Raw genomic sequence first — 72,089 nt, forward strand, 5'->3', positions numbered from 1 at the left:
ATAAACTGAATTTACTTAACCTCACAAGATGTGTCTTGAATTTGGGTCCACCCTTGCTCCCAATGCTCCCCCACTGTGACAGTGGCAGCAACTCAATGCATAATGTATCAATGCAGTCAAGAGGTTCACTTGTTGTTCAGATCAAACATCAGAATGGGGAAGAAATGTGACTTAAGTGACTTTGACCATGGAATTGGTGCCAGATGGGGTGGCTTGAGTATCTCACAAACAGGTGATCTCTTGCACAACTCTCTCAATATATATAGCACAGATAAGGATAGAGTTTTCCATGATTACATTTGCCGAGGACTATATCCTGCTCAATATCTGCTTTATTAAACAGCAGGGCATGCTTGGACTGAAATTTTTTTCTTTAAACAGCTTCACCAGAAGTATGAATATTAGTTGCAATTCTTTTTCGCCTCTTGTACAATTGCCCATAAGTGGTACTTACCTATACCTCGCATACCTACCATTACTAGGGAATCCTCCTAATATTGTGATTTCAACAAGCATAATAATGCTACTCACAAAAAAGCACATTTCTGCTGAATATTAGTGTGTGTTAGACCCTGCTGGTGGCGTAGTGGCATCAGCATCGGACTTCGGGACAAAAGGTCCCGAGTTCGAATCCAGCCGGCTCCCCTGCACACTTTCCATCCATGCAGGGTTACGAGCAGGTGATCTCTTTGGAAACTCACCCGGCAGAAGGCAATGGCAAACCACTGCCGTAACTTGCCTCGTACGCAGTTCCCCACTGCGTCAGAGAGGCGTGGAGGGAAATCGGCCGCTAACCGGAGAAACTCTGGATGCAACGTACATTTCCTTTATTTGTGTGTGTGTGTGTGTGTGTGTGTGTGTGTGTGTGTGTGTGTGTCTGTCTGTCTATACCTGTATGTATATGTTCATATGCCAAGGGGAATAGCACAGTAGTGTGGTGGTTAACACAATGCCTTACAGTACCAGCAACACGGTTCAATTCACACGGATGCTGGTAAGGAGTTCTCCCCGTGACTGTGCTGGTTTCCTCCGGGTGCTCCAGTCTCCTTCCACAATCCGAAGACGTACCAGTTGGTAGGTTAAGTGGTCATTGTAAATTGTCCTGTGATTAGGCTAGGATTAAATCGGGGGTTGCCGGGTGGCGTGACTCGAAGGGCTGTATCTCGATAAATAAAAAGGTTACGGGGCACCATTCAGATAGAGATGTCAACAGTCCATCATTGCAAAGAGCTGGAGGTATGCAGAGGATCAAGCACCCACTGGGCAATCATCAGACACGGCCAATGTCAGTGATGACAACATATCCCCACATGGCACTCAGATGGAAGAAGATGTCCCACATTAGATAGGTGGAGGGGCCGGTAGTGCTGAGGAAACAGAGAGTCTGCGGAGAGACTTGGATAGATTGGAAGAGTGAGCAAAAAAGTGACAAATGAAATACAATGTTGGAAAGTGTATGATTATGCACTTTGGCAGAAGAAATAAACAGGCCAACTATTACTTAAATGGGGAGAGAATTCAAAGTTCTGAGATGCAACGGGACTTGGGAGTCCTCATGCAGGATACCCTTAAGGTTAACCCCCAGGCTGAGTCGGTGGTGAAGAAGGCGAGTGCAATGTCAGCATTCATTTCTGGAGGAATAGAGTATAGGAGCAGGGATGTGATGTTGGGAGGCTCTATAAGGCCCTGGTAAGACCTCACTTGGAGTATTGTGGGCAGTTTTGGGCTCCTTATTTAAGAAAGGATGTGCTGACGTTGGAGAGAGTACAGAGAAGATTCACTAGAATGATTCCAAGAATGAGAGGGTTAACATATGAGGAACGTTTGTCCGCTCTTGGACTGTATTCCTTGGAGTTTAGAAGAATAAGGGGGGACCTCATAGAAACATTTCGAATGTTGAAAGGCATGGACAGAGTGGATGAGGCCAAGTTGTTTCCCATGATGGGGGAGTCTAGTACGAGAGGGCATGACCTGGATTGAAGGGCGCCCATTCAGAACAGAGATGCGAAGAAATTTTTTTAGCCAGAGGGTGGTGAATCTATGGAATTTGTTGCCACGGGCGGCAGTGGAGGCCAAGTCATTGGGTGTATTTAAGGCAGAGATTGATAGGTATCTGAGCAGCCAGGGCATCAAAGGTTATGGTGAGAAGGGAGGGGAGTGGGACTAAATGGGAGAATGGATCAGCTCATGATAAAATGGCGGAGCAGACTCGATGGGCAGAACGGCTGACTTCTGCTCCTTTGTCTTATGGTCTTATTAGAGGAACAGAAGCCAGCTCAGGAAAAAGATGAAAGAAGCCCAGTGAATGGAAGAAGGTATGGAGACACAGATGATGTACCACACAATGTACAGTGAGAACCACAAGAGACCATAACCGGTACGGACAGATCAGGAAAAGCAGTCTGTCAAAACAAGCATCTAAAAATTAAAGGTCCACTTTTCTAAATTCCAGAAGTTCTTTTACTCTTTTTGCTTTTCTTTCATAGAAAGGGCACTGCAACAGATGTGTCTATAGTAAATCTGAAAGCAATAATGAAAATATCATGTGATTAGATGCTCTCTGTATGGTTGCTACAATATTCAGTATGAACATTCTAGAGATTACCTATGTGTGTGGAAGAACACCACTGTGGAAAATGCTCTTCTGACACTGTAAACCCTTTTATTTATTTGTACCCTTATTAGTGGTTTTAATTACCAATAATTTGCAGTATTTTCAAGAAGGATACTTTAAGGCCCTACAACTACATTATTCACAAGCATAACATACACTACTCCAACTTTATGTTTCTGTGAACAACCTCATTGTTCCTTGTTTCCCTGCATGTCTGTTGGGATTCATGAACAACATCATAAACCAATGACTCTACAACTCATATCGTCAATCATTCTTTATGGGGTTTGTAAATGGCATGTCTGCTGTGAGGAAACTTGACCCTGAAATCAAAGGTGAAGCTCCTGAAGGTCAACCAGGATTTCCCAACAAATCCAGTATCTCTCGATCTCAGCTTTTCCTGCTGTTGAGTCAAACTGCTACCAGGCTTGGTGTGATTTCAGAGCCTACTTACTTAAAATACTGCATGAGTACAAAACTAATTTATCTTCTTTCGTGGAAAGTCAGCTTACATCGCTGCACGCATCCAGAATCCAGAATCTCAGAAGTCCACAAAGCTGCAAAATCAGAATCAAAATCAGGTTTATTATCACTGACAGACAGTATGTCATGAGGTTTGTTGTTCTGCCACAGTGGTTTAGTACAATACTTAGATTAGAAGACACGCAGTCCCCTGTTATTGTCATTTAGTAATGCATGCATTAAGAAATGATACATTATTTCCTCCGGTGTGATATCACAAAACACAGGACAAACCAAGACTGAAAAAACTGACAAAAACCACATAATTATACGTATAGTTACAAACAGTGCAACAATACCATAACTTGATGAAGAAGTCCGTGAGCACAGTAAAGTTCAAAGTTTCTCAAATGTCCCACATCTCACGCAGACGGGAGAAGGAAGAAAATCTCTCCCTGTCATGCCGACCACAATCCGACTCTGAGTCATCCGAAAACTTCAAGCTCTGATCAGCTCTCCGACACCGAGTACTGAGCAGCATTTCTGTCCGAACGATTCGACCTCCTTCTCGGTCGCCAAAAGCAGGCAAGGCCAGGGATTTTGAGGCCTACCTTCCGAAAGATTCCCGACCACACAGTAACGACAGCAGCAAACGGGCGTTTCAGAAATTTCTCCAGATGTTCCTCTGTGCTTTCACGTCCATTCTCCATCAAATCAGAATTGTCCGCAGCCCCTATTTAACAGATACAACATCATTTTTCACCGGGGAGCTGCGCATGCGCAGCGCACTGCCATCTTCTTCTAATTTATACTATAAATTACAATAAGAAAATATAAAATGTGTAAATAAACAAATAGAGCAGAATGGGAGCAAAATAGTGTTGTAGTGTTCTTGGGGTTGTGGACCATTCAGAGATCAGTTGGCAGAGGGGAAGAAACTGTTCCAAAGATGTTGAGCATGTGTCTTTAGGCTCCTGTATCTCTTCTCTGATGGTAGTAATGAGAAGAGGGCATTTCACGGGTGGTGAGGGTCTTTCATAGTGCTTTCTTGATGCATTGCCTTTTGAAGATGTCCCTGATAGTGAGGAATCTAGTGCCCACGATGGAGCTGGCTACGTTTACAACCCTCTTCAGCTTTTTCTGATTCTGTGAATTGGCGCCTCCATACCAGATTGTGATGCAGCCAGTCCGATTGCCCTCCGAGGTACCACTGCAGAAGTATTTTCGTCTTTAGTGATATACCAAATCTTCTTAAACTCCTCGTGAAATATAATTGCTGGCCTGCCTTCTTTGTAATAGCATGAATACGTTGGGCCCAAGATAGATCTTCAGAGATGTTGTCACCCAGGAACTTGAAGCGGCTTAATTTCATCTGTGCTTCCACATCTCACGGAAACGTGGACATGGATGTCAGCTGACAGTAGATCAAGTGGACATGGTAAACGAAAGAATTCTGCGTGATAGTTAAACCAGACATATTGGCTGATTGGTGACACCACCAGTCAATATCTTCTTATACGTGGTAAATTGAATTGATTGAGGTGAAAATGCATGCTGAGCCCATAAGGGGGATATTATGATAATAACTAAAATAGAGTATTTTTTTAAAGATGGATAGGGCAATTGCAGATGGTTTGGAAAGGGGATGGGGATATCCAGGACAGAAGGCAAAGGCTTGAAAATTAAAGGAAACATTTAAGCAAAAGGGTGTGACTTTTCAACTTGTGGTATTAAGGCTGAGGGTGAAGATAGGACTAGCTAAATGGAATGTAAGAGCGATGACTTCTTTCAATAATTCACCTGCAGGTTCCATCCAGTTAGTGCTGAGAAAATCAGGGAAACGTTGATTTAGGCAGAGAAATGCTAATTTCATGAATGGGTCAAACAGGCAGCACAGAGCCCATATGTATATACACTAAGTGGCCACATTTTTAGATACAGGCATGGAACCCGGTCTTCTGTTGCTGTAGCACATTCACTTTAAAGTTCAACGTGTTGTGCGTTCAGAGATGCTCTTCTGCACAACACTGTTGTAAAGTGTGGTTATTTGAATGACTGTCGCCTTCCTGTCAGTATGAATCAGCCTGGCCATTCTCCTCTGACCTCTCTCATTAACAAAGCATTTTCACCCACAGAACTGCCGCTCAGCAGATGTTTTTTTTGTACTTTGCACCATTCTCTGTAAACTTTAGAGACTGCTGCATGTGAAAATCCCAGGAGATCAGCAGTGCCAGAGGTATTCAAATAATCTTGTCTGGCACCATCAATCATTCCAAGGTCAAAGTCACTTAGATCACATTTCTTCCCCATTCTGATGTTTGGTCTGAACAACAACTGAACCTCTTGACCACCTCTGCATGCTTTTATGCACTGAGTTGCTGCCACATGATTGGCTGATTAGATATTTGCATTAGCAAACAGGTGTACAGGTGTACTTAATAAAATGGACATTGAGTGCATATCTACTGTTAATTCCTCCAAGGTAACAAACACCATCCTCTGGCATCTGCTCAAGAGCACTCAGTATAATTTTAAAACTGAAAACTTGCACATATGTTCCTACAGCCATAGAGTCATAGAGCTCTACAGCACAGAAACAAACTCTTCAGAACCAGAATCAGGTTTATTATCACCAGCATGTGATGTGAAATTTGTTAACTTAGCAGCAGCAGTTCAATGCAATACATAATCTAGCAGAGGAAAAAAAATGATAATGATAATAATAATAAATAAACAAGAAAATAAATTAGGGTATATACATATACTGAATAGATTAAAAACACGTGCAAAAACAGAAATACTGTATATTAAAAAAAAGTGAGGTAGTGTCCAAAGCTTCAATGTCCATTTAGGAATGAGATGGCAGAGGGGAAGAAGCTGTTCCTGAATCGCTCAGTGTGTGCCTTCAGGCTTCTGTATCTCCTACCTGATGGTAACAGTGAGAAAAGGGCATGCCCTGGGTGCTGGAGGTCCTTAATAATGGATGCTGCCTTTCTGAGACACCGCTCCCTAAGGATGTCCTGGGTACTTTGTACATTAGTACCCAAGAATGAACTGACTAGATTTACAACCTTCTGCAGCCCATGCTCATTTCGGTCCAGTGCAGTAGCCCCTCCATACCAGACAGTGATGCAGCCTGTCAGAGTGCTCTCCACAGTACAACTACGGAAGTTTTTGAGTGTATACGTTGATGTACCAAATCTCTTCAAACTCCTAATAAAGTATAGCCACTGTCTTCATAACTACATCGATATGTTGGGACCAGGTTAGATCCTCAGAGATCTTGACACCCAGGAACTTGAAGCTGTTCACTCTTCCCACTTCTGATCCCTCTATGAGGATTGGTATGTGTTCCTTCATCTTACCCTTCCTGAAGTCCACAATCAGCTCTTTCATCTTACTGACATTGAGTGCCAGGTTGTTGCTGTGGCACCACTCCACTGGTTGGCATATCTCACTCCTGTACACCCTATCGTCACCACCTGAGATTCTACCAACAATGGTTGTATCATCAGCAAATTTATAGATGGTATTTGAGCTATGCCTAGCCACACAGTCATGTGTATATAGAGAGTAGAGCAGTGGGCTAAGCACACACCCCTGAGGTGCACCAGTGTTGATTGACAGCGAGGAGGAGATGTTAACACCGATCTGCACAGATTGTGGTCTTCCGGTTAAGGAGTTGAGGATCCAACTACAGAGGGATGTACGGAGGCCCAGGTTCTGTAACTGCTCAATCAGGATTATGGGAATGACGGTACTAAATTCTGAGCTATAGTCGATGAACAGCATCCTGACGTAAGTGTTTGTGTTGTCCAGGTGAGCTAAAGCCGTGTGGAGAGCCTTGGCGATTGCATCTGCCGTTGACCCACTGTGGCGATAGGCAAATTGCAATGGGTCTAGGTCCTTGCTGAGGCAGGAGTTCAGACTAGTCAGCCCAGCTAGTCTGTGTGGAACTGTTAGTCTGCCTGGTTCCATTGACCTGTACCTGGAACATAGGCAGTCATTTCTCTTCCATCCATTTACTTATCCAAACAAATCTTAAATGTTGAAATTAAATCAGCATCTACCATCCCCGGTGGCAGCTCAATCCACTCTTGCACCACCTTCTGAGTGCAGAAGTTCAGATCAGAATCAGACTTATTATTACTGACATTTTGAGGCAGCAATACTGAGAACTACATGAAAAATATGATATAAATGACAATATATATGTATATATTGTAAATAGGGAGATAGTGTTCATGGGTTCATGGACCATTCAGAAATTTGAGGGTGGACAGGAAGAAACGGTTCCTGAAATGTTAAGTGTGCATCTTCAGGCACCTGTATCTCCTCCCTAATGGTAGGGATGAGAAGAGGGCATGGCCTTATTTTCCCCTCAGGTTTCCCTTAAATATTTCACTTTTCCCTTTCACGCTTCACTCATCCTCAATGGAAAAAGCCTGCTTGCATTTACACTATCTATTCCATCTGCGAAGACATTTAATCTTGCTGCTGTTCTGGATATCTCAGTCCTTAGTCTGTTTGCCTTCCACTAGGTTTGAAGTCAAGGATGCTGAAAAATTATTGTGCTTATTTATATTTAATTAAAATTATATGAGTGATTACAAATTTATTATAATTATATGAGTGTTATTCAGTAGACTTGAAATTCAAGATGTTGGGATCAAATCATGACTTAACTTGTAATCATAATTCAAAGTTCAAAGTTCAAGGTACATTGATTATTAAAGTATGTATACTATGTTCAAGATTGAAATTTGTCTTTTTAGAGGCAGCCACAAAAACAGACAAACCCAATAGAACCCATTAAAAAAGACCATCAAACACCCAAAGTACAAAAAAGAAGGGATTGTACAAACAATAAAAAGTGAAGAATTACACTCAGAAGTAAACTTCAAAAAAGTGAGTCCGCAAGAATTAAGCTAGTTCGTTGCTACAGCCAGTCCAGGAGCCCATTAATAGCCAGCCACAGCCTCGCTCCTGGGCCCAGGCCATGCTGCTTCAGATTGATTCCAAGTCCGCTCCAGCAATGGCCAAACATCAGCTCGTTCCTCGCTCTAGACCTGGGTCCCACCACCTCGATATGGCTGTGATTGCTGTGTATTGCTCGCGTCATCTTAAAATGGATTCAGAATAGGATTACAAAGACAATAGCTGTAATGAGATTGAAGTAAACATTATTATCCATCTTCCTGGAGCTTACGAAAACTACATTAACTTAAGGAGAGATGTACCTTTTAAAGCACTCTGCAATCAGTTAGATATTTCATTGCGACATGGTCAGTCACTATGCTGTAAGATAAATGGCAGCAAATTTGCAGACAACAATATGGTAATCTGTTTCAGTATTATTGATTCAGGGATAATTATTGTCCAGGACACCAGAAGTACATTCATTATCTTTTGAAATTGTACAATGTGATCTTTTACAAACACTTGAAAAGCACTAGGGCATCAGTTTATTGGCTTGTCTGATAGATACAACATTCTCTTGGTGCCACATTGGAGAATCTCACCAGACTTTGGAACTCAATTGGTGAATGAGGCCTCCATCGGTCAGTGTCGACCACAGATATTACATCCTAGCTGTCTAGATACATAAGCCTGGGCTGTACGATGTGGAGAGCCCATGTAGCAAGCTCCCCCTCTTCACACATCTGACACACCCAAGGGAACAACAGAGCCCGATACAGTTTGGTATCTGCAGCATCGCAGGATTTGCCAGTCAGCATTGAGGAACTTCCTGAGGGACCCCAGCTCCAGAATTTTCTCTTGGGGTTTACTCCTGCAGCTTTCCCTAGGGGTTGGCATAGCTGCAAGGCAGCAGTGGTCTGAGATGCGATCAGAGTTTTCCTTCTCCTAGGTGAGCTGCCAACCACGGCTGACGAGCCCCATCTACCTGAAATCTCACTTGGTAATTTTTTTATTATTGCCACTTGCATCAAGATACAGCGGAAAAACTTTGTTTTGCACGTCACTTCAAATCTGAAGTGCATTGTGGTAGTACAGGAAGAAGAACAACAGAATGCGAAATGTCCTACAGTCGAAATCACAGAGCAAGTGCAGTGTAGGTAGACAATAGAGTGTGAGGCCTATGAAGAAGCAGGTGTGAGGTCAGCAGTTCACCTTTATCATTATGAGAAGTCTGTTCAATAGTCTTAGAGCAAAAGGTTAGAAGCTGTCCTTGAACCTGTTGGTACGTGTTTTCAAGGGGCGATAAGAAAGAACGTCTGGTGTGGGAGTGGTCCCTAGAATGAAGCTTGAACTTCAAAACTTTGGACCTGAGGAAAGAATGCTTCAAGGATAATAATGTAATTAATTTGTGAGCCAGTAGTGATTGGGATGACAATTTCAGATCAGACTGTGATGATAATCCTATAATTATTATAGGACTCAGCAGGTCAGGCAGCATCTACGGAGGGGAATTAACAGTCGACATTTCGGTATTATAGTATAATACGATTGATAGGGTAAGACTGAGCTTCCCCGTTTTTGGACGCAAGTTTTGACTGGCAAAATGAGACCCACTTTCACAACATCAACACACACATTTGAGAACAGCTTGTGATGTTCTGCCATCGCCTTGAACTGAAACTGCATATGCATTTAAGAAATAGCCAACAAGCCAGACAGCACACACAAAGAGGGAGGAAACGCGTTAAGACCATAAAGCCATAAAACCATAAGACATGGGAGCCGCTATTTCACACAAAATGCTGGAGGAACTCAACGGATCGGGCAGCATTTTTGGAGGGGAATAAACATTCGATATTTTGGGCTGAAATCCTACTTGAGTCTGGGTGAAGAATCTCGGCCTGAAATGTCGACTGTTAATTCCCCTCCATAGATGCTGCCTGACCTGCTGAGTCCATTCAGTATCTTGTGTGTGTTGCTCTGGATGTCCAGCAGCTGCAGAAAATGCTGTGTCCGCTAACAGCTCAGACCAATGGCTTTCCATCGGAAGCAGGAACAGCGATAAAGGGGCTTTAAGATAAACAGAGGAGAGAAGAAATGGAAAAGCATGGATGGAACATGTGAGAGGTAGGATGACAAAAGAAGTAACAATGTAAGATGACAAAAGGAGAGACGAAGTGAAAATATAGAATGCTTATCTGAAATCGCAGCTATGGATCGGAATGAATGCTGGAACTCTGGAAGCAAAGTGCCAGAAAACTGACCATCAGAACCTGCGGAGGCCAGGAGGCTAAGGTGTTTCCCGTCAGAAAGTGAGTGCTGATTCTGAAGTTACGGTGAGGTCGGCGTAGGAGACAGAGGGTAGAAGGTGGGCTGCGAGTAAGAGAGGGAATAAAAGTTACAGGTAACTGTATGCTCGCACGTGAGCTGATGTACTCAACAAAGGGGATACAGTATAAGATCTGTGTGTGGGCGTCTCCCCCCACCCCCGAAATAGGAGAGAACAATTTGTAGGCAATGACTACCCGGTAACGTATTGAAAGTAATTTAAACCAATCTCTCCTCACCTGGAAAGTGTAATTCAGCTTTGGATGGTGGAAGGACAGTAGATCAGACTTAGGATTGACTCCACACCCAAGAAGGAGACACTACTCAAATGACCAAAAAGCTATTATGAAGAGGTTGGTTTAAGGAATGACCTACAGGAGGAGAGGTTTGTGTATAGGATTCCAGAAATTAGAACAGAGAACAGGACAGCACGGCTCCCTCGGCTCACAATGCTCTGTTGGCCTTTTAACCTACTCTAAGTTTAGTCTAACCCTTCCTTCCTACATTGCCCTAAAATATTCTATCATCCATGTGCGTACCTAGTAGGCCTTCTGTTGATCAGGGTCAACCAGGTCTCTACACAAGTCAGGGGAGAACGATCTGGAGAGCAAGCTGTTGCCTATGTAGCAGGCCCCCCTCTCCACGCAGCTAATGGATCCAAAGGGACAGCAGAGACCAATATAGTTTGGCCCCAGCAGCATCGCAGGAGTTGCCAGTCAGTGTTGAACTTAATGTAGGACTGCCTTAGGGGCTTCAGCTCTGATTTTCCCTCAGGTTTACTCCTGAAGCCTTCTCCATGAGCGGGTATAGCTGCAAGGCAGCGGAGGTTTGAGATCAGAGTTTTTCTTCTCCCAGATGAGCTGCCAACCACGGCTGATGAGCCCCATCTGCCTGAAGTTATTGATTTTAAGGTGCCTTCGCACCTTCTCCTGTCAGTAGAAACAGCTAAGCCACATATGAAGGCCAAGAGCTGGGCTTGGTTACCAGTGGCTATTTTAGACGCATGCTATTGGGAGCATTTAGTAGGTAGCTGGAGCTTATCCCCACTAATCCCCCGGCTATGACAACCTTTAAGAACTGTGCCTATTTAGGAGTTCCTTTAATGCCCCAAATGAATCTACCCCTACCACCACCCCTGGTAGTGAATTACACACACTCACCATTCTCTGCATAAAAAACTTAATTCTGACGTCCTCCGTATACTTTCCTCCAATCACTTTAATATTATGCCCTCTTTTATTAACCATTTCTGCCCTGGGATAAGGTCTCTGCCTTTCCACTCGATCTAGGCATCTTATCATCTTGATATCAAATCCCCTCAACCTCCTTCACTCCAGAATAAAAAGCCCTCGTGCACACCACCTTTCCTCATAAGACATGTTCTCATGGTACCGTCTCCTGGCAGTTCGCAGATGCACGCAATCCAGCCTGTCATCCACCGTTCGAACACACAAGGGCAGCACCAGTGGGGGAGGCCAGCCTCCAGCTGAGTGTAGACACCACACGGCACCGCCTCAGGTGTCTTCTCACCAGGTCTGCAGCAGCAGGCAAGCCCGCAGCTTGAGGCCAAGTCCTCCCTGTAATCGAGGCTGCACAGCTTCCATGTCACCTGTTGCACCACCAGACAAGGATAATGGGCCTGTGGCAACTTACATTATCATTGTTCAACAGAGTCCTGTGATTGCAAGTGAATTATCCAAGACAATCAGCCATGGTTATACTGCACACAGCCTTCATGCACCAACTCCGATGTCTTCGAGTAACGGGCAGCAACATGGTCTGCAGCCAGGCAGCTCCTTCGAACCCAAACCGGCTCCTCCAACGTCCCGATCGGCTCCTTCCCCAACATCCCGGCCCGCCCCTTCGACACCTCGGCCGGCTTCGCTGCTGTCACCAGTCCAGCTACTCCCATCAACAATCAGCACACTGATGGGGTAGCTCTGCAGGGCTTGAGTTTTTGGAATAGAATTGTCTTTCCATCGTAATAAAAACACATTTACCAAAGGGAAAAGCATCTTTGGTTGGCCCCTGAGAAGCTGCTGTGTGCAAATGGACTGCCATCTTAAGGGAAGATATTGATGCATCTACAAAGAAGGCACGACAGTGGCTATACTTCATTAGGAGTTTGAGGAGATTTGGAACATTGCCAAAAGCACTCTAAAATTTCTACAGAGGTACTGTGGACGGCATTCTGTCTGGTTGTATCACAATCTGGTATGGGGGGTGGTGCGGGCGCTACTGCACAGGATGGAAGTAAGCTGCAGAGAGTTGTAAAATTAGTCAGCTCCTTCATGGGTACTAGCCTCCTTAGTACCCAGGACATCTTCAAGGAGCGGAGCCTCAAAAAGGTGGGGTCCATTGTTAAGGAACTCCACCAGTCAGGTCATGCCCTTCTCTCACTGTTCCCATCAGTGAGGAGGTACAGGAGCCTGAAGGCACACACTCAGCCATTCAGGAACAGCTCCTGTCCCTCTTGCATCCGATTCCTAAATGGACATTGAACTCATGAACACTACCTCACTATATTTTTTTATTTATGCTTTTGCTCTACTTATTTGATTTAACTATTTGATATACATATATATATATTTTTCTGTAATTCACAGTTTTCTCCCTGTATTGCATTGTACTCCTGCTGCAAGTTAAACAAATTTTGCAACATATTCCGGTGGTATTAAACCAGATCCTGATTCTGATTTCTCTGATAATTAATATAATATTTTATGGCAGCCATCACTAGAATGTAATAAGCTATAATTAAAGTATGGTTTATTGTTTGATTAACCACTGTATATAATCACATTTGTAATTTACAGTAATATTAACAGGGTCAGAAACAACATTTATTTTTGTATATGTTGCAGAAGAATTCCTTCAAGACATTAACCACAGAGTGAACTTGAGGAAAACCAGCTTTCTCGCTGACTATCAGGTCCTGACATCACTGGTGCTGTTTAAATGGACAACTCTAAAAATATTCTCTGAAATTAGCCGGCAGAAGAATTTGCCCGTCTGGTTAAGTGGAATATTTATTGTTGGTAATTTGTGGAGCAATTACTTGGAGACTTTCCTGCATTTGACCTATTCTTCTGGCAGATTTACATATGAGCTAATACAATGCGTTTTTATCCGAACTAAAGAAAAAAGACTGAGAAGCCATTCTGTTCACAATTCAGCCACTGGTGAGTTACACACTGAAACAACTTCTTTAGACAATCCATTATTCCTTACTATTCCCATTTTAGCAAATCTTTAATACCTTGCAATGCCTTTTTTCTTAGTCTCTATGAATTCTGACAAGCAATGCATTATTTATGCTTAAGCATTAAATTAATGCTTAAACAGTTCACTTCCTTCATACAGCCATAAGTTGTGATTCATTCTCTGTCCAGATTTGCTACCCAAGACAGCAGGATTTCAGAACTGGACAAAACGGGGAAATGTACACAAACTTAGTTTCTTCCTGATCGTGACTACGGACTGTTTTGTTCAAAGTATTCTCAGTCTATTACAGTCAACATCAAGTAAAGTAATACTATTAAATTCAAGAATTAATTGTTCAATAAAATAATTAAAATAGGAAGATTATTTCAATTGGTAAAAGTGTCTCTTGGTATTAATTTCTGTAATTTATTCTATGAGTGAATGCGACCTGAAATTCACCCCTTCACTGCTGACATCACTTTCATTTATGTAATTAAGGTGATGTGGTGGGAATGCAGCTCTGTAGCCAGCATCAGTTACATCATTTATCCTTAGTTCTTGGCAACAGAGAAAAAAAAAGAATTTTGATTCAATAAGTAAGTGTTCTAATATTAAAAATAACTACTAAGGAGTTTTAAAGTTCAAAATTACAATTCATTGTTTGTGTACATGGACTTAACATTCCAGGCATTGTTAGGTTATTTGATGGTTAAAATGCCCATTATGAGCAGCAACAAAGCAGTTTCTTAAAATGCATATTATATTTGGATATCTTACTACAAAAAAATCAGCTTAAAATTTCACACATGATTTTATAAAAGTAGGGATCCCATTCTTCTCCACTCTTGAATATTAAAGTTGTAATACTTCCCCTAAGCCGTCAGGTTGATCAACTCCTGTACTCACTAACCCACCCTACTTCATTCCCCCCACCCTCCCACCACTACTTTATCATTTCCTGTCAGAGTCACCTTATGTATAGATACTCCTGTTTCTAGTGTCAGCTTATGGACATACAGGCAATCTATGTATATATATGAGATATTTATATGTGTTGTGTTTTTCTAAAGTTTATTGCATTTTTTCTGCTGCATTGAACCTGGAGTAACTATCATTTCATTCTTCTTTACACTTGAGTACTGAGAACTAACAATGAACAATTTTGAACTTAGATCTTGAACCTTGAATTATCTACTGCAAGTACTATTGGTGAAAGACAAAATCTGGCTGTTTTATTTGAGCTTTTTTATTAATGTGAAAGATTTAGTTAAAAGGTGCCTTGATTAATTTTAAAGATAATTATCTGTTTGTTCCAGCCTTCATCATGCTGTCAAATAATGAAACAGTGGAGATAATAAATACTAATACCTTCTATTATATGTTCTCTATTGTGTTCCAAAACACAATGAAAATGAAAAGTTTTGCTAACAAATTAACCTTTGCAGTGACTTTTCACATTGTCATCGTGAAATGACGCACCTAATCATTTATAAGGCATGTATTACTAAGATGTGCTTTCGACTCAACAATTCCCTGTTTCTTGCTGGTATCGGTCCTCAGACTCCCAGTGGGTGGAATAAGCTCGAAGGTTATGTAGAGCCAGGCCCCCAGGGGTCATGTATGGGTTGCTGCGTCTGGGCTTGGTCACCTCCTCCTCTGTATAGTGCGTGGAACTTTGGGCTACTCCATCTATGTGGTATGTCTGTGTAAACATCATTAGCCCGTACAGGCCGACACACTGTAAATTTCATTTGAGGTTACAAATTACTGTTCTCAGTAACAAAAATAACATATTTTAAATACAGCACTCACTGCCAAAGGATGCATCTCTGATGTTTAATCTGAAGTCAGGGTTAGAAGGACCATTGTTTGGATTCCTGCTGGTTAATCAATTAATTTTGACCAAAAAGTTTTGGAATAGTGAGAGAATTTAGGACAAGGAAAGATATTTTGAAGTTGAGTGTAATGTCAGTTCCATTTATTAAAGTGCAGTTTCATATGTTTTTACTAAAATATTTAGGTCCTGACCATCATCATTATCAATTTTGGCAATTAATAGAGGAGAGAATGACAGAACTATTTTAATTTTAAATGCATTTGGCCAGGCCTGCCTCATTTGTAAGTAAATGTCACACCATTACATACATGAACAATCAAGCAAGCATGTTTTCTGCCAAAGTTGTACAGCACTATCTCAGTGAAATCCCTTCCAGACGTACACTTCAGAGAAGTGTCTGGCAAAAAACACTGACTCTCAGAGTGCTTCAGAACAGATATTTACTGGCACTTCAGAAACAGTAAGTGCATCCTCTATGCAACGCAGTTCTATGTGAAAACTTGCATTCCATTAATTCATGCTCTTATTGCCAAGCAGATTCTAGATCAAGTATGCACTCGGACTTTATTCCCATCTTATGAACTTCAGTGTTATTACCCATCTGCAAACTTTCAGAGTCAGAATCAGTTTAATGTCACTGGCATACATTGTGAAATTTGTAGACTTTGCATCAGCAGTACAATAATATAAAAAAATGTGAATTACAGTACGTTGTAAATAGTTAAATTTACTACGTAGTGCAAAAATAGAAATAAAAAAGTAGTGAGGTAGTGTTCATGGGTTAAGTGTCCATTTAGAAATCAGATGGCAGAACTCTTCCTCAGTCACTGAGTGTGTACCTTCTCCCTGATGGTAGCAATGAAAACAAGGCATGACCTGGGTGGTTGGGGTCCTTAATGATGGACACCACCTTTCTGGGGCATCGTTCCTTGAAGGTGTTCTGGATACTATGGAGGCTAGTGCCCATGATGGAGCTGACTAAGTTTACAACTCTCTTCAGCTCTCTTAATGCTTGTTGTTGGAAAGGTCAAGTCCTTCAGAGATTAAATCTGATAAACTGTTGTCGTTTGTTCCAATACTGGCACAAATAGTAACATTCCTATTTTCAAAGCCTTTGCCTTAAACAATAGAGTGGCAATTAATTTAAGCAACAGTTCTGAATTTCCTGTTTCATTATTCAATTAAGTAATGACTGCTTCACTCTAAGGAAAGGAAGTAACTAAAGTACAGTTCTCATTTTTATTACATTAACATAATATGTGCTTGAAGCAGATTGTGCTAAGTTATGGCAATGTGAAACTGAGCACTTTGATCAGAAGGAAATTATGTCTGTCATTTTTTCCTGTTTGAAAAGCAGTAATGTGGGAAATAAATCAGGCAAAAATCTTAAAGTGCCTGTCTCCACACTCGTCTGTTAGCGCCTACGTGCATTTCGAAATGTTCCAGTGAGATGGATAGGAGTGCGTGAATGACTATAAAAATGTACCTACATGCAGAATAAGTAAATGGTTCAACACTCACGAGCAAGATAACTGAACCGCTTCTTCCACTGAGTATCGTACTTCTAAATGTAAAAAAATCGAGCTCTCTTTAACTGGGAATTCAGGAGGTTGATTTGACTATCTCAGAGTTATGGACTCATACAGCACAGAAACAAGTCCCATTGCTGTTAAATGGTGAGAGAATTTAGGCCAAGAAAAGCAATAATGCAATTGAGTGGGATTGAATGCTATGTTCATTCTTAAGTTTTAAATCTCACATGTTTTAGGATCTGGACATGGTTATTATTGATTTTGACAATTAATTCAGAAAAGGATGACAGAACAATTTAAAACATATTTGCCTAGCCTCTTATACCTCCAAGAGGACCTCAACGTTGTCATAGGGTTTGGAGTCTTTCGTGCCTCAATGACCTGGAGAGCGATGCTGGCTGGAGTCAGGGCCTTATGCTTTGGCTCTTGGTAGGGTCACGCATGCCGAACAGGTTAAAAGGTAGAGGACAGACTAAGAGTGGCCCACCAGTCCTCCAGGTTTGGGGGTTCAGCTCAGAGCTAATAACCCTGACTGGTGACATAAAATTGTCATTGAAACGGCAAAGAGGAATCCTTCTATATCTGTGTTAAACAGTATGGACAGACAGAGACGGAGGACCTTCATTACTGCCCTAAACACCCGTGGCATAACGGGCAATAAGTAAGACTCTGATAATGATGTTAATTAATGCCACACTGTTAGTTTTCCATAGAACATTGCTTTCCATGGAAAGATCAACCTTTAATGTCCATCCACAATTACCCCAGATATGGAGAAATGTCTAAGAATCAGCTGTATTGGCAACTCTAGGATCACCAAAGGGCCAGACCAGATGAAAATGTCAGTTTTTCTTTCCTGTAAGACTTCAGTTAGCCAAATGGGTTTTGTAACGATCTAGTAGTTTCATTACCACCATAATATAATTGGGTAAATTTAAATTCCCCTGCTGCAATAATGAAACTGGTATCATTTTTCAGATCAATGATCCAAGTGTTTAGACGGTACTTTAGGAAGCTAATCCTGAGGTGGTGTAACGGTTAGCACAATCACTTTACAGTGCCAGTGATTAATAATCGGGGTTTGATTCCGGTTGCCGTCTGTAAAGAACTTTTTTGTTCTACCCACAACCATGTCGGTTTCCAAAAAAAGTCAGTGAGCTGTGGCCATGCTATGTTGGTGTTGGAAGAATAGTGACACTTGCAGTTTGCATCGCATGCGATGCAGCAAATGATGCATTTCACTGTATGTTTCGATTTTTCGATGTACATATGACAAATTAAGTGTTCCCCTGATCCTCGGGCACACCCTTGGCTGTCCCAGCATAACCCCTCTGTGAACTGGAAGGAAGGGAGAATCAGTGCTTGGTCCACTTATTGTAAGAGGATGTGTTTGCAGCGTGGTGTTCCGACCGCTGGACTCTCCCGAGACCAACAACCAGCAAGGGGACACACTTCAGTACAGGGGAACCTGAAGGGATCCAGCAGCTAGGTTCCACTGAAGGAAAGACTCCAAAACACAAACCCTTAGAGCCTGTAACTGGGGGCACAGGCACGCCCGTAACACTTTGTTGCCGTTGCCTACAGATATGAAGGATTCTGGTGAGACCTGGTGGTTGTCCGAACCACCCCTGCCACCTAAGCAGCTTCAAGAGTCGACCTTGAAGAAGAATTCAGGCTTTTGCAGAGCTTCATATCAGCTCACATCTTGGTTTCACCAAACATGGACCTTCCATTCCTTTTGGAGGTGGACACCTCAGACAGTGGAGTGGGCCCAGTCACCTTTGGACAGTAAACAGCACTCGTTCTCCAGGCAGCTATCCTGGCAGAGGGAAACTATGATGCCTGGAATTGGGAGCTGCTCGCAGTTAAGTTGGCATTGGAGGAAGGGCGTCACTGGCTAGAGGGGGCCAACAACCCTTTTGTTCTCTCTACAGACCACAAGAACCTGGCTTATATTCAGGAGGCCAAGAGACTGAATTCCAGGCAGGCCAGGTCATCTCTTTTCTTTAAACATTTAAACTTTGTCCTGACCTACTGTCTGGGGTCAAAGAATCAAAAGCAAGATACCTTGTCTGATCAGTTCAACAAATCCAAAGGAGAAGAACAGCTTACCACTGTTTTGCCCCAAGCTAAGGTGATAACGCCAATCCATTGTGGAATCGACAGCTTGTTCGCAAGGCCCAGGCATGTGGGGAGACTCCTGAGGATGGTCCTCCAAGTTAGCTGTTCCTCCCAAACTCCATCATGTCACAGGTACTCCAGTAGAGACGATCCTCGACAATGACCTCTCACCCAGGGTTTGCCAGGACCCGCATGTTCATCCAGAGAAGGTATTGGTGGCCTGGAATGTCAAAAGAGATTCGAAAATACATGCAGGCATGCGAGGTATGCACCAAGAACAAGGAGCCCTGTACCCAGTCTCCAGGGCTCCTGCATCTTCTACCTGTTCCAGACAGACCATGGGGGCTCATCTCCGTGGACTTTGTCACCGTCTTCCCCTTCCAAGGTGAAAAGCATCATCATGGTAATTGCCGATCAGTTTTCAAAGGCCTTGAACAAGCTACCATCTGTGGCAGAAAGGGCTGAAATTGGCCTGGACCAGGTCTTCAAAATCTGTGGGTTTTTGGTGGATGTGGTCACGAATTGCAGTCCACAATTTGCATCACATTTCTGGAGGGCATTGTGTAAACTGACTGGGGCAACAGTAAGTCTCTCCTCTGGGTTCCACCCACAGTCCAATGGCCAGACTTAGAATGGCCAGACTCAATCCAGATTTAGAATGAAACCTAAGATGTCTGGCCTTAGAAAGACCTGATGAGTGGTGCAACCATTAGATGGGGGCAGAGGTCGCCCACAACACCTTACAGCATTTACTGCATGGGATGTCATCATTTGAGTACCAGTTTGGGTATTCTCCGCCACTCTTCTCGGAGCAGGAGGCCACCAACTCTGTAAGTATCTTGTCCAAAACTGCAAGCAGAAATGGTCTAGGGCAGGGGAGCTTTTGCTGGCCTTTACCCAGAAGGCGGAAGCCAAACTAATCGAAGGAGAAGACAGGGATCCGCCTTGCATCTGGGGAACAGGTCTGGCTGTCTACTCAGGATTAGCCTTTCCGGATGAGTGTAGAAATTTGGCGCCCAAGTTCATCGGACCCCTTCTAGGTCCTCAAGAAAGCAAACCCGGTGGCTTACACCCTGCAGCTCCCCAATACCATGAAGATCAAACCCACTTTCCACATCTCTAAATTAAACCTGTCAGCACCGGTCCCTTAGCCCCAACACCTTCAGCCCCGCCGCCACCCAGGTTTATCGATAGGGACCAGGTCTTCGTGCTGAGAAGACTTTTGGAGTCACAAGCTGTTCATTGTGTTCGGCTTCACCTCATAGACTGGGAAGAATTCAGACCCGAGGAGAGGCGCCGGGTGTCTGAAAGAGACGCTTTGGATCCAGCTCTCATCCACGACTACCATCACAGTCTCTCCAAGCAGCCAGGGCGGTCAGGAGTCGGCCGTGGAGGAGGGTGGTCCTTTTACGGGACGCACCCAACCACGCCAGCTTCCGGGGTTTAGACTTTCTAACTCTCCGGAGTACAGATAGCTGACGCGGCCCCTTTAAGGGGTTGGGACGATCCCGCTAATTGGCAATCATATTCTGGCACCAAGAATTCTGTATTTAAAGAGCATCTGAATGGATCCTCAGTGCTCAACTGTAAACTCTACTTGGATTTTCGTCTAGTGTCTTGTGAAGAAGTACTTACTTCAGTCTAGTATCGTGTCTCCATTCCTGCCTCGAATACTCCAGCCCTTGTATCCGAACCATCCTCGTCATGGTCTCTCATCGCATTAAGCTAATCATATGATAACTGATGAATACGTTAGGCAACAAATTAATTCCTCACTGAAAGGCAGTTGTGGAACTGACATGTCTGTAAAAAGCCACATGGTGCTTGAACATTATTCTCATTGCTACCTTTATTGCACATCTTATCGCAAAGTTATTAAAAACAAATAGCATATTTTAATTCAGGTCCAGATGTCACCAAATATGACCATAATTTTGTAGGCATTCACAATACAACAAGAAGTACAATAGAATTAATGAAAAACTAAACATAAACAAAGATTGACAACCAACGTGCAATGTGTCAAAACTCCTCCCCTCAATAATAAATAAGTAATATTGAGAACTTTAGTTGTAGAGTCCTTGAAAGTGATTCCATAGATTGTGTTCCGTGATCAGTTCATAGTGAAGTTGTCCACGTTGGTTCAGGAGCCTGGTGGCTGAGGGGTAATAACTGTTGCTGAACCTGGTGGTGTCGGGCCTAAGGCTCCTGTAGCTCCTTGAGGTGCACAGGAATCATAGGTACACCACAAGGCTGTGTGCTTAGTCTCCTGTTCTACTCACTTTACACTTATGACTGTGAGGCTAAACGTCTCTCCAATGCCGTATTCAAGTTTGCTGATGACACCATTGTCATAGGCTGGATCAAAGGTGGTGACGGATCAGCATAAGGAGGGAGATTGAAAACCTGGTTGAGTGGTGCCACAACAACAACCTCTCACTCAACGCCAGCAAGACCAAGGAGCTGATTATTGACTTCAGGAGGAGGAAACTGGTGGTCCATGAGCCAGTCCTCATCAGGGAATCAGAGGTGGAGAGGCTCTGCAACTTTGAGTTCCTCATTGTTATCATTTCAGAGAACCTGTCCTGGGCCCTGCACTTAAGTGCATTTACCAAGAAAGGTTCGCAGTGCCTCTATTTCCTTCAGAGTTTGCAAAGATTTGCCGTGACAACTAAGACATTGACAAACTTCTATAGATGTGTGGTTGAAGGTAGGGAAAGATCAATGCCCTTGAATAGAAAATCCTATAAAAAAGTAGTGGATATGGCCCAATCCATCACAGGTAAAGCCTTCTCCAGCACTGAGCATATCTCCATGGAAGCAGCATCCATCACTAGGGACCCCGAATGCCCAGGGCATGCTCGCTTCTTGCTTCTGCCATCAGGAGGAAGGTACAGAAGGTTCAGGATCCACACCACCAGGTTCAGGAACAGTCATTACCCCTCAATCATCAGGCTCCTGTTCCAGTACGGACAACTTTGCTCAACTTCACTTCCCCTGACTCTGCAATACTCCCACAACCTATGGACTCACTTTCAAGGACTCTTCATCTCATTTTCTTGATATTTTTTGCTTAGTTATTATTATTACTATTACTTTTTTTCTCTCTCTCTTTTTCACATTTTGTTGTCTTTTACACATTGGTTGAATGCCCAGATGGTGCAGTTTTCATTGATTTCACTCTGGTTATTATTCGATTACGGATTTATTGAGTATGCCCGCGAGAAAATGAATCTCAGGATTGCATACGATGACACATAAGTACTTTGATAATAAATTTGCTTTGAATTTCCCGATTGTAGCAGCAAGAAGAGAGCATGGCCTAGATGGCGGGGGTCCTTGACGACGGATGATGCTTTACTGTGCCAGTGCTCTTTGTAGATGTGCTCAGTTGTGGTGAGGGCTTTTCTTGTAATGATTCTTGCATATTCTTTCTCAAACTATCAAGTACCCTAATCATAATTTAATGCAGATTGTTTTGAAATATATAACTTACGTGAGGCTTTCAGTAAAAATTCTTAATCCAATCACTTACTTAATTTAAAAATGTGTGAAATTAAAGTGGAAGTGAGAATTGTTCAAAACTCTGCTGAAGTCTCACTGTCTTTTTAATTTTAGGAGCAGAATTAGGCCGTTTGGCCCATCAAGTGTTTTCTGCCATTTCATCATGGCTGATCCATTTTTCCTCTCAGCCCCAATCTCCTGCCTTCTCCCTGTATCTCTTCATGCCCTGACCAATCAAGAATCCATCAACCTCTGACTTAAATATTTGTAAACACTTGGCCTCTACAGCAGCCTGTGGCAATGAATTCCACAAATTCACCATTGGCTGAATAAATTCCGCCTCACCTCCATTCTAAAAGGACACCCCTCCATTCTGTCTCCTCTGGTCTTTGACTCTCCCACCATTGGAAACATCCTCTCCACATCCACTCTATCATGTCCTTTCACCATTTGATAGATTTAAATTAGGTCACCCCTCATTTTTCTGCATTCTATTGAATACAGGCCCAGAGCCATCATACACTCTTCTTCTGACAAGCCGTTCAATCCTGGAATCATTTTCATGAACCTCCTTTGAACCCTCTCCAGTTTCAGCACATCCGTTCTATGATAAGGGGCCCAAAGCTGCTCACAATACCAAGTGAGGCCTCACCAGCGCTTTATAAAATCTGAACATTGCATCCTTGCTTTTATATTCTAGTCCTCTCAGAATGAATGCTAACATTGCATTTGCCTTCTTCACCACAGACTCAACCTGCAAGTTAACCTTTCAATAACCCTGCACATTTTGCAAATGTCTCATTGGGGGACACGATCCAGTTAGCAATTCGGAAAGCAGCATGGTGACACATTCTAGGTGGAGTTTAGTATAAACTGAGAATGACTTCAGTACAATCTCTTGTCAGACTCAGGGAACCCTTTGTGCTTCTGTTGTTATCTTTCTTCCTTTGCCTATATTTTTTTTCCAGCAGTCCGCCTACTTTGGATGGCACTGCATGCGACCTCTCTGCTCTCTGGGTGTGTAGTGTAAAACTGTTAGCTGGAAAAACTGCAATCAATCAATTAAAACTTTTATCACTGGGTGCAAAAGTAGGAAATGTTTCCACTGTTATTATTGCTTGTATTAAAAAGCATGAAAAAAATAAATGTTTTCAAAGGCACAATATTTCATTCAGTTTACTTAGGGTAATATAATCTTACGGACTGCTTAGGAACCTTTTACAATATTTCATAGCTTTTCTGAGCAAACTTTTATGAGGTGCCAAAGCATCCAAATGAAGGGAACTAAAATAACTCAACAAGATAAGTGATGGTTGTATAAACTTATGCCAGCTACATGTACACTGAGGGAGATTAACTGGTACCGTGGGTGAGGTTTTAATCTAAATTGGCAGGGGGAGGGGCAGGCGTTGGGGGGTGAAGAACTGAGGGGATAATAAAAGGTGTATTGGGAAGTGGAAATAAAGTACAGCATTAGAATATATAGTTCCAAAACAGATGGTATCAGGCAGGGAGAAATATGGCTGAGTAGCGATAGTGTTTCTTCTGAAATATGAGCACAATGAAAGCAGAGACTTGGTAGCGCAGCACAGAGTAGGTTAGAGCCATTAAGCTGATGTTGAACTCTATTGCATCTTTACTGTAATTCAGAACCAGGTTTAATATCACCGGCATGTGCTGTGAAATGTGTTAACTTTATGGCAGTAGTGGAATGAAATACATGATAGATAAATATATAGAGAAAAACAGAGTTACATTAAGTATATATATGTCTGTTAAATAGTCAAGTAGTGCAAAATCAAAACAGAAATAAAAAGTAGCGAGGTAGTGATCATGGGTTCAATGCCCATTCAGAAATCTGATGGCAGAGGGGAAAAGGCTGTTCCTGAATCATTGAGTGTGTGCCTTCGGGCTCCTGTGCCCCTCTCCGATGGCTGCAATGAGAAGAGGGCATGTCCTTGGTGGTGAGCATCCTTAATGATGGACACCATCTTCCTAAGGCACCTCTTCTTGAAGACGTCTTGGATACTACAGAGGCTGGTACCCATGACAGAGCTGAATAATTTTACAGACTTCTGCAAGTTACTTCTATCTTGTGCAGCGGCCCCCCGCCCCCATACCAGATGATGATGCAGCTAGCCTGTATTCACCATGGAGCATTCACCATTAATTCACCATACCATGCAGCAATAACATGGAGCAAATTAATGGTAAGTCACTAGTAATACACACACACCTGCGTACTTCAGTCTCCGAGATGACTAAGGTGCAGGTCACTTCAGCGGCTCTCCTCGAAGGCTTAGTGTTGGCGGTATCGAACTGAGCTTAAAAAAGATTTAGCTGATCTGGGAGAGAGGCAGCAGCGTTGGAAACACCACTGCAATGAGCTTTGAAGTCTGCGATGGTGTGCAAGAACTTACTATAAGCTGTGTGTGTTGTTGGTGGAGAGTTGTGTTTGGACCCTATCCCTGTATTGTCGTTTCACTGCTTCGATGGCTTTGCACAGATCGTAGCTGCATTCCGTGAGCTCCCGCTGATTACCGGCAATATAAGGTTTGCCTCGCACGGTAAGTGCTGCTCGCACAAATCTGTTGATCCAGCGTTTCTGGTCTGGATAGACCCTGACCGATTTCTGGGGGACAACAATGTACTTCCGGATGAATCTCGTGACCCCTTCCGTGAACTCGGAGACATCCTCATCATCAAAGGCTTTCCAGTTGACGTCATCAAAGCAGTCCTGTAGCATGGAGACCACCTTGTCGGACCAACAGTGGACGGTTTTAACTATAGCCACCTCTTGTTTCAGCTTCTGCCTGTACATCGGTAACAAGATGGAGGAGTGATCCGACTCTCCAAACGGCGTGCAGAGGAGTGCTTTGTAAGCATTGCAGAAGGGAGAGTAGCAGCGGTCTAATATGCTATCTCCTCATGTGCTCACCTGGATGCGTTGACAAAACTTTGGAGAGACTTTAGTCAGCGACACTATTAAAGTCACTGGCGACGATGAAGGCGGCCTCTGGGTGTGCAGTCTCCAGGGTGCTGATGGTCTTGTACAGTTCCTTGAGAGCCAGGTCAGTATCAGCCTAGGGCAGAATATACACAGCTGTGATAATAACAGCTGTGAGCTCCCTAGGCAGCCAGAAAGGTCTACACAGCAGCAGAAGGTACTCCAGATCCGGGGAACAAAAGGATTTGAGGGCATGCACATCCGGCGGGTCACACCAAGCGTTACTGACCATGCAGCATACCCCACCTCCTTTACTCTTCCCAGAGAGGTTTTTTGACCTGAGTGCGCATGCGCCGGTCGTGCATGCAGCCTGTTACAGCCGTTCCGATCAGTATTCTTACCTTTTTCTTCTTACTTTTTAACTTACGATATTTTTTTGTATTTTTTTTTCACGGTAACACGTCGAAGCTGCACCCTCTCTAACATGCTGGTAGAGAGAGTTTTATTTGGGTCTTTAGCACTGGAAATAGTTACTTTCCGACACGTCTAATTAGCGGGACAGAAGCATGGTCGCATTGTTTATTCCAGGGACCAGCTGATTGAGCTTATGCTGGCCAGTTTAGTGAGCAGAGCGGCGGACACCCCTGCTGAAATCTGGAATCACAGAGGATGCAGAGGGGATCACAAAGTCGAGGAAAGAGGACGGGGTCGAGACAACAGAGACTTATGGAGAAGAGGAGTTTGGTGGGTAGTAAAATGGACGAGTTCACGGCGCTAGCCAGGCATCAGAGAACATTTCAGGAGTGCAGTGTTATGTGTTTCACTGAAACGGGGCTGCACGAGGACATACCCGATCAAAACTTTTCCATGGACGGCTTCCAGACCGTTCGGGCTGAGCGGAAGTGCACTGAGAGCGGTAAGCGTAAAGGAGTTGGGGGCTTACTGTTCTGGTTAACAACAGATGGTGCAATCCGGGTCATATTACGATTGAGGAACATGTTTTGTGGACCGGATAGTGAACTTGTTACTGTTGGACTTCGGCCGTATTCCACCGAGATACAACACTGGGCAGCACGGGAGGTCGTTCCTGCCTGTGGCCATCAAACTTGCAGCTCCTCCCGTGGAGGGTCAGACACTCTGAGCCATAGACAGGTCCTGGACTTATTTTCCATCTGGCATAGTTTGCATTTTATTGTTTGATTGTTTGTGGTTTTTGTATTGCTATATTTATGCTCTATTCTTGGTTGGTGCGGCTGTAATGAAATCCAATTTCCCTCGAGATCAATAAAGTATATCTATCTATCTATCTAACAGGGAGAACCCAGAGAGCTTGATGGTGTAATCCGGTATCTCCTCTATCAGCCAGGTCTCCACGATGCACAAAACATTACATTCCTTTGTTTCCCGCTGATAGGAGATTCTCGCTCTCAGTTCGTGCAGCTTATTGTCCAGGGACTGAATGTCAGCTAGGTGTTTGCTAGGGAGCGGCGGCCGATTAGCACACTATCTCAACCTCACCAGGACGCCGGCCCTTCGCCCTCACCTCCGGCACTGTTTCCGAGGTAGCAGGGGTGTAATAGATGAGCCTCCCGTAGATTGCACAAGCAGGGGTTCCCAGTGTAGAAAAGGGTAAATGCCGTCTTCCCGATGATGGGAAGAGTCAGTCTGATGTGACTATCAGCTACTTGAACAAGAAATACAAAGGAAATTGCAGAAATTAGCAGTATACTATAAAGTTGGAATAGAGCTCACAACATGGCCGCTGTATGTGACACCATAGATATTGGGGCAGTTAGTTCCATAGGATTACTGTGACAATAATCTTCTGTTACTCACACTTAACAAGGAATATAGTTAGTGTCAAATCCTAATTAGGTGAAGTTCTGAAGTTATTGGGGCAAATATAATAGATTGTACATTACATTATTATTATTATTATGATTTTAAGGACACACAGTTCCCTTTTATTGTCATTTAGTAATGCATGCAATAGGAAATGATAAAAATGTTTTTCCAGAATGATATCACGAAAACACATGACAAACCAACTTAAAAACTAACAAAAACCACATAATTATAACATATAGTTACAACAGTGCAAAGCAATACCGTAATTTGATAAGAACAGACTATGGCACAGTAAAAATCTCAGAGTCTCTCAAAGTCTCATCATCTCATGCAGATGGTAAACCCCCAGCGCCACCACCTTGCCGATGCAGCATCCCGGAAGCATCCGACCACAATCCGACTCTGAGTCCGTCCGAAAAACTCCGAGCCTCCGACCACCTCCCGACACCGATGCACCGAGCACCATCTCTGCCGAGCGCTTCAACCCCGACCCCAGCAACAGGCAATAGGCAAAGCCGAGGATTTGGGGCCTACGTTTCCAGAGATTCTCAATCGCACAGTAGCAGCGGCAGCGAAGCAGGCATTTCAGAAGTTACTCCAGGTGTTCCTCTTTGCTTTCACGGCTGTCCCCATCAAATCCGGATTGTGCACGGCCCCTAGTTACACATATCGATATTCATTCGGAGCAGCCGTGCACGCTGCGTTGTGCCGCCATCTTCTCCTCCCCCTCCCATTAGCTGATAAATCTTGAATTACCAATAGTTGTAGCTGATTATTATTGTGGATGTTTCGGCCCTAAAATGTTGACTCTTCATTCCTCTTCACAGATGCTGCCTGACCTGCGGAGTTCCTCCAGCATTTTGTGTGCGTAACTCTGGATTTCCAGCATTTGCACAATCTCTTGTGTTTATAATTAGCAGTGTACTTGAGCTTCGAAACTTTTTCCAACCTTTTCTGAGGACTCAGCTGATTTCTTGTTCCCTGCAGTTTCCTCATATTTGTTAACCAACCTTCAGTGGTCGCACCTCCAGCTGACAGGAGGCCAGGCTCTGCAGTTTCACAACCTCTCCCTTCTTTTAAAAGAACATTTTTTATTAATCTAACAATGGGCAAAATAAGAAGCCGTCTGTTACGCCCTCTTTCTTTTTGACTCAGCGTGCAATTATTTCGTCAGATTATGCTCTTGTGGGGGACTTTGGGAAGAATTGCAATTTGTTGCTGTAAAGTAACGCATGCAATGTGTCCCGATGGCCACCTTGATTGCCAAGACTCACGATTCCCCACCTGGAATGCAGAATAACTAAACAACTCTTCATGTTTAGCATGTATAAGTGTGGATTTTTATCCATACTTTTTCATCTTAACCTTGACTTTGTTATCTAGATTAGTATAGGAAATCCAGAGAAGTGGAGAATCCCAGGATTCATACTAGGTTAAAACTTGGCCTACCAATTAAAAGATTCAAAGTACATTTATCATCAAAGTATGCATGAACTATACAACCTTGAGATTTGTCTTCTCCATAGACAGCCAAGAAACAAAAAAAACATGGAAGCCGTTCAAAGAAAAACATTAATCCCCACATGTACAAAAAACAACCATCACACAAACAGCAACAGCTAAACAAAAATGAGTGAGCAACACAGAATATAAAACACAAATTGAAAGAGTCCAGGCACATTCAGTTCAGCACGGTGTCTGCTGTCTCGGAGACAGCAAAGTGCCAGATCGCTCGCTCTGCTCTGGTTGAGAGTCCATCCCAAATCTATCTATTTATTTATCTACTGAGAGACAGTGCGGTGTAAGACCTTCTGGCCCTCAAGCCACGCTGCCCAACAACCCCCGATTTAACCCTAGCCTAATTATGGGACAATTTACAATGACCAAATAACCTACCAACCGGTATGTCTTTGGATTGTGGGAGGAAACCAGAGCACCCGGAGGAAACCCACACAGTTATGGGGAGAGCACACGAACTGCTTACAGCAGACAGTGGGAATTGAACATGGGTCGCTGGCACTGTAAAGCATTGTGCAAACCACTACACTGCCAAGCGATCTTAATAAGACCATAAGACAAAGGAGCAGAATTCGGCCATTCGGACAATCGAGTCTGCTCCGCCATTTTAGCTCAGCATGAGCTGATCCATTCTCCCATTTAGTCCCACTCCCCTCCCTTCTCACCATAACCTTTGATGCCCTGGCTACTCAGATACCTATCAATCTCTGCCTTAAAGACACCCAATGACTTGGCCTCCACTGCTGCCCGTGGCAACAAATTCCATAGATTCACCACCCTCTGACTAAAAAAATTTCTTCACATCTCTGTTCTGAATGGGCGTCCTTCAATCCTTAATTCATGCCCTCTTGTACTAGACTCCCCCATCATGGGAAACAACTTTGCCACATCCACTCTGTCCATGCCTTTCAACACTAATGTTCTGTATGTTGGTATTGGCAGAGTGGGGGTGGGGGGAGATGTGGATGGGGATGAGTGGGGTGTATGAAGAGTACAGAGGGTGTTGTAGTTCAAATACTTGTAATCCTTCATTCTTCTTCGAGAGTTGGGCCACTAATAATGATATTAGGAAGTTGAGTTCTTTGAGTGCTTGTCCTCAGAATAATGTCAGAATTGGAATCAGAATCAGGTTTATTATCACTGACTTATGTTGTGAAATTTGTTCTGCTGTGCCAGCAGTATAGTGTAATATATCAAAAATGCTATAAGTTACAATAAAAAATATTTAAAAATTAAGTAATGCAAAAAGACAGCAAATATTGGATTCTGTCTTCTTGAGCTATTGCCACAATGCCAAGTTAACTGATACTTATACGGCAAGAATACATAGCATTTAGTTGGGCTGGAGTGTCAAGGTATATGGATGAAAGACAGCAAGTATGGAGTTGAGAAAATGATCATCCATCAGCGAATTACAGAATGTGCCCGGGGGTGATTGTCCCACATAATTTCTGAAATTTTGACTTTACCTTCCTCTCTCCCTCACCCCACATCTCTCAAGTGGCTGTCATGGGAAGGAGGAGAAGATGGCGGCGTGACGCATCACGCGCAGCCGTTCTGAATTGATATCGATATGTGTTAACTAGGGGGCCGTACACAATCCTGATTTGATGGAGACAGACGTGAGAAGCACGGAGGAACATCTGGACAAACTTCTGAAATGCCCGCTTCACTGCCGCTGCTACTGTGCGATCGAGAATCTCCAGAGGGGAAGGCCCCAAATCCTCGGCTTTGCCTGTTGCTGGGGCCAGGGTCGAAGTGCTCGGCAGAGATGGTGCTCGGTGCTCGATGTCGGAGGACTGGTCGGAGGCTTGGAGTTTTCGGACGGGCTCGGAGTCAGACTGTGGTCGGATGCTTCCAGGATGCTGCATCGGCAAGTTTGCGGCGCTGGAGGTTTACCGTCTGCATGAGATGATGGGACTTTCGAGAGACTTTGAGATTTTTATCGTGCCCATGGTCTGTTCTTATCAAATTATGGTATTGCTTTGCACTGTTGTAACTATATGTTATAATTGTGTGGTTTTTGTCAGTTTTTAAGTTGGTTTGTCATGTGTTTCTGTGATATCATTCTGGAAAAACATTGTATCATTTCTTAATGCATGCATTACTAAATGACAATAAAAGAGGATTGCATGTCCTCATAATCTAATAATCTAATCTAAAATCCAGGCTGTGGGGAGAGGGAAGTTAAAACAGAGAACGACTCTTTCCACCCTAACCTGACGAGCTGTTTTTTCTATGAAGAGCTTTTCTACACCAACAGCTTTTTCTAAAAGGTAGTGGAGTCCTCTTTAACTGGACTAAGTATGCCTGATCTGGATTTCAGCCAAAGACCTGAAGGATATCAATAAAGCATTATCAGTAAAAATGAGCTGAATATCGTGCATGCTGGTCTGTTGGTGTGTGCTCTGCACTATCCCTCAATATCGAACACAACAGCAGTAAAGGCTTCTCTGCTGGACAAAACCCTCCAGGAAGGAGTTTGGAGGATGGAGAGGATAGAGTAAAATAAGGTGAAGATTTTGTTGGCCAGAATGAGTTCTTCTCCAGGGTTATCCCTTGCCTTTTGAACTCCCTCACCTGCCCACGATGACCTCTAGATTCCATTTGCCCACCATTAATCTGAATGCTGGCAACCAATCCTTTGGTTTCCTGGCAACAGCTCCCTTCACCCATATTTAGACCATAAGACCATAAAAAATAAGAGTAGAATTTGGCCCATCAAGTCTTCCCCACCATTCAATCGTGGCTGATCCATTTTTCTCCCTCCTCTGCCCCACTCCCCGGCCTTCTCCCCGTAATCTTTGATGCTATTTCCAATCAAGAACCTATCAAGCTCTGCCTTAAATACACCCAACGACCTGGCCTCCACAGCTGCCTGTGGTAATAAATTCCACAAATTCACCATCCTCTGGCTAAAGAAATTTCTTCACACTCCTGTTTTAAATGGATGCCCCTCTATCCTGGCAAATATCCCCCACCATGGCAAATATCCTTTCCAAATTTATTCTGTCTAGGCCTTTTAACATTCAAAAGGTTTCAATGAGATCCCCTCCCTCATATTTCTAAATTCTAACGAGTACAGACCCAGAGCCATGAAACATTCCTTGTATGATAATCCTTTCATTCCTGGAATCATACTTGTGAACCTCCTCTGAACCCTCTCCAATGCCAGCTCACCTTTTCTTAGATGAGGAGCCCAGAACTGTTCACAATACTCAAGGTGAGGCCTCACCAGTGCCTTATAAAGCCTCAGCATCACATCCCTGCTCTTATATTCTAGAGCTCTTGAAATGAATGCCAACATTGCATTTGCCTTCCTCACCACAAATTATACATGAAAGCTAACCTTCAGAGTGTTCTGCGCAAGGACTCCCAAGTCCTTTTGTATCTCAGATTTTTGGATTTTCTCTCCATTTAGAAAATAGTCTGCACATTTATTTCTTCTACCAAAGTGCATGACCATGGATTCTCCAACATCGTATTTCATTTGCCACTTTCTTGCCCATTCTCCAGATCTGCCTAAGTCCTTCTGCAACCTACCTGTTTCCTCAACACTACCTGCCCCTCCACGTATCATCTGCAAACTTGGCAACAAAGCTATCTATTCCATCATCTAAATCACTTATATACAGCATAAAAAGAAACGGTCCCAACACCGACCCCTGTGGAACACGACTAGTCACTGGCCGCCAACCAGAAAAGGATCTTTTTACTCCCGCTCACTGTCTCCTACCAATTAGCTAATGCTCTAACCATGCCAGTAACTTCCCTGTAATACCATGGGCTCTTAACTTGGTAAGCAATCTCATGAGTGGCACCTTGTCATAAGCTTTCTGAAAGTCTAAATATACAACATCCACTGCATCTCCTTTATCTATCCTATTTGTAATCTCTTCAAAGAATTCCAACAGATTTGTCAGGCAAGATTTTCCCTTAAGGAAGCCATATTGACTTTGTCCTATCTTGTCCTGCGTCAAGAAGTACCTCATAACCTCATCCTTAGCAATTGACTCCAGCATGTTCCTAACCACTGAGTTCAGGCTAACTGGTCTGTGATTTCCTTTCTGCTGCCTTCCTCCTTTCTTAAAGTGTGGAGTGACATTTGCAATTTTCCAGTCCTCTGGAACAATGCCAGAGTCTAATCATTTTTGAAAGATCATTACTAATGCCTCCAAAATCTCTACTGCTACCTCTTTCAGAACCCTAGGGTGCAGTTCATCTAGTCCAGGTGACTTATCTGCCCTCATTTTTGCTTTGTTGTATGCCCTCCCTTTTGCTTTGACATTAGCTTTGACTTCCCTTGTCAGCCACAGTTGTACTATTTTACCATTTGAGTATTTATTTGTTTTTGGAATACAGCTATCCTGCATCTTCCTCATTTTCCCCAGAAACTCACGCCATTGCTGCTCTACTGTCATCCCTGCCAGCATCTCCTACCAATTTACTTCGGTCAACTCCTCTCTCATACCACTGTAATTTCCTTTACTCCGCTGAAATACTGCAACATCAGACTTTACCTTCTCCCTATCAAATTTCAAGCTGAACTCAATCATATTGTAATCACTGGCTCCTCAGGGCTCCTTTACCTTAAGCTCCCTAATCACCTCTATTTCATTACATAACACCCAACCCAGTCTAATGGATCCCCAGGAGGATCAACGCCAAACTGCTCTAAAAAGCCATCTTGTGGGCAATCGACAAACTCACTCTCTTGAGATCCATTACCCAACCTAATTTTCCCAATTGACCTGCATGTTGAAATCTCCCATGACTATCATGAAACACCTTTTCTATTTCTCATTGTAATCTGTCATCCACATCCCCGCTACTGTTGGGAGGCCTGTATATAACTGCAATCAGGGTCCTTTTACCCGTGCAGTTTCTTAACTCAACCCACAAGGATTCAACATCTTCCGATCCTATGTCACATCTTTCTACTAATTTGATGCCATTCTTTACCAGCAGAGCCGCAACACCCCCTCTGCCTACCTTCCTCTCCCTCTGATAGGATGTCTAACCTTGGACATTCATCTCCCAACTTCCAAAATTTCTGCACTTGTGGTTTGGCAGTAGTTCCTGCTGAAGTTGCCTCAGTCCAAACCTAAATGCTTAGATGAAATCAAGGCCTCAGCATAGGGGTGTTGCCTGCTCAGGCCCTTTGCAAGTAATCTGACTCTGACCCACTCTGACTTTGCACTTGAGATGAACCTAAATAAAACCTGAATTTTTAGCTAGACTTTCAAGTAGCACCACCAGAATTTTTTTTAAACTGGGCTTAGATCTCTCTTGCATTTCTGTCTCTCTAACTAGATGTCTCCTGCTCTCTCTTTCTAAAAACATTTGTTGCTGATAGATCCAGACACTCTGACAGATTATTATCACCAGTTTAATGCTGAGCTCAACTCACTCTTCCTTATGCAGCTGATGACTCACTCATCTCTTGGAAAATGGTCTTTGATCAGAGATGATTCACCAAGCATACTTGTCATAGAACGTGGAAAAAAGGGTGATTAGAAATAAACCAGCATGCAAAATCAGGGTTTATTTTAGTATATCTAAAGGCATCTAATGGGGAGCATGCCTTACGAGAATAGGTTGAGTGAACTCGGCCTTTTCTCCTTGGAGCGACAGAGGATGAGAGGTGACCCGATAGAGGTGTATAAGATGATAAGAGGCATTGATCATGTAGATAGTCAGAGGTATTTCCCAGGGCTGAAGTATCTAGCATGAGAGGGCACAGGTTTAACGTGCTTGGAAGTAGGTACAGAGGAGATGTCAGGGGTAAGTCTTTTATGCAGAGAGTGGTGAGATCGTGGAATGGGATGCCAGCAGCGGTGGTGGAGGCAGAAATGATAGGATCTTTTAAGAGACCCCTGGATAGGTACATGGAGCTTAGCCAAATAGAGGGTTATGGGTAACCCTAGGTAATTTCTAAGGTAAGGATGTGTTCGGCACAGCTTTGTGGGCTGAAGGGCCTGTATTGTGCTGTAGGTTTTCTATGTTTCTATGTTTCTAAATGTTTCCGGCAACTGTTGATCAGTCCTGCACATTGGCCTGGAGCAATTTTAGGCCATTCCTCTTTGCAAAGTTGCTTCAACTCTGGGATGCTGGTGAGCCTCCTTGCATGAACTGCTTGCTTCAGGTCCTTTCACAACGTTTCTATAGAATTAAGGTCAGGACTTTGGCTTGACCATTCCAAAACACAGATTTTCTTCTTTTTAAACCATTCTGTTGATTTACTCTTTTCTTTTGGATCATTATCTTGTTGCATTATTCAACTTCCATTAAGCTTCAGGCGACAGACTGCTACCCTGATATTCTGATATTCTCCTGGAAAATGTTTTGACACAATTTTGATTTCATTTTTCCCCCAACAATTGCAATCTGTCCAGGCCCCGAGGCAGCAAAGAAGCCCCAAACCATGATGCTCCTAAAACCATGTTTCACAGTTGGGATGAGGTTTTGGTGTTGGAGTGCAGTACCCTTTTTCCTCCGAACATAGCAATGTGCATTTCTGCCATAAAGTTCAACTTTTGTCTCATCTGTCTACAGAACATTGTCCCAGAAGCATTTTAGAACATCCAGGTGGTCTTTGCAAACCTGAGATGTGCTGCAATGTTTTCTTTGGAGAGCAGTGGTTTCCTCCATGGTGTTCTTCCATGAACACCATTCTTGTTCAGTGTTTTTCTTATAGGGGACACATGAACTAAGACTTTTGCAAGTTCTAGAAATTTCTGCAGGTCTTTTGTTGGTACCCTTGGGGTCTTTTTCACCTCCTTCAGCATTGCACATTGTGCTCTTGATGTGATCTTTGCAGGATGCCCACTCCTAGGGAGAGTAGCAACAGTACTGAGTTTCCTCCATTTGTAGACAATTTCTCCTGATGAACACTCAGGTCTTTAGGAATGCCTTTGTAGCCTTTTCCAGCTTCATGCATCTCTACAATTCTTCTTCTAAGGTCCTCTGAAAGTTTTGATCGCGACATGGTGCACATAAACATATCTTTCTTGAGAAGAGCAGGCTCTGTCAGTAACCTGACTTTGTATGTCTTTTTTATAGGGCAGGGCACCTCTGTAACCCACATCTCCAATCTCATCTCATTGATTGGAACACCTGACTCCAAACGGTTTTTGTGGAAGGCATTACCCCAGAGGTTCACATACGTCTTCCAACAAATACTTAAGACCATAGACCATAAGACATAGGAGCAGAATTAGGCCATCTGGCCTGTCGAGTCTGCTCTGCCATTCAATCATGGCTGATCCTTTTTTCCCTCCTTCTCAACCCCAGTTCCTGGCCTTTTCCCCATAACCTTTGATGCCATGTCCAATCAAGAACCTAACAATCTCTGCCTTAAATACACCCAACCACCTGGCCTCCACAGCTGCATGTGTCAACAAATTCACCACCCTTTAGCTAAAGAAATTTCTCCGCATCTCTGCTTTGAAAGGGCACTCCTCTATCCTGAGGTTGTGCCCTCTTGTCCTAGACTCTCCCACCATGGGAAACATCCTTTCCACATCATGTAATATTGGATCATTTTCTCAATAAATAAATAAACAAGTATAATGTTTTTGTGTTATTTGTTTAATTGGGTTCTCTTTATCTAGTTTATGACCTACATGAAGATCTGATCACATTTCAGGTCATATTTATGTAGAAATAAGGAAAATTCTATAGGGTTCACAAACTTTCTAGCACCACTGTATATGTGCTATATGTGCCTTGTGCTGCGTATGACTGTTGGTACTATATTTAGAACCATGGCCCTGGAGGAACACTGCTTTGATTGGTTGTATTTATGTATGGTTGAATGATACTGAACTTGCACTTTAACACAGTCTATTTGGCAACGTAAATTTGCACCAGGCAAGTCACTATTGCTCTATCATAGAACCATAGAAACCATAGAAACTACAGCACAGAAACAGGCCTTTTGGCCCTTCTTGGCTGTGCCGAACCATTTTCTGCCTAGTCCCACTGACCTGCACACGGACCATATCCCTCCATACACCTCCCATCCATGTATCTGTCCAATTTATTCTTAAATGTTAAAAAAGAACCCGCATTTACCACCTCGTCTGGCAGCTCATTCCATACTCCCACCACTCTCTGTGTGAAGAAGCCCCCCCTAATGATCCCTTTAAACTTTTCCCCCCTCACCCTTAACCCATGTCCTCTGGTTTTTTTCTCCCCTTGCCTCAGTGGAAAAAGCCTCTATCAAATCTCCCCTCATTCTTCTATTCTCCAGGGAATAAAGTCCTAACCTATTCAACCTTTCTCTGTAACTGAGTTTCTCAAGTCCCGGCAACAACCTTGTAAACATTCTCTGCACTCTTTCAACCTTATTTATATCCTTCCTGTAATTTGGTGACCAAAACTGAACACAATACTCCAGATTCGGCCTCACCAATGCCTTATACAACCTCATCATAACATTCCAGCTCTTATACTCAATACTTCGATTAATAAAGGCCAATGTACCAAAAGCTCTCTTTACGACCCTATCTACCTGTGACGCCACTTCTAGGGAATTTTGTATCTGTATTCCCAGATCCCTCTGTTCCACTGCACTCCTCAGTGCCTTACCATTAACCCTGTATGTTCTACCTTGGTTTGTCCTTCCAACGTGCAATACCTCATACACAACAATTGCATTACGTTTTCCAAAGAGGATGGTACTCAAAACAACAGCCATCGGGGATTAGAAGTCATAGTTAGTTTTCTTAGCAGGACTCATATGCACAACCATAAGGTCCTGGCAGACTCGACAGGCCAGATGGCCTAATTCTGCTCCTATGTCTTATGGTCTATGGTCTTAAGTAAAACACACCAAGTGACATCTGAAGCTGCTTTATTATTCATTAATGCACAATCTTCCCTTCCTCATGCTCACCATAGATCCTGATTCCATTAAGTCTAAAATTCCATCTATCTCAGATTTGGATATACTCTCAGTGGCCTTATTAATAGGTACACCTGTACACTTGCTTGTTAATGCAAATATCTAATCAGCTAACCATGTGGCAGCAATTCAACACATAAAAGCATGCAGACATGGTCAGGAGGTTCAATTACTGTCCAGACCAAACATCAGAATGGGGAAGAAATGTGATCTAAGTGACTTTGACTGTGGAATGATTTTTGATGCCTAATAAGATGGTTTGAGTATCTCGAAATCTGCTGATCTGGGATTTTCATGCACAACAATCTTTTAGCGTTTACAGAGAACGGTGCGAAAAACAAAAATCATCAACTGAGTGGCAGCTCTGTGGTTGAAAATGCCTTGTTATTGAGAGAGGTCAGAGGAGAATGGTCGGACTTGCTCTAGCTGAAAGGAGGGCGACAATAACTCAAATAATCACGTGTTGCTACATTGGTGTGCAGAAGAGCATCTATGAACACACAACGCGTAGAACCTGGAAGTGTATGGGCTACAGCAGCGGAAGACCATAAACACACACCCAGTGCCCACTTTATTAGGTACAGGAGGTGCCTAATATAGAGGCCACTGAGTGTATTCAATGGAGTAGAGAATTCCAAAATGTTAACAACTGCCTGAAAGAAGAAATTCTTCTAATCTCCATCTTAATTTAATCGTTATTATCCTGAAACTCCACATTCTAGATCTAGATTCCGACACCAGTGGAACCATCTACACAGCAATTGTAATAAAAATAGGAGGCATACAGGAGCAAGATAGATCAGCTGGTTGAGTGGTCTTGCACTCAACATCAGCATGAGCGGAGAAATGATTGTGGACTTCACGAAGGGGAAGTCGAAGGAACGCACACCAGTCCTTGTTGAGGGATCAGTGGTATGAAGGGTGAGCAGTTTCAGGTTCCTGCGTATCAACATCTCTGAAGCTTTATCCTGGGCCCAATATATTGATGCAATTACAAAGAAGACACAACAGCAGCTGCAGTATATTTCCTCAGGAGTCTAAGGAGATTTGGTATGTCACCAAAGACTCTTGGAAATTTCTGCAGATGTCTCATGAAGAGCAGTCTAATTGCCTTGCGTGGAGCGGCCCAGTGTACAGGATTGGAAAAAGGTGCAGAAAGTTGCAAACACGGTCAGGTCAATCATGGGCACTAACCACCACACCATCTTTAAAATGTGATGCCTCTTAAAATACAACAAACTTCTACAGAAGTGTGGTGAAGAGCAAACTGATTGGCTACATCACAGCCTGGTGTGGAAACACCAATACCCTTGAACAGAATATCATACAAAAGGTAGTGGATACGGCCAAGTCCATCGCACATAAAGCTCTCCCCACCATTGAGCACATCTATACGGAGCATTGACGTAGGACAGCAGCATCCACCATCAGGGAGACCCACCACTTACATATATCATGATCTCTTCTCATTGATAGAAAGATCATGTTCACATGAAAACCCAGCATGAATTTTGAGGCAAGTTTTTCACTTGGCATTTTTGTCCCATACTTTCACAAACAGGGTAAAAATACATTGGAAAACTTCCAAAACTTTCTCATGACAAGACAGTCAACCTCTTTTCAAAGCTTGGTGCCTGAACTCATTATCATTGTATCCTGAACTATCCCTACCATCACTATCTGCTCCTGCTTGCTCAAATCTTTTGTGTTTCCTTGGAAGAGATGTTCCAGTTGAGATGAAGGCCTTCTAGGAAGGTCCTAACAGGTACAAGGGTTACCCCTCTACTGATAAGTACCTTGATTTTTAATGTGAATTTTTTTTCAAAAGGTATTATTTATGTGGTTGTTACCAATATCTCCAGGCAGTTCCACCAAATCTGGAGACAATAATGTCCCTTAGAGTTTATATATTAAAAAAAGAGTAGATATTGGAAATCTGAAATATAATTAGAAACTACTGGAAACACTCAACATGTCATTCAGCATCTGCAGAAAGACAAACTGTTAATGTTTCAGGTTTGACAGAATAAAGGGCATCAGATCTGAATTGTAAACTGTTCTTTCCACTATTATTAGGCCATAAGACAAAGGAGCAGAAGTTGGCCATTTGGCCCATCGAGTCTGCTCCGCCATTTTATCATGAGCTGATCCATTCTCCCATTTAGTCCCACTCCCCTCCCTTCTCACCATAACCTTTGATACCCTGGCTACTCAGATACCTATCAATCTCTGTCTTAAATACACCCAATGACTTGGCCTCCACTGTCGCCCGTGGCAACAAATTCCATAGATTTACCACACTCTGGCTAAAAAAATTTCTTCTCATTTCTGTTCTGAATGGGCATCCTTCAATCCTTAAGTCATGCCCTCTCGTACTAGACTCCCCCATCATTGGAAACAACTTTGACACATCCACTCTGTCCATGCCTTTCACATTCGAAATGTTTCTATGAGGTCCCCCCTCATTCTTCTAAACTCCAAGGAATACAGCCCAAGAGCAGACAAACGTTCCTCATATGTTAACCCTCTTATTCCCGGAATCATTCTACTGAATCTTCTGTGTACCCTCTCCAACGTCAGCACATCCTTTCTTTTTTTAAAAAAATTTTTAATTCAATTTTCAAATTTAATTACGTCCTTTCTTAAATAAGGAGACCAAAACTGCCCACAGTACTCCAAGTGAGGTCTCACCAGGGCCTTATAGAGCCTCAACATCACATCCCTGCTCCTATACTCCACTTCTCTAGAAATGAATGCCAACATTACATTCGCCTTCTTCACCACCAACTCAACCTGGAGGTTAACTTTAAGGGTATCCTGCATGAGGACTCCCAAGTCCCATTGCATCTCAGAACTTTGAATTCTCTCCGCATTTAAATAAGTCTGCCCATTTATTTCTTCTGCCAAAGTGCATAACCATACACTTTCCAACATTCATTTGCCACTTCTCTGCCCATTCTTCCAATCTATCCAAGTCGCTCTGCAGACTCTGTTTCCTCAGCACTACCGGCCCCTCCACCTACCTTTGTATCATCAGCAAATGTAGCCACAAAGCCATCTATTCCATAATCCAAATCGTTGATGTACAACGTAAAAAGAAGCTGCCCCAACCCCCAACACGGACTCCTGTGGAACACCACTGGTAACCAGCAGCCAACCAGAATAGGATCCCTTTATTCCCATTCTCTATTTCCTGCCAATCAGCCATCACTCTATCTACGTATGTAACTTTCCCATAATTCCATGGGCTCTTATCTTGTTAAGCAGCCTCGTGTGTGACACCTTGTCAAAGGCCTTCTGAAAATCCAAATATACAACATCCACTGCATCTCCCTTGTCTAGCCTACTGGTAATTTCCTCAAAAAATTGTAATAGGTTTGTCAGGCAGGATTTTCCTTTAAGGAAACCATGCTCAATTCTACCTATCTTGTCATATGCCTCCAGGTACTCCGTAACCTCATCCTTGACAATCGACTCGAACAACTTCCCAACCACCGCTGTCAAGCTAACAGGTCTATAATTTCCTTTTTGCTTCCTTGCCCCCTTCTTAAATAGCGGAGTGACATTTGCAATCTTCCAGTCCTCCGGAACCATGCCAGAATCTACTGACTTTTGAAAGATCATCGCTAATGCCTCCGCAATCTCCACAGCTACTTCCTTCAGAAGACGAGGGTGCATTCCATCTGGTCCGGGAGATTGTCTGACTATTGAGTGTTTCCAACATTTTCTGTTTTTATACCCTGGAGTTTCTTTTTGCTGAGTTTAAATCCTGGAATTTCCCACCTGTTGAATTTTCCACTTCTGTATGTTTAATTAGTGACAGTTGATAAATACCAGCTTTACTATCAATGACCACATCCGAGAATGAAATGGTTTCAAGGCATTCACAATTGCCTCAAGTCATTTTTGGCACTCTTTGCCAGGATGAATCATATTTTATTAACAAAGAACTTCAGGACCAGTAATGTTACCCAAACAAAATGATAGTCAGCCCATGAGATCAGCGTGAAGAAAATGTGTGATTAAATAGACCTGATAAAACTAATAAAAATCACAGAATAAATAACTTTAAAGGAGGCGGAGTGATGTAATATTCATGTAGTAGGTAAAGTACACTTGAGACATGCAGAGAGCCCAGTAGGGCCTCCAAGTTTATTCTGTTGCTGATGTCACCTCTACTTTTGGCAGCAATCCCACACTTCACAAATAGGAAGTGTGTTTTCACACCACTTAGTTCATAGCTTTGGTTGTTTCTACTCACCGATGTAATATTAGCTGAATTATTGCCATCATTTGTTATAGTCGGTGTGGGAATAACACTAGCCTGATGCAGGTATGATCAACCGAAAGGAAAATTGGCCTATACAGGGATTGAGCTATCAACTGTCACCCATTCTGTATCATTATTTAAACTCCAATCAGTGTGAACTACCTACTAATCTGTCCTTGACAATGAGTATCAAAGTGGCGCTTTCACTAGGACAAGGTGAATTGTTCCATTTCACCAGGCTGCCTCTCTGTCAGACTGCCAGTGTAATGCTGAGGTGGATAAGACCACAGGACCAAAAGACATAGAAGCAGAATTAGGCCATTTGGCAATAGACTCTGTCCTGCCATTTGATCATGGCTGATTTATTTTCCCTCTCAACACCACGTCATAAGGCGGTGGCTGGGAACGGACCCAAGTGCAAGACACAGACACTGAAGGACTAGGGACAGGACTAGGATACAGGGCGGTGGCAAGGATATGGACAGGAAAACCAGGAATCTGGAACAGGACTGAACAAGAGAGCTAGGAGCCCGGGCTTGGATTCCGAGCCAGAGACTGGACAAGGACCCAGTACCTGGGTCTTGCCTCTGGCTCGGACCCCAGAACTAGGCAAGGACGAGGCTTGGCAGGCAGGCAGGACGAGGCTGGAGTCTTCAGGCTTGAGGCAAGAGGTGAGGCTTGGCAGGAGGCAGGAGTCTTCAGGCTTGAGGCTAGGCAGGCTCCTCCTGGGCAGGGCACGGTTCACTTGGGCAGGGCATGGATCACCACCCGATGGAGGCATGGGACAGGAAGGAACAGAACCAACCCCAGGTAACAGCAAGACGGCCTGACTTACCTGGGCGGAGGCAAGGGACAGGAAGGGACAGAACCAACCCCAGGTAACGGCAAGACGGCCCGGCTTACCTGGGCGGAGGCAAGGGACAGGAAGGGAACTAGGTACAGGGTGGCTCCAGGACAAGACTGCAGGCGAGACGAGACGAGAGTTACCAGCAAGACAAGGCAAGGCTTCAGGCAATGCAAGGCGAGACGAGAACTTCAGGTGAGGCGAGAGTTACTGGCAAGGCAAGGCAAGGCTTCTGGCAAAACAAGGCGAGACGAGAACTTCAGGCGAGGCGAGAGTTACCGGCAAGACAAGGCAGGGCTTCAGGCAAGGGAACAGAAGGCAGAGGCAGGGATACAAGGAGTAAGGACAAGAACAATCCAGCAGCCGCACCCTGGTCTCTGAAGGTATTTATGCAGCCAGCCCCAACGAGAATCAGCTGCCTCAATTAGAGCTCAACAAGAACAGAAACAGGGTAAACAGGAAAACCTGGAGCAAGGGTCGATGGACCGGACCGTGAACCGAAATACAGACTTCACGGACCAGACCATGACACACGATCCTCCTGCATCCTCCATGTAACCTTTGACACCTTTGCTCATCAAGAACCCATCGGCCTCTGCTTTAAGTATACACATCACTTGGCCTAACATCCATCTGTGGCAATGAATTCCACAGATTCACCAACCTCTGGCTAAAGAAATTCTTTCTTATCTCTGCGTAGTCCGCAGCCAATTTTCCTTTCCATTGATCATATCTGCATCTAGCTAATATTCTGAGCTGCGGCCTCCAATGAGGTTGAATCTTAAATGGCTGAGAGAATTCGAAGTTCAAAGTAAATTTAGTGTCAAAGTATGTATATTTTATACAACCCTGAGATTCATCCCCTTACAGGCAGCCACAAAACAAAGAAACCCAATAGGACTCATTAAGACAAAAGAAGACTATCGAATACCCAACGTGCAGAGAAAACAAACAGATCATGCAAACAATAAAAGTAAGAAAATATCATTCAGAACTGAAGTTCATTAAAGTGAGTCCATAAAAGTCCATTCGTTGCAGGTCCAAGCCTCAGGACAGTGCAGAGATGAAGAAACCTTGCAGAGATACAAGCTGAACCAGCCTGTCCCTTGCCTCTGGCCCTGACACTCTGACCTTTTCGATCTGGTCCGGCACTTAAATCAATCAAACTTTGGGTCTTTCCTCGTGCTTGGGCCTGGGAGCCGCCTTGACCCTGCCTCGTTTCTGCTTGCCTTACCTTGGTACTGCCACATTAAATTGCCTCCAAGTCTGCACCAGCAATGGCCAAACATTGGTTCACGCCCCGCTCTCGGGCTCGGGCACTGCCATCTTGATTCGGACCGTTAACACTTCGCCGCAACTATCCTGCATGTTTGAGACTTCAGTTCACACCTCAAAAATGCCAGGTCGTAGAGATGGTTCAAAAGCTCAGCTCCGAGAGAGAAGTTGCAAGCTATTGCTTGCCATAATTGTTTACTGGAAAGAAAGTGTGTTTAGTAAACTATTTGGTTGTCTTTTTGGTTGTATTTACCACCAGCAAGCAGTTGCTGGACTAGAAATGTAGGCCTCTTCATCTTTAAAATAAACTGGTAAGTTGGTTTACGATTGTTACATGTACCCAGGTTTATCTTGCATGCCAACCATACAGATCATTTGATTACGACAGTGCATTGAGGCGGTACAAGGGAAAGCAATAAAAGAATACAGAATAAAGTGTCACAATTACCAACTTACCAATCTTCCATGGTACTGTTGTGTGCCTTGTTGAGGGTGAAAATGTTCTGGAGAATGATGAGGTGAGGCATAGAAGACAGCTGCTGGGTCCACCTAGTTCTTACATAAGAACATAAGAAATAGGAGCAGGAGGAGGCCATTCGGCCCATCGAGCCTGCCCCACCATTCAATAAGATCATGGCTGATCTCATCTCCACCTGCCTGCCTTTTCCCCATAACCCTTAATTTATCCTACTATGCAAAAATCTATCCAACCTTGTCTTAAATATATTTACTGTGGTAGCCTCCACTGCTTCATTGGGCAGAGAATTCCACAGGGTTCATCATCCTCTGGGAAAAGCAGTTCCTCCTCATCTCCATCCTAAACCTACTCCTCCAAATCTTGAGGATATATCCTCTAGTTCTAGTCTCACCTACCAGTGGAAACAACTTTCCTGCCTCTACCTTATCTATCCCTTTTATAATTTTATATGTTTCTATAAGATTTCCTCTCATTCTTCTGAATTCCAGCAAGTATAGTCCCAGGCGACTCAATCTCTCCACTTGGTCTAACCTCCTCATCTCTGGAATCAACATGGTGAATCTCCTCTACACCACCTCCGGTGCCAATATATCCTTCGCCAAGTAAGGAGATCAGAACTGCACGCAGTACTCCAGGTGCAGCCTCACTAGTACCCAGTACAGCCACAGCATGACCACTCCAGAGAGTATAGTCCCAGGCGACTCAATTTCTCCTCATAGGTTAACCCCTTCATCCCTGGAATCAACCTGGTGAACCTCCTCTGCACTGCTTCTAAAGCCAGTATATTCTTCCTCAAATATGGAGACCAGAACTGCACACAGTACTCCAAGTGTAGCCTCACCAGTACCCTGTATAGTTGCAGCATGACCTCCCTGCTCTTGAATTCAATCCCTCTAGCAATGAAGGCCAACATTCTGTTTGCCTTCTTAATAACCTGTTGTACCTGCAAGCCAACTTTTTGTGATTCATGCACAAGCACTCCCAAGTCCCTCTGCACAACAGCATGTTGCAATCTTTTACCATTTAAATAATAATCTGCTCTTCTATTATTCCTTCCAAAGTGCATGATCTCGCATTTACCAACATTGTATTCCATCTGCCAGACCTTGACCCACTCACTTAACCTATCTCTATCCCTCTGCAGACTCTCCACATCCTCTGTACAATTTGCTTTTCCACTCAGTTTAGTGTCATCAGCAAATTTTGCTATGCTACACCCAGTCCCCTCTTCCAAATCATCAATGTAAATGGTAAACAGCTGCGGGCCCAGCACCGACCCCTGCGGCACCCCACTTACTACTGACTGCCAACTGGAGAAATGCCCATTTATACCAACTCTCTGCCTTCTATCGGTTAACCAATCCATTATCTATGCCAATACACCTCCTCTGACTCCATGCATCTGTATCTTATTTATAAGTCTCTTGTGCTGCACCTTATCGAATGCCTTCTGGAAATCCAAGTATACAACATCCACCTGTTCCCCCCTATCCACTGCACTCATTATGTCCTCAAAGAATTCCAGTAAGCTTGTCAAACAGAACCTGCCCTTTCTGGATCCATGCTGCGTAGGTCTAATGGAACCACTCCTTTCTAAATGCTTCGCTATTTCTACTTAATGACAGCTTTAAGCATTTTCCCGACTACAGACGTTAAGCTGTCTGGCCGAAAGTTGCCCGTCTTTTGTCTACGTCCTTTTTTAAAAAGTGTCATGACATTTGCTGTCTCAACCCGCCGGGACCTGCCCAGAGTCTAGGGAGTTTTGATAAATGATTACCAACGCGTTTACTATAACCTCCACCAATTCCTCCAGCACCCTGGGATGCATCCCATCAGGACCAGGGGACTTATCTACCTTCTGGCCCTCTAGTTTGCTCATCACTATCTCTTTAGTGACAGTGATTTTATTGAGGTCCTCATCTTCTATTTCGTTCATAAAATCCTTCTTTGGCATATTAGACGTGTCCTCCACTGTGAAGACAGACATTAAATAGTTGTTCAATGCCTCAGCCATTTCCTTATCACCCAATATCAATTTCCCCTTATCATCTTACAAGGGACCTACATTGACTTTAGCCACCCTCTTCCATTTTATAAATTTATAAAAACTTTTGCTGCCTGTTTTTATATTTTGTGCTAATTTATTTTCACACTCTATCTTCCCTTTCCCTATTTCTTGTTTATTTGTTCTCTGTTGCCTTTTAAAGTTTTCCCAATCCTCCAGTCTCCCACTACTCTTTGTGACTTTGTACACATGAGCTTTTAATTTGATACTGTCTTTTATTTCCTTAGTTATCCAAGGCTGGCTCTCCCCATACTTACTGTCCTTGCTTTTGACTGGAATATACATTTGTTGAGTACTGAAAAATCTTTTTGAAAGTATTCCACTGTTCCTCAACTGTTCTACCAAATAGCCCGTGCTCCTAATCCACATTAGCCAACTCCTCCCTCATCCTGTTGTAGTCTCCCTTGTTCAAGCACAATACACTAGTTTTAGATCTAACTATTTCATCCTCCATCTGAATGCAAAATTCAATTATACTATGATCACTCTTTCCAAGCAGATCCCTGACTACAAGATCATTAATCTTACCTGTCTCATTACACAGGACTAGATCTAAGATAGCATTTCACCTTGTAGATTGACTAACATGTTGCTCAAGAAAGCCATCACGGATGCATTCTATGAAGTCCTCCTCAAGAATTCCTTGACCAACCTGATTGACCCAATCTATGTTGGAGTTAAAATCCCCCATGACAACTGCCGTTCCATTCTTACAAGCCTCAGTTATTTCTTGGTTAATTGACTCTGCCACTGCAATATTTTTATTAGGCAGCCTATAGACAACCCCAACCAGTGATTTTCTTCCCTTTACTATTCTTAATCTCTACCCAGATGGACTCAGCATTCCAAATGGCCTAATTCTACTCCTATGTCATATGGTCTCATCATCTTAATAGACCTGACCTGGTGCAGCATCTGAGTGGCAATTCCCTGAGGCAAGGCTGGGAATTCTCAACAATTGGAGCCCGCGTGGCAGTGCAAACAGGTAGAGACCCGTATGTCCTTCAGAATCTAACAGTAGATCCTGGACTGTGAGTGTATGGAAGTTGTTAGTTAAAAGCTAATGCCAGCACAGCACCGTAGCAGAGTGATTAGCATAATGCTATTACAGTGCCAGAGACTCAGGCTCAATTGTGCGGCTGGGCTGTAATGAGTTTGTATATGCTGCCCATGACCACATGTGTTTCCTCCGGGTCCTCCTGTTTCGATCCCCAATCCAAAAGCTTATGGGTTATTAGGTTAATTGGTCACATGGGTGCAACTGAGTGGCACAGGCTCGAAGGACCTGTTGCTCTTTGGTATCTCTAAATGAGAAAAAAGATCTGGTCCATTTACCGACGTGGTGCGCCTTCACGGGTTGGGTGACAGCTGCAATAAAATTTGAACAAAAGTCAGAAATCATGAAAATCTTTATTTATCAGATTTTAGCTGATTAACATTTTTTCTTATTGTTTTGGGAGACGGTGACTCAATGAAATCACCTGAGGACAATTGTGGATATGTCTATCACCTCTGAATGATGGTTCAATCACTACTTGCCGCAAACATATTGAACGCAACACTCAGGGCAGCAAAGGCAAATTTCAGACCACGCTGTGCATTATGGGTTTTGGATCTGCGAAAATGTCAAGACGCTCTTCTTGTGCTACCACGGGGTTGTGTTTGAGCTGCAAAATAGTTCCCACCTGTCAGGCAGTTGGTGTCTTCTAAGTAGGAGACTGATCAAGTCAAGTCAAGTCAAGTCACTTTTTATTGTCATTTCGACCATAACTGCTGGTACAGTACACAGTAAAAACGAGACAACGTTTTTCAGGACCATGGTGCTACATGAAACAAGACAAAAACTACACAGAACTACGTAAAACAACACAAAAGCTACACTAGACTACAGACCTACCCAGGCCTGCATAAAGTGCACAAAACAGTGCAGGCATTACAATAAATAATAAACAAGACAATAGGCACAGTAGAGGGCAGTAGGTTGGTGTCAATCCAGGCTCTGGGTATTGAGGAGTCTGATGGCTTGGGGGAAGAAACTGTTACATAGTCTGGTCGTGAGAGCCCGAATGCTTCGGTGCCTTTTGCCAGATGGCAGGAGGGAGAAGAGTTTGTATGAGGGGTGCGTGGGGTCGTTCATAATGCTGTTTGCTTTACGGATGCAGCGTGTGGTGTAAATGTCTGTAATGGCAGGAAAAGAGACCCCATTGATCTTCTCAGCTGATCTCACTATCCACTGCAGGGTCTTGCGATCCGAGATGGTGCAATTTCCGAACCAGGCAGTGATGCAGCTGCTCAGGATGCTCTCAGTACAATCTCTGTAGAATGTGGTGAGGATGGGGGGGTGGGAGATGGACTTTTCTCAGCCTTTGCAGAAAGTAGAGATGCTGCTGGGCTTTCTTTGCTATGGAGCTGGCGTTAAGGGACCAGGTGAGATTCTCCACCAGTTGAACACCAAGAAATTTGGTGCTCTTAACAATCTCTACTGATGAGTCGTTGATGTTCAGAGGAGAGTGGTCACTCTGTGTCCTCCTGCAGTCAACAACCATCTCTTTTGTTTTGTTCACATTCAGAGACAGATTGTTGGCTCTGCACCAGTCCGTTAGCTGCTGCACCTCCTCTCTGCATGCTGACTCATCGTTCTTGCTGATGAGACCCACCACGGTCGTGTCATAGGCGAACTTGAAGATGTGGTTTGAGCTGTGTGTTGCAGCACAGTCGTGGGTCAGCAGAGTGAACAGCAGTGGACTGAACACACAGCCCTGGGAGGCCCCCGTGCTCAGTGTGATGGTGTTGGAGATGCTGCTTCCGATCTGGACTGACTGAGGTCTCCCAGTCAGGAAGTCTGATGTGCTTCTGGCAGACGAGAGCCAAGAGCGAAAGACCAAGAAAAGCAATGGCTATCTCGTGTGTATACTGTGCCTTGTAAAAACATTCAGCCCCCAACTATTTGCTCACATAAATGACTATTACAACCAGGGATTTTGATCAGTTTAACTGAGAACTTTGCTCATTTTTTTCACAGTAGAGACCAAGAAACAGGGGAAATTGTAAAGCATGAAAAACTATAAAGTATTCATCCCTTTTGCTCAGTACTTAGTTGAGCCACCTCTCACAGTTATTACAGGCAGTAGTCTTTTGGGATAAGTCTCCATTAACTTTGTACAACGTGATTTGTGCTTCGCGATTATCATTTCCCTGACTTGTCTTGAATGCTCTTTTGTCTTCATTTTGGTCTGGTCTGTTGAAAATCTAGCTTACTGTTGGACCTTACAGAGCGAGGGGTTATTTATTCTTATGAATTAATTGAGAGAAACTGAATCTCAGAGCTGTATATGGTGACTATATATTTACTTTGAACTTTGGACTTTAAAAGCAATTGATCATCCTATTTCCTACACTGACAAATCGAGTGAGTTGGGAAGGTGATATACAGTATTGCACCTGAGGGAAGTTGGTGTAGTAAATACAAAAGGGATGAATACTTTTTCAGCCTCACAGATTTGGTTTTTAATTTTTAGTAAATTGTTGATTGATTTTGGATTTTTTGTTTTGATTTGACATGATGCACAATGTTTTGTCGAATAGCTTAAAAATCCTACCTCAATATATTTTAGATTTAGAAAATGAGACCATAAAATGTGAACATAGTTGTGAAGGCTGAATAAATTTCCAAGACACTATTTTGTTATGAGATTATTGCATTGACTGCATAAACCACAACATTACTGCTTTTATTTTGAGAGGTTTCTATAAAAGGCCGCACAGCTGGGACCTTTCTTTAGAAGAATGCAGGATGACTTTATCTTTAAGAATGTGAAAGAATTTGGTAGGATTGATGTCTAGAAAATGTTTAGCCACTGGTTCATTCGACTGAATATGAAGGAAAAACAAGCTCATGCATTGAGAGGCAGGCTTTATGGTGTGCTATAAAGTAATAGAGAAGTACAGCACAGAATCTGGCAATTCGGCCCATCTAGTCCATGTCAAAACCATCTAAACTGCCTACTCCTATTGACCTGCATGCCCTCCATACTCCTACTATCCACGTACCTATCCAACCTCTAGTAATAACTACCGTTTCAAAAGTGATGGTTAACAATCTACAATTGTAACCAAGAGACCCGAGAAAAGTAATGAAAAAGAACAAATTGCTTCTCATGCTATTTCATTGACACAGTTAAAACCTTCTTTAATAAATCAGAACATTGTTATCTTGAAATTGTCAGTTTAAACTCCAACATAATGCAGCAATGCATTGATCTAGTCCCCAGAGAATCAGTTCAGGACAGAAATCTTGACTGAAGAAATGAATTAACTACAGACAGCACAGAGCACAGTTATTCTTCTATTAAAGCAGCTCAACTTATCGAGCTGCCCCCTCCATAAAATGGTCATACAGTGATATCTGTGTGTCAAGGGACTGAACTACCAACAATGTTAAGGCAGTCTTTATCTCAGGACCCTCAAAATCTTGAAGAGAATCAGGCTGCTTAGCAGGCATTAGGAGGGAAGTAGAATAATAAAGATCATACGGATGTCAGTGGTTTGTGTGGAAATTGCACGTATTCATAGGACATGGCAAATTAATCACATTTGTTGCTGATGATATCATGGACATTAAGTTGATCATTCCAGCAGATCCTTTGAAGTAACTAATTGACACTGACTCCAGGAAGGAAGAACAAAACAGAACCAAAAACAAATCAGCTGGAAGGTGGAAAGTTGTTGTTGGAAATATCAAATAAAAACAGAAAATGCTGGAAGCAGCATCTGTGGAAAGAGAAATAGCCAATGTTTCAGATCTGTGACCTTTAGTCAGAACTGAAATTGAAATACATGCACTGATTTAACAATGATTTAAACCTACACTCGGTGACCACTTAATGAGGTACCTGATAATGTTGGCACTGAATATACAGCGGTCTTCTGCTGTTGCAGTCCATTTACTTCAAGGTTCAATCTGCAGAGATGTTCTTTTGCACACCACCATTGTAATGCATGGTTGTTTGAGTTGCTGTCAGCCTGAACCAGAATAGCCATTCTCCTCTGACATTTCTCGTTAACAAGATGTTTTTGCCCTCTGAACTGCTGCTCACAGAATGCTTTCTTGTTCTTTGTACTGTTTTCTTTAAAATCTGGAGGTTGTTACATGTGAAAATCCTAGGAGATCAGCAGTGTCTGAGATACTCAGACCACCCCATCTGGGACCAACAATCAAGGCAACTGAGATAGCATTTCTTCCCTGTTCCATGTTTGGTCTAAACAACGACTTAACCTCTTGACCATATCTGCATGCTTTCATGCATTGAGCTGTTGCCCCATGATTGGCTGGTTAGATATTTGCGTTAATGAGCAGATGTACAGCTGTACCTAAATAAAATGGCCACTGGCATGTATGATTTCACATAATTTCAATTTGTAATGCAAATGTGTCCAACAATTGAACCATTTTTTACAATAGGGTCTTTTAAGAGACTCCTGGATAGGTACATGGAGCTTAGAAAAATAGAGGGCTATGGGTGTGTGTGTGTGTGTGTGTGTGTGTGTGTGTGTGTGTGTGTGTGTGTGTGTGTGTTAACTCCTGGTGGAGTCATCGGGGCGCTGTCATGACAAGCTTTTTTGCACCGATCGTTTTGGTATGCTCATTGTACTGCGTGTCTTGGCCATCTGAAACCTGGCGGAGCCCATCCCTCTCCAGGTTTTTTTTTATGAGGTCCAGTTGTTAGCTCGACGCTCAACCCAGGCAAGGATGGAGAGCATGTAAGGGAGCCGGCTGGATTTGAACTCAGTACCTCTCGCCCCGAAGTCCAGCACTGATGCCACTACGCCACCAGCAGGCCTAGGGCTATGGGTAACCTTAGGTAATTTCTAAGTAAGTACGTGTTTGGCACAGCATTGTGGGCCAAAGGGCCTGTATTGTGCTGTAGGTTATCTACATTTCTATGTTTTTGTCAGATGAGCAAGGGATTTAGCTGATGATCAGAAGGAGGTTTCCTTGCCTACATTTGATTTTTGTGCTCTGAACTTCATGTGACTGGAGACAAATCTTATAATTTCCAGGTCAGCTCTCACCTGACCATACACCAGCATGTTGCCTGACCTGCAGAGTACATCCAGAATTTTCTGTTTTTACTTCAGATTTCCAGCATTTTTGTTCCTCTTTACTATTTTTGAGGTTTTCTGTGATTAAGGACTAACTTGTAGAAATCCCTGGGCAACACACACAAAATACTGGAGGAACTCAGCAGGCCAGGCAGCATCTATGGAAAAGAGTAAACAGTCGATGTTTTGGGCCGAGACCCTTCATCAGGGTCACGTGATGCCATGGGAGCAAGTGGCGGATGGTCGTATAAGCAACTAGTGCATATCATAAGTCCTGGTTATGTGACCACTGATGCCAGGCAGATAATCTCTGAAGAGTATTGATAATGGCTGAGGGTCACCCGTCTTGTAAAGACACTGTCCAGAAGAAGGCAATAGCAAACCACTTTTGTAGAAAAATTTTCCACGAACTATCAAGGTCATGGAAAGATCACCAAAGTCATATGACATGTTACGTAACAAACGAACGAATAACCTTTCTCGTATTTTAGTGTCTCCAGCAATAAGTTTTAAAAAATCAATAGAAATAAATAAAGAACATAGAACATAGAGATTTACAGCACACTACAGGCCCTTCGGCCCACAATGTTGTGCCGACCATGTAACTTACTCTAGAAACTGCCTAGAATTTCCCTAGTGCAGAGCCCTCCATTCTTCTAAGCTCCATGTACCTATCTAAGAGGCTCTTAAAAGACCCTATTTGATCCGTTTCCACCGCCGCTGCCAACAGTGCATTTCACATACTCATCACTCTCTGTGCGAAATCCCCTGACATCCCCTCAGTACCTATTTCCAAGTGCCTTAAAACTGTGCCCCCTCGTGTTAGCCATTTCAGCCCTGGGGGAAAAAACCTCTGACTATCCACACGATCAATGCTCCTCATCATCTTATACACCTCTATCAGATCACCTCTCATCCTCCATCTCTCCAAGGCAAAAAGGCCAAGTTCACTCAACCCATTCTTATAAATTATGCCCTTGAATTCAGGCAACATCCCTGTAAATCTCCTCTGCACTCTCTCTATAGCATCCACATCTTTCCTGTAGTGAGGTGGCCAGAACTGAACACCGTACTCCAAGTGGGGTCTGACCAAGATCTTATATAGCTGTAACATTACCTCACGGCTTTTGAACTCAATCCCATTATTGATGAATGCCAATACACCATATAGAAACGTAGAAACATAGAAAATAGGTGCAGGAGTAGGCCATTCGGCCCTTCGAGCCTGCACCGCCATTTATTATGATCATGGCTGATCATCCAACTCAGAACCCAGCCTTCCCTCCATACCCCCTGACCCCTGTAGCCACAAGGGCCATATCTAACTTCCTTTTAAACATAGCTAATGCCTTCTTAACAACACTGTCAACCTGCACAGCAGCTTTGAGTATCCTATGGACATGGATCCCAAGATCTCACAGATCTTCCACGCTGCCATTAATATTATATTCTGTCTTCAAATTTGACCTACTAAAATAAACTACTTCACACTTGTCTGGGTTGAAGTCCATCTGCCCAGTTCTGCATCTTATCGATGTCGTGCTGTAACCTCTGACAACCCTCCAGACTATCCACAACACCCCCCACCTTTGTGTCATCAGCAAACTTACTAACCCACCCTTCTACTTCTTCATCCAGGTCATTTGTAAAAATCACAAAGAGGAGGGGTCCCAGAACAGATCCCTGCAGAATACCATGGGCAACCGACGTCCATGTAGAATACGGAAGGTCTAAAACCACCCTTTGCCTACTGTGGGCAAGCCAATTCTGGATCCACAAAGCAAGGTCTCCTTGCATGGGGAACCTTATCCAATGCCTTACTGAAATCCATATACACTACATCACCACTCTACCATCATCAGTGAGTTTTGTTACTTCTTCAAAGAATTCAATCAGGCTTGTAAGGCACAACCTACCATTAACAAAGCCATGCTGACTATCCCTAATCAGATTATGTCTCTCCAAATGCTCATAAATCCTGCCTCTCAGGATCTTCTCCAACAACTTACCCACAACTGAATTCAGACTCACTGGTCTATTTAAAATGTGTGGGGTATGGAATACAAGTCATATTACTATTCCATACTGCGTAAACTCTGAAGTTGACATAGTCAAGCTTAATTGGGCAATAGCTGATACTGGACTTTGTAATGCTGCAGAAAATTGTGTATCTCAGATGTTGCTATAAATGCAATCAATTTTAATCGGCTGAAAGTGAAATGTATGCATATCAACATTTTGTTTCCTTGAGACAGACTGCTTAATCAGCAGAATATTGTTGGAAATTATGAGAGGTGTACAAGATAATAAGAGGCATTGATTGTGTGGATAGTCAGAGGCTTTTCCCCAGGGCTGAAATGGCTAGCTTGAGAGGGCATAGTTTTGTGGTGTTTGGAAGTAGGTACAGAGGAGATGTCAGGGGTAAGTTTTTTTACGCAGAGAGTAGTGAGTGCATGGAATGGGCTGCCGACGGTGGTGGTGGAGGCGGAAACGATAGGGTCTTTTAAGAGACTCCTGGTTGGCTACATGGAGCTTAGAAAAATAGAGGGCTATGGGTAAAGTCTAGGCAGTTCTAAGGTTATGTTCAGCACAGCTTTGTGGGCCGAAGGGCCTGTATTATGCTGTATGTTTTCTATGTTTCTATGTTTTCTATGTTTTAATTATAGACCAGTGAGTCTTACATCAGTTGTGGGCAAACTATTGGAGAGGATTCTTTGAGATAGGATTATGAGCATTTAGAGAAGCATAGTTTCTTGGGGATCTTCCAAGAGTACCACAACCTTGTTATGGTTTGGAGGCTTATATACCCCAATGATGGAGAGCTATGGCTTTAGGCTTTGGCTCTTGGTAGGGTTACCAAGTCAAACAGGTCAAAGGGTGGAGGCCAGACCAAGAATGGTCCACTGGTCTTCCAGGTTTGGAGGTTTAGCTCAGGGCTAACATGCCTGAATGGTGAAACAAAATTGTTACCTAAACTGCAATGAAGAATCCTTCTACATCTGAGTGTGATGGTATTCCTGAGTCTCCACCTTGGACTTGCATGACTGACAGTAGTGAAAAAAGGTACTGACACGACAAAGGAAGCCCTGAACACTGCCAGAAATGGAGGACATTCATTGCTTCCCTAAATACCAGCAGTGTAATGGGCAGAAGAAGTCAACATAACTTTGTAAAGGACAGTTCATGAGCCTAAATGAGTTTTATGTGGATGAGACAAAACAGCTTGCTGAAGGTAGAGTGGTGGATGTGGTGTATAGGGATTTTAGTAAGACCTTTGACAGGGTTCCCCATGGTAGTTCATGCATAAAGTCACAAGGCATGGGATCTGTGGAAACTTGGCTGTGTGCATTAAGAATTGGCTTGCCCACAGAGAGCAGAGCATGATAGTCGAAGGGGCATATTCTCGCTGGAGGCCGGTGACTGGTGGTGTTCAGCAGAGATCTGTACTAGAACCTTTACTCTTTGTAATTTTTATAAACTTGGAAAAGGAAATGGAGGGGGGTGGATTAGCAAGTTTACAGATGACATGGAGGTACTGTGGATAGTGTACAAATTTTAGTGTTATTTTACAACAGGATATAGCTAGGATACAGAGATGGGTGGTAAAAGAGTAGTGAAACACATTGCTCTTTTGATTGTTAAGAACGTAAAGGTGAAAGTATGATGTTTACAATGCTATAGAATATCACAAACCTGCAGACAGATATTGCAGAAAATAGGAAGGAATCTAAGTCTAATTTTCAAATCATCCCCAAGATGCGGTGTTTTTGGGAAAGCCAGAATTTATTGCATATTAACTGGCTGCATCAGAAATGGGGATGGGGCTACCGTATATAAGCTGCAGAGAGATGCAAACTTAGCGCCATGGGCACTATCTTCCATAGTACCCAGGACATCTTCAAGGAGCGATGCCTCAAAGGTGACATCTATTATTATAGATCCCCATCACCCAGTTCATGCCCTGTTCTCATTGCAACCATCAGAAAGGAGGTACAGAAGTCTGCAGGCACACACTCAATGATACAGGAACAGCTTCTTCCCCTCTGCCATTCAATTTCTGAATGGGCATTGAACCCATGAAAACTACCTTGCTACTTTTTTATTTCTATTTTGCACTACATATATAATAGTTAAATTAAATATATGTTTACTGTAATTTACATTTTTTCTATTATTTATTGCATTCTAGGACAACAAATTTCACAACATACGCTGGTGATATTCTGATTCTGATATTTATTTTATTGCTGCTGGTGAGTCTTCTACAAGTAAAACAGAATGATTTTTGAAGCAGCTAATACAATGTGTGCTTTTCATGGAATATAGACAGAGACATATAATAACCATACCATATCTATAGTCCTCAAAACAAACACGAAAGGAAATTATCCTTGATAATAAATATTGAATCAGTTATGACCTGACCAATACTGAAATTTCATATAGCTCTTGATTATGGTAGATTAATGCACAAAACATAAAATTATGAAATATATTTATAGTTAATAGGAGAAAATCTTTTCTTTAGTTGAGGAAAGTTTATTAATTCAAAATTGTGTGGGACTTGTATTTATCCAGAGAGTTGTTGAACACTGGGCTGCTCTGTCACAAATTGAGTCAATAAGTATTTCTTTTAGAATAAAGTTAATACGTAGAAGTTTAAGGGCGTCTTCTTACACAGATGCTCATGATTGAGAATCTCTTGCTTCCCCAGTTCTGTAGATTTTGAGGTGACTGAAAAGACTGATATGAGAACACCTGCCTATCATAGATAGGCCAGGAGCAACTTGATGCTTTATGCATGCGGCAAGGTGGTATATGCATATATGCATTTGGATAAATGTATGGATAAGAGAAAACAAGCAACCAATATTATACCCATAAAACTTTTATGATTGTGATTGAATAATTACAAGTGAAGGGTGGGGGTGTAAAAACATGACTCCTCTTAAGTAATAACGTTTTAGCTTTTGAAAAAGTTGAACAAGGAGAGAATAATGTAGTTGTAAGTAGTAAAAAAATACTTTGTGGATCATGTCACACTGCTCACCTCGCTCCCTTCCTTCCAGTCTGTCTCACATCCACAAATCCCAATGAAAACCTGAACATGAAAGTGACTCCATGCCATGAAGAAAGACTCTGTCTTGTGTGGTAAAAATATTTCCCAGGAGTGACCCTTTAAGCTGCTGAAGCCACTTAACTCCCACAACGCGAGCCTAACTCCACGATCCCACTGTCCACACAGGAACGAAGCTTCAATCAAAGATGGGAAACAATGTAGATTAGTTAATTGAATGTGACCCTGCACATGTCACCAGTGTCAGCGTGGGCTCAGATGTGTGAGGCGCCTTGCCTCACTTCCAGGGGTGATCACGCCAGAGAGGAAAATCTACGTCTACAAAAAGTCTCCTTAACTTCCTCTCAATCTCTTACAACATCCGCCCATAGGAAGCCAAAGCCTGAACTTCTTTAGAGTTATAGCGCTTGGTTCATTGTCTTTTGAACTTGTGTTTCCACCTCTATGCTGCTTAGTAATCCCACACATTCACTTCTAAAGGAGAAGTGGTATTCAAGTCTTTTTTTCATCTGGGTGTATATGTTAACTGCAATTTTATCTTATTAGTGACTTTCTTTGAAACTATTATAAATATTCCCTCAGAGCAGATATTCATTAATATCAAAATACATGGCAAAACAAGGTAAAGTTTTCAATACTTTCTGCTTGTGTTTCAATAAGATACAAAAACATCAGCAACATAATCCCAAAGGTTGATGGATCATAACTATCCTCTGCTACAGGAAGTGGCGCTGTACTGTAGCAGCGAGTGAAATGCTATTACAGTGCCATCGACCTACGTTCATGTTCTGCCACTGCCTGAAAGGAGCTTATACCTTTCCCTTCTGTATTCCGAAGGTGTAGGGTTGGTAGGTGAGTTGGTCATATGGGTGTAATTAGGCAGTATGGGCACATTGGACCAAAGGGCCTGTTACTGGGCTGTATCTCTCAATTTTTAAAGGAAGTATTTTTATCAGTAGGAAAGAGTTGATGGAATTCATTGCTACTGATTTTTCAAGACTGGTGTGCATATTTACAGTTAAGTGCTGGTCTATAGCACAGTTGAAAAGCAGGATCATTGGTTACTGACAGGGAGCTCTATTTTACAAATGTCTGCACTGTTTGATGCTTGCTATAACTGCTGCTGAATTAAAAGAACCATTATGCATTGAAAGGATTCCTTAATAAATAGTTGCATTTATTATAACAATATACATGCTGCTAATTTAATGTGTGAAATTCGCTGCATTCATCATACCAGTTTACAGCTGGCTGATTGAAATGCTGGTCCTTAACTGTCACAGCGACCTCTTTGATCAGTGGAGAATAGAGGGGTCTCTCTCTGATCAGGTTCCTCCCTAACTAAATCATCCCAAACACTTCAGAAACCTTCGACAGCTGCTTACATAAACACTGTACCATACATATATATTTAACAGCTTCAGCCCTATGAAACTTCACTGCAATCTTCTGTGCAAGTTGTCAATGGGACAAATTGTTGAACCGTACAACAAAAGAAGTTAAGTTTGTGCTATAGTAAAACAAATCTTATCCCATATACACATATAAAAAAATCCATTTGAAATTTAACATAACTATTTCAAATGCCTCTAGGGTCTTGCCCTGACACTATCTCTACAAACTCCTCCAGCCCTACAATCCTCCAAGGTATCTGAGCTCTTTTTATTTTGGACACTTGATCATGTCAAACTTTAATTATTCCAACAATGGTGGCTTTATCTAAAGCTGCCAAGACGCCAGATTCCAAAATTCCCTCCCTAAAGCTCTGTGCGTGTCTCTCTCCTTCTTCTCTTTAAAAAGTATTTCTTTTCAAAGGTTTGGTTATCTGCCCTCGCATCCTCATGTGGCAAGCTGCTAAACTTTGACAATGATCCTGCAAAACATCTTGGACTACTTGAATATATTAAACAATTATGTAAATCTTAAATGGGATGCTGACATGTGTATATGAGTTAAGATCAATTTACTATAGCACAATTTTTAACTTCTCTCATTGTGATCTTAAATTATTAATGCCGTGGACAGCTTATACAATGCAAGCACAAGTTATTACTCCACGATTATCATGATCCTGAACCAGAGAGGATAACTTCACTCATCTTCTCTTGCCCCGTCACTGAACTGTTCCCAGACCCTATGGACTTATTTTCAAGTATTCTTCATCTCATGTTCTTAATATTTAGTGCTTATTTATATATTTATTATTATCATCATTGTGTGGGCACGTGGCCAAGTGGTTAAGGCATTGGACTAGCGACCTGAAGGTCGTGAGTTCGAGCCCCAGCCGAGGCAGCATGTTGTGTCCTTGAGCAAGGCACTTAACCACACATTGCTCTGTGGCGACACCGGTGCCCAGCTGTATGGGTCCTAATGCCCTTCCCTTGGACAACATTGGTGTTGTGGAGAGGGGAGACTTACAGCATGGGCAACTGCTGGTCTTCCATACAACCTTACCCAGGCCTGTGCCCTGGCGAGCGAAGACTTTCCAGGTGTAGATCCATGGTCTCGCAAGACTAACGGATGCCGTTAAATTATTATCACTATTTCTTTTACTGTCTTTTTTATTGTCTTTTGTACACTGGTTGTACAAACACTAAACTAAGCATGACAACCCACCTCAGAGTACTGAAATGTCACATTTATCCAGTTATGTTATATGGCTCAGAATGTTGGACAATATCTAGTAACATGAGGAAATGAATTGAAGCAGCAGAGCTGTGGTTTTTGAGGAGGATGCAAAGAATATCATGGATGAAGCAAACATCCAATGAGGATATCATGAACAGAGCAAACACAAAAAGAGAAATAATATATGAGATCATGAAAAGGCAACATAACTTCATTGGACATGTGATTAGGAAAGAAGAGTTAGAATGCACGGTAATTATAGGAAAGATTGAAGGGAAGAAAGCAAGAGGAAGACAAAGACAAATGATGACGGAGACAGCAGCCAGACAACTGGAAATGAATGCCAATGAATTGATCCACTTGACCCGAAACAGGAGTGTGTGGGCCATGGCAGTCAAAGCTCAAACTGGGCGTGGCACCTGATGATGATGATGACAGTGGTTGTGCACCCTGTTGGCTTGGTCTTTCATTGATTCTGCTGTGGTTAATGGATTTTTTGAGTATGCCGGCTAGAAAATGAATCTCAGGATAATATATGGTGACATATATGTACTTTGATAATAAATTTACTTTGGAGTTTGAACTTTGAAGATTCAGTTGTTGTAAATCGGGATTTCATCTTTTGGGCTTAATTTGGAATAACTCTTTAACTCATAATGAGATATGCTATACTTATTTCTCAAATGTTCCATAATTCTATTTTTTGTGTGAAGTTTTAATGGAATAACCAGTACTTACTCATTATAGAGAAGAATTTTCAACTCTAGTGTTGTAACAACTAATTTGAATTTTTTCAAATCAGATTTCAGATTGGGATTTGCATAGATATTAGGTGTTTTCAAATAAATTAAGCATAACAACCAGCAAACTGCCCAATAAAAAATGATGCAGTACCTGATCAGAACAGAAGGCCATAGAACATTTCACATGGAGACAGATCACTAATGATGTGAAATTTGCAGATTATGAATACAAGTAAACACTGATTATTTGCATGCTTTCTTTCCACTGAGGCCACACATCTGCTGTCACCTTTCAATACTAAGTTATCTCAGTATTAGGTAACAGAATTCTCAGTACAGTAAATGATTTAAATTGAATTTAAAACTGGAGTGAATATTAAATAAATTCACAGAAATCTTCTGACTAATTAATTACAAAATGTTACCTGAATGCTTTAAGCGCTAGAAGTTCAAAGTTCAACGTAAATTTATTATCAAAGTACATATATGCCACCATATGCCACCCTGAGATTCTTTTTTGTGAGCATATTCTATAGAAAGAATAACGATTTATAGAATAATAACCAAAACAGAATCAACAAAGGACTGCCCAACTAGGGCTTTCAACCAAGTGCAGAAGAAAGCAAGTAACACACATCAAAATTTCTGGTGAACGCAGCAGGCCAGGCAGCATCTCTAGGAAGAGGTACAGTCGACGTTTCGGGCCGAGACCCTTCGTCAGGACTAACTGAAAGAAGAGATAGAAAGAGATTTTAAAGTTGGGGGGGGGGAGATCTGAAATGATAGGAGAAGACAGGAGGGGAGGGGTGGAGCTAAGAACAGGAAAGTTGATTGGCAAAAGGGATACGAGGCTGGAGAAGGGAGAGGATCATGTGATGGGAGGCCTAGGGAGAAAGAAAGGGGGAGGGGAGCCCAGAGAATGGGCAAGGAGTTATAGTGAGAGGAACAGAGGGAGAAAAAAAGGGAGGGAGAAATAAATCAATCAATCAATCAATCAATCAATCAATAAGGGATGGGGTACGAAGGAGAGGTGGGGCATTAACAGAAGTTAGAGAAGTCAATGTTCATGCCATCAGGTTGGAGCCTACCCAGACGGAATATAAGGTGTTGTCCCTCCAACCTGAGTGTGGCTTCATCTTTACAGTAGAGGAGGCCATGGATAGACATATCAGAATGGGAATGGAACGTGGAATTAAAATGTGTGGCCACTGGGAGGTCCTGCTTTCTCTGGCGGACAGAGCGTAGGTGTTCAGCGAAATGGTCTCCCAGCCTGCGTCAGGTCTCGCCGATATATAGAAGCCCGCATCGGGAGCACCAGATGCAGTATATCACCCCAGCCGACTCTCAGGTGAAGTGTCACCTCATCTGGAAGGGCCGTCTGGGGCCCTGAATGGTGGTGAGGGAGGAAGTGTAAGGGCACTTGTTCCGCTCACAAGGATAAGTGCCGGGAGGGAGATCGGTGGGAAGGGATGGGGGAGACGAATGGACAAGGGAGTCTCGTAGGGAGCAATCCCTGTGGAAAGCAGAAAGAGTGGGGGAGGGAAAGATGTGCTTAGTGGTGGGATCCCCTTGGAGGTGGCGGAAATTACGGAGAATTGTATGTTGGACCTGGAGGCTGGTGGGGTGGTAGGTGAGGACAAGGGGAACCGTATTCCTAGTGTGGTGGGAGGATGGGGTGAGAGCAGATGTGCGTGAAATGGGAGAGATGTATTTGAGAGCAGAGTTAATGGTGGAGGAAGGGAAGCCCCTTTCTTTAAAAAAGGAGGACATCTCCTTCATCCTGGAATGAAAAGCCTCATCCTGAGAGCAGATGCAGCGGAGATGGAGGAATTGCGAGAAGGGGATGGTATTTTTGCAAGAGACAGGGTGGAAAGAGGAATAGTCCAGATAGCTGTGAGAGTCAGTAGGCTTATAGTAGACATCAGTAGATAAGCTGTCTCCAGAGATAAAGACAGAAAGATCAAGAAAGGGGAGGGAGGTGTCGGAAATGGACTAGGTAAACTTGAGGGCAGGGTGAAAGTTGGAGGCAAAGTTAATAAAGTCAACGAGCTCAGCACGCGTGCAGGAAGCAGCGCCAATGCAGTCGTCGATGTAGCGAAGGAGAAGTGGGGGACAGATGCCAGAATAGGCTTGGAACATGGATTGTTCCACAAAGCCAACAAAAAGGCAGGCATAGCTGGGACCCTTACGAGTGCCCATGGCTACACCTTTAGTTTGGAGGAAGTGGGAGGAGCCAAAGGAGAAATTATTAAGAGTACCTCTTCCTACAGGTGCTGCCTGGCCTGCTGCGTTCACCTGCACTTTTATGTGTGTTGCTTGAATTTCCAGCATCTGCAGATTTACTCGTGTTTTCAGAAGAAAACAAACTGTGCAAATAGAAAAGAAGAAATAATCATTATAAATAAATAAACAATAAATATAGAGAACATAAGATGGGGAGTCCTTGAAAGCGAATCCATTGGTTATGGGAACATTTCAATGATGGGGCTAGTAAAGTTGAGTGAAGTTATTCCCATATTAACTCATTCAGACCCATCAATGTCATTGCAAACTGAATGTGTTAAATAAATAAATATATATATATACATAGAAATTTAAAACAAAAACCCATAGAATCGATGCTTTTACAGCTCTTACAACTCCGCTGTTCGGAGTTCAGTTCTAGCGCTGTTCTGTAAGGAGTTTGTACATCTGCCCTGTGGAATGTGTGGGTTCCCTAGGTGTTCTGGTTTTCTCCCAAGATCCAAACACTTACCAGATAGGTTGATAGGTCATTGTAAATTGTCCCATGATCAAATTAGGTTAATCGGGGCTATCGGGTATTGCTAGGCCACGTGGCCTTAAAATAAAATAAACCTGCATAATTTGATCAACACACACAAAATGCTGGAGAAACTCAGCAGGCTGGGCAGAATCTATGGAAAAATATGCAGTCGACATTTTGGGCCAAGAGCCCTCCGGCAGGATGGGAGGAAAAAAAACTGAGGAGTGGATTTAAAATGTGGGGGGAGGGGAGAGAGAAATTCCAGGCCATAGGTGAAAATTGGAGGGGATAATCTGCATAATTTGAATCCTATCAACCATAACATGATTCTAGGGGTTAAAAGAAATATGAAGCTGGAAACAAAAGGAACAAGTGGTTTATGCCAACACTACTCTCACTTAGTACCCTTGGAGCAAAAATTATCTAGTATTCTGTCAGAATCTTTAATTGTCTGAAACTTAAGTTTATGTCCTTTTAACAAGAGTTTAACCATACTGTGAAATTCATTCTTATTGATTCAGAAACCACATTTCATTGAACTAAGACTATTCCAAGTGTTTCATCTGGCTTAACAAAATAGTAGGTTGGAAAGATGTGAACGGCAGGGATAAAAGATCACAGGGTTCAGCATATACAATATAAGGTAACCCTTCCAATACTATGACATGGTAAAACCCCTTCAATATACACAGAGGATTCATTTTTAATATTCCCTATCGGCTGATCCTGTATCTACCTCTTGCTATAGCTGGCTGATGTGAGATCATTCTTAGTTTCAAACCATGGTTTTGGTGACTTAAACTTAGATTTTATAATATTGTAATTGTAAAGCAATGCAATAAGATGATGAAGGCTGGAAGTCTACAACTACCATTTGATATCAGCACAGGCTTATTGAAGTATTTGTCTTCAAGTCCTAATGCAGGAAATAATCTCTTAAAATAGTTTTCATTTTGACATTGACATCAATAGATTAATATTTAATTACATAAGTACATGTTAGTAATATCCCAGAATGCAATTTTCATCTCTTGAAGATCTCACACTGACAACTACGTCTCTTTATTAAAGTTATGCCTGCAATGGTTTTTGCAATTAACAGTGAACAAATGTCGCTTGCATCAAATGTCTATAGTACATGCATCATTTTTTCGTCATTCGTACAGATCAGTACCTGACTGGTGTTCTACAGCACCAGAGCAGAAGCTCTTCCACTCACCTCATACAAAATGCTTCATTCATGAATCAAGGATGCTCTGTATTTGCTTCTGAGAGCCTTACATGCAGACTTGATCTCATAGCTTCACACTGCTTGGTTTATTTTAATTTATCGCCTCTTTTCCTCTGCCTCTCAGCTTTGCAAAGAAATGGCTGAAATTATATTTTTAATTTCCTAAAGTCTCTTAAACTATTCTTGCCTTAGTTATGTTTGCTAGGATGCCTTCACATTTCAATTCCTTGCTCAATGCACCAAAGTTAAAGTCAATGACAAATGAGAAAATCTATTGGAGAAAACCAGGGTGCTGTCAAGATAGTTCACTCAAATGTACTGAACTGCACTTTGTAGTGGCCAGCATATCCACCTTATAATATCTAGATTCTATGAATATTCCTGCCCAATCTCATCACATTTCTTAATCTTCAGTAATGCCACCTAGCTTTATGCAGTTACAGTATGTCATATCTATTTATTAAAATGTTAGTAACATGAACATGCACATAGGAAATAGTTCATGTTCAAGTTCTCGTCTATTGACATTCAACCATACACATGTATACAGCTAAATGAAACAGTTTTCCTCTGGGATCAAGGTGAAAAACACAGTACAGATACTCAGTGACCACTTTGTTAGGCACACCTGTGCACCTGCTCGTTTATGCAAATATCCAGTTAGCCAATCCTGTGTCAGCAACTCAATGCACAAAAGCATGGAGACACGGTCAAGAGGTTCAGTTGTTGTTTAGATGGGGTAGAAATGCGATCTAAGTGATGTTTGCCGTGGAGTAAATTTTGGTGCCAGACAGGGTGGTCTGAGTAGCTCAGAAACTGCTGATTTCCTAGAATTTTCATGCACAACAGTCTCTAGTGTTTACAGAGAATGGCGTGAAAACTAAAAAAAAGCATCCAGAACAGGTCTTCTGTGGGCAAAATGAGAGAGATCAGAGGACCATAAGACATATTAGCAGAATGACCTATCAAGACTGCTCCACCATTCCATCATAGCTGACATTATCCCACTCAACAATATTTCCTGACTTCTCCCCATAACCTTCAATGACCTAAATAATCAAGAACTTACCCACTTCCACTTTAAATATACTCAATGACTTTGTCTCCACAGCCACCTTTGGCAATGTATTCCACAGATTCACTGCACTGCAGCTTATGAAGTTCCTCTTCATCTCAGTTCTAAATGGATGTCCCTCCTTTCTGAGGCTGTGTCCTCTGGTCTTTGACTCCCCCTCTATATGAAACAAGCTCTTTGCAACCGCTCTGTCTGGGCCTTTCAATGTTCAATGGGTTTCAATGAGAGCTCCTCTCATTTTTCTAAATTCCAGCACAGTCAATTGGCTGAATGGCTGGAACCAAACTGCAACCATACCTTATTTCCCAGGCATATTGTTGTTTCTCTGATGCAAAAAATCAAACGTAAAGGACTGTCTACATTTTTGAGGCAGATGAGAAATATAAACAGGCTGAACTAAAAAGTAATCATTAATTCTTATTAATTTTCTTATGACTAATTTAAAATCCTTTATTTAATACCCGATTTAATACTGTGAGGACCCACCACAAAAAAAATTGTCCAGAAATTCTTTATCACCTGGAAAGATATGCTTCACCATCAGTAAATATTTGGACAGTGAATAATTTTTCTTAGGACCCACCACAGCAAAATTCTGTATCAGCCAATGTCCAATGTATCCTTTCACCATTAAGATGCTGAGAGACATCCACATTTTGTGTAGTGGTGGGGAAGTTTCATCAGGTGTTGGCTTGTAGTTGAATCCATGATTGGTCTTTAACTTGAAGAGGATGCAGCTGAGACAAGTTCCAAGCACCAGACTGCAAAGTCTGGAACTTTGTTCAGACAAACTTGCTTTATGTCACAGTGAGTCAGGCCATACAGTACTGTGAAAAACTGTGCACCCACTCCACCCCATGCCACCCCGGCTCCTGGCACTCCTCTACTGCCACCTGTCCAACACCCCTCCCACGATGCTCCACCCTCGCCATTCCCAACATTCTTTGCTCCCACCAGATTTACAGACTTGCTCTCTGTTCCACGTTGACAAATACAGCACTGTGCAAACGCCTTAGGCACCCTATGTGTGTGCCTAAGCACGTTACCTACTGCGTGCTTCTCCATGAATCGTTGGGGTTTCTGCGGTTTACACATGCATCTACAAAATCAGAGAAGTGCTTTTCAGTTGTGCAATGCACTTCTGTACATGAATGCATCTGACACAATGAGGACCAGGTAAGATATGACAGACATTGTGATGTACTTGGTAATTTAGCTGTTTCACATCCATTCACTAGGTGGGAGGAGAAGATGGCGGCGCAACGCAGCGCACGCAGCTCTCCGGTGAAATGATATCGTATTTGTAAGTAGGATGTCGTGCACAATTCTGATTTGATGGAGACAGATGTGAGAAGCAGAGGAACATCTGGAGAAATTTCTGAAATGCCCGGTTCGCTGCCGCTGCTACTGTGCGATCGAGAATCTCCGGAGGGAAGGCCGCAAAATCCCCGGCTTTGCCTGCTGCTGGCGACCGAGGCTGAGGTCGAAGCGTTTGGATAGAGATGGTGCTTGGTACTCGGTGTCGGAGAGCTGATCAGAGCTCGAAGTTTTCGGACGACTCAGAGTCGGACTGTGGTCGCTCATGGCAAGGAAAGTTTTCTTCCTTCTCCCATCTGTGTGAGATGTGGGACTCGCAAGAGACTTTGAACTTTTTTACTATGCCATGGCCTGTTCTTCATCGAGTTATGGTATTGTTGTACTGTTGTAACTATAGGTTATAATTATGTGGTTTTTGTTAGTTTTTCAGTCTTGGTCTGTCCTGTGTTTCTGTGATATCACACCGGAGGAATATTGTATCATTTCTTAATGCATGCATTACTAAATGACAATAAAAGAGGATTGTGTGTCCTCATAATCTAATCTAATCTAATCAAATCTATTACGGTTTAAGATGGCGTTGGTGAAACACAGTGATGCCTTACTGGCAGCAAACAAATCTACTAACTACTCCATTAATCACAACCTTTCTGGACAACGATTACTGCAGTAAATAGCCCGTAACTTCCATTTTAGAGTCGAGCTTTTGCAAAGCCTGGGCCACCTGACATTTTTGCGGTGTGAACTGAAGCCTTGAAGGTGCAGTGTGGTTGTGACATGGTGCGTGTGGGCCAAGTTGAGACAGGGAGGAACAAGCCAGAGTTTGGCTATTGTTGAAGTTGACCTGTCAAAGTGACAGATCTGAGGTGAGACGAGGCAGAGTTGAGGTGGTGGTGGAGCCTATGCCCAAAAGCGAGGAACAAGCCGAGGTTTAGGCCATTTCAATGCTGGGCCACATTGAACAGGCTAGAGTGTTGGGGCTGGAGGCGAGGGACGAGCTGGTGTTCAGCTTGCTGTTCTGTGAGGTTTACTTGTCTCTGCACTGAAATGAGGCTGTGAGCTACAATTAACAGCCTCCTGCAGCCGCTGCAGTGCTGACGGGCTTCGTGGCAATGATCTCATTTTCGTGAACTTTAGTTCCAAATGATATTTTTATGGTTTGCATGATCTGTCAATTATCTTGCACATTGGGTGTTCGGTGATCTTCTTTTTTAATGGGTTTTATTGGGTATCTTGTTTTGTGACTGACTGTTAGGAGACAAATCTCAAGGGTGTATATAGTATACATCCTTTGATAATAAATATACTTTGACCTTTGAACTTTTGAACTATTTTCTGCTGCAATACCATCACATAACATTCTGAGCACAGTGGTACATGATGTACTTCGAGTATTTATTGAGTGTTTATTGTTTATACTCAATTGCCTTGGAGATGTTCATGAGTTTCTTCTTGGAACTGCCACAGCACTTCTGATGAAAGTCCTCCCACAATTCTTAGGAGGGTATTCCTGGTTCTGGATCTGATAACAATGGAGGGACAAATTGTTGAGTTACTTCTGAATCATGACGGTATGCTTAAGGGGCAACATGTAGGTGATTCATACACCTTTTGGTGTTACACACTGCAGATTTGGGGAATGACTTGAAACACTATCCTAGGCGAATAACTTGCAGATGGAATACCCTGTGGCCACAGTGCAGTAGCAGTGGAGAGAATGAGTAGTCTACATGGCTGCTGGGGCAAGAGTTAAGCGGGTGGCTTTGTCTTGGTTGGTGTTGAGCTCTGTGAGTGTTGCTTGAGCTGCATCCTTCAAGACAAGTGAAAGATATTTCATCATATTTCAGTTTTATGCCTTGCTGATGGTGTTAGGTCTTTGGGAAACCAGCAGTTGAGTAATTTATTGAAGGATACCCAACCTTGGACAGTGTTTATGTAGATGGTCCGGTTCAGTTTCTAGTCAAGGATTACCACTTGAGTGTCTGCTGTGAGTGTTTTGGGGGTTGGGTGGAAGAGGTGAAGAATGGCACCTCCTAGAACTTTAAGGCAATAGCGTTACTTGTCATTTATCAACTTATGCCAAAATAAAGTCTGGATCTTGCTACATGCAGGCATAAGCTACTTCTTTTGCTGAAGGCTTTCAAATAGCATTGAATTTGAACAATTATTAGTGAACATAACTACTTTTGACCTTCCTGAATCTGATCTTCAACAACCACATCATCTCTAGTGTAAGATCTGGCACTAACTATTTGTATCATGAGTCCTGTAGTGAGTCGTAAAGCGTTGGGTTTCTAGGATTCTGAAGCACCCGTATTTACTAATTGTCTTAACTAGAGTTGTTAAGCTCTTGTGCTTTCTGTTTAATCTTGTCAAGTTAATTGTGATGGCCGCAGGTTTTCCGCATTCTATGATTGTTTAAAGTGGACTCCTGTTTAGTGCTCATTACAGGGGCCTTTATGTTCAGAATGATTTGCCTTGCAGTGTTACTCGATCGTGCCATGGATGTCTGTTCGAATTCCTATGTATAACTCTTGTTTCCATTTCTACATGGGAGTCTGCTGATCCTCTGCACCTTGGTTCAGTCATTGCCAGAGCTCACTGTGACAAAGTGAGGTTTTTTTCTCTCCTTGATTTCAGTTTTAGCAAGATTGAGCCTCTTTTAATCAATATCAGGAGGGTCAGGCAGTGGACACTGGATACAGCGAGTCTTATTGGTGATGGTCACAGCAAAATGTGAGGCACTGTCCTCCCAAAGGCAGAAAAAGGTGTGTTACGAATAGTTTTTAAAAATTTTGCAACCAATTTGGAGACGTCGAGAATGGCTTCTTCGGCAGTGAAATCTAGGCCGGGAACAATTTGTTGCAGTGGGGCCCGGTTCCTAGTGTGAGGTTCAGACAACTTAAATGCCAGCTCAGATAGACTGGGGCCTTCTCACTCTGTGAGATTGCCCCCAGCTGCTGTGCTTCAAGTCTGCGAACTTTGTGGCGATATGCCCTGCTAATATGATGAACTGAATATCGAAGGCTTGGGGCCTGCTCTGAGCTGTTCAAGGGATTCGGATCTAAGGACTCAATTTGGTTTAGAATGCTATTGTTGTTGCTCGCTTCTGTTGTTTGCATGATTTGTTTTTTTTTCTCTTTCTCTGTGTGCACTGGGGTTGGTCATTTTTTAAAAATTGGTTCTTTCAGGTTCCTTGCTTTGCGACTGCCTGTAAGCAAACAAATCTCAAGGTTGTATATGTTAATACATACTTTGATAATAAATGCCCTTTGACTCTTGATTTTTATGGCGCACCTTTGAAAAACTCCATTCATTTTTTCATTGCTATCTCTGGTCTATCTAAATTCACAGTAGCATCTTTTTTGACATGGTCGTTTCAAACAAATTGAGAAACTGAATGAATGAGGATAAACAGAAATCTAATTTGTTCCAGACTGCTTGCAGCTAACGTCCTCACAAATTTTCTCCCAATGACTTGAGGTCCGGTCCTATTCAAAAAAAAACTTGCAAATCATAAAACCATCTGTAAAACATAATAATTAAGTGCTCCCTTTGAAAGGAGTGATCTGGAGGAGCTGAATTGCCAACTTCCTGATCAAAGGACCAGAATTCAAATCATGGTTTTAGTTCAGACAGCCAGACTTGGCTCAAGTTTTTACATTTGGATGAGTTTTGTTAGTCTTTTGCCAGGACCTTCAGCTGGAGAGCTCAGCAGAGCGTAGTAAGACAATTTATGTGAGTATCTTTACCATGCTCTTCACATGCAGGAAGATATTGGAAGATACTTTACACCAAGTGATCTCTGAGCAGGACTTGGAAGCAGAGAGAGGGGTTTGTTTAGATTGCATATGCACCACACTGCAGATCCATATCTCTTACGATGGAAAGCAAAGTAACAGCAAAAGTAAAACATCAGACGTGACAGGAAGAAATGCAGAAGCAGGAGCCGAGGTCCTCCAAACTCAAAAAAAAAATCATTGCAAGGAATTTAATTCCAAAAGTAACAGAACTTTGTGGTTTGGAAAGTGAAGCTTTTATCATGTTAGCATGTTTTGACTCCGAAGTAAAATCCCCTTTGCCAGCATACTCTGGTTTTGATCATTCCGTAAGTCTTTCCGTCTCAGTGGTTTTGACGGCCTTTGCTCTAAAACCAAATTGCAGAATTATTACAAGTTTTTACACACAGAAATTATGCATCGCAAATGTTTTATATGTCACTGAACTTCAAAGTACATTTACTATCATTATACATTATTCGACTTTGAAATTCGTCTCCTTACGGGCAGCCACAGAACAGGAACCCATTCAGAAAAAATGAGCAACACAGATCCAATACACGGGGAGAGAAACAAAACACAACATATAATGCAACCGGTAAAAACAAGAGTGAAGTGCTTAGAATGAAACTGAGTCCACAGACACGAAGCCCGGAGCAGCTGGATCAGGCCCATATCCTCAGCCTCAGTTCATCTCA

Source organism: Mobula hypostoma, chromosome 1 (assembly GCF_963921235.1).
Source record: "Mobula hypostoma chromosome 1, sMobHyp1.1, whole genome shotgun sequence".
In the NCBI taxonomy this organism is placed as follows: domain Eukaryota; kingdom Metazoa; phylum Chordata; class Chondrichthyes; order Myliobatiformes; family Myliobatidae; genus Mobula; species Mobula hypostoma.